Here is a 54,779-nt window from a genome sequence, read left to right as displayed (position 1 = left end):
GGAGAGAACTGGAGGGAAGTGGTATTGGGCCTTGGAGGACAGGTCAAAGGATGCTCACAGGTGACGGAGATTGGGACACACCGTGGACTTGAGGTGTTATTTTAGTGTTATTCGGACTCAGCAGCAGGCTGGTCCGGAGGGCAAGGACGGGGTTCGGAACGAGAACGACGAGTGGGTTTCTGGCCTGAGCAGCTACAGTAGCCAAGGCTCTAGGGTCGTCAAGGGAGCCTGGGAGAGGAGCAGTTTGGGGGACACGGTAAGAGTGAGGAAGAACCGGCTCATTTTCCTAATTTAGCAATTCCTTTGAGGTGACCAAGGGAAGGTGTCGTTGGGCCGTTAGATGGAGGGTCATGGAGCCCAGCACACGGGACGTGAAGCTGTGGGAGGCGGGGGATGTCTGTGAAGTCATGGGACTAGGTGGGGGTGCGCGGAGAGGCTGCAGCGGGGAGAATGCGAGGGACCGGGTCCTCCGATCCGAGTGTCGCTCATCGTGGGCCGCGCCGCGGGAACACCCGGCTCCCCAATCTCTCTGGGTAAGACTGAAAGCCCATCATGGGCCCTGGCGGGATTTCTACTCTAGGCCAGGGGTGGAATAGCTACCCCGGGAGGATACTGCGCAGACGGAAAGGGTTGTTGCTACGTTCCTCCCCGGCTCCTAAGACCCCACGAACTGGAACAAACATGCTTCCCGGCTCACATCATCAGCCGAAGGAGACGTGCTTTGCCTCATCTAATGCCAGGACACAGCAGCACTGTCCTGTCAGGAGCCCAAGCGGAGTCAGAAATCCTTATCACAACCACCAACATAACCAAGAGCATTTTCTTGTGCAAAAATAGGTACTATTTAAATTTCTCCTTCAAATATTTCATGTGAGATTCTTGAGATGGAGTCCACACAAACAGCCGAAGTCCAAAGAGGGGAAACATTACTCACTGAAAAGTGTTTCCCTCCCAACCCTCTGCCGTCTTTCCCAGAGGGGAGCATGGCTGCCAACCCCCACGAGTCTGCCCTTCTGTGCTGTGCCCTCATGAGCGCATCCCTGAGCCTTGTTTCACAACCAAATGTAACCAGTATTTTGATTTTGAAAACAACAATGTCACGCGCATCACCTTTCATCTGCTGTTTCAGAGCGAGCTCCAGTGGAAAAGCTGCAGCGCGGAACGGGGAGTGGAGAGGGGGCAGGGCTGGAAAAGCAGCTCCCTGATCAGGCCACCCCGACAGCGGCGGCATGGGTGGCCACGCGGCAGAAACCCGGTGGTGGGTGTCAGCAGGGCGCGGACTGCACAGAGCCCTGGGTGTTCCGCGCAGACGGTGAATCATGGAACACGACATCAAGCGCGGATGACGTACCGTACGGTGACTAACATGACACAACAAATCAGAAGGAAGGAAGGAAATCTGACCACAGCGTCCAGGGATGATCTGGGTGTGGATGGGTCGAGTGGCCTGCGGACTAACGCGAAACGTCCGAGGACCGTCCCCAAGGGCTTCCTCTCTGCGGTTCGGCTCCGCACTCAAAATGATCCTGTAGCCTTCAGGCTGGATGTCCGCCAGGGCCTGGAGGCTGCAGCCTTGACCTCTCTTCAGTACGTTGTCTCTGTCCACCAAATAGGGCGCCGCTCCCCTCTGGTCGAGCTGCCCTCGTTCCTGGGCCGCACAGAGTCAGGCGCCGTGGGAAGGAGCGAGGAATCCCACGACTGGCTGAGACCCGTGAAGGTGGGAGGTGGCTAACCCCAACCTCACACCCCGCCATGCGGGTGGGGTGGGGGGTAGATGGGATGGAGAGCCGGCAGCGTCGGTGTTTTCCACCTCGAACGATGGGAGGTGAGAAGGGCAAAGTGTGCACAGTCTTGGGGAGGTGTTGGCAAGGAAAACGCTTCCAAAAATAGTTCTCTTATGTGTCCGGGCTCCTGAATGCCTTCATTTGGCTGAGGGATAAGAAGGATGTGGACTCTCCATCTCTCAGCTCTGTACAAGGTGCGTCCCGTGTGCAGGACTGGCTGGTTCTCGCCGGAGCTGCAGTGGATAGTGCTGTCTACCAGCCGCAGAAACGGAGGCTCTGAAGGACAGCCTTTCCCCTGGTCAGTCAACCAGGACTCGGCTCCAGAACTCTCAGCTCCCAACATCTTGCTTCCTGATGCTAAATCAGTAGACCATTCGCAGGTCCACCAGGCTCGTTTCACTTTGTCCCCATCAGGCACTAATTAATGTCATTGCTTTCAGAGCCACACAAGTTCGCTGAGCTTGTGCTTCCCCGAGATAGCCGCATGACCTCGCAACCCTTCCTGATTCTGCAGACCTCAGCCTGCCCAAATGGTCAGGACCCTTGGCACCAAGACAAGATTGATTCTGCTCACCCTTGGGGCCCGCGGCCAAGCTGGGCACGTGACACTGTGCGCACTTCGAGACTCCGGCTCAGCAATGCTGACCGGCCTCCTCCAGGCCCCTGGAGATAGGAGGGACCTGACTCTAGCAATTCCATCATTCCTTAGTGTATGTGGCCTCGCTGGACTCTCTGCCCCTTCTTCCACCTCCCTGGTTCAGACAATAGCACCCCCTTCTTCCTACATCTTCGTCTTGAAATCTCCATCAACTTCGACTTGTTGTCTGGCTCACAGGCACATCCTCTCGTTGGCCGTGTCCTCTGAACTCTGCCCGTGCCGTGTGCGTAGAGACAGCGCAGTAAGGGCTTCGGCTGAAGAGTGGCAGAGGGGACAGTCCTCACCATTGTCTGACCACACGCCGGTGCTCACATTCCCCACCTCGCTGTCCTCCTACCTGCCTGACCTGCAGAAGACCTGTCACCCCGCCATGCCTGGGTCGTTGTCCACCTTGTCCATGAGAGCCTCCCGCACAGAAGCATCTCCCAATAGGGACCGGTAAGTCTTGTGATCCATTTAAGCACAATCAATTTCTTAGAGTAAGAAATGGTTCCAGATGCGGGTGCTGACGAGATGCAGCCTGGGGGCAAACACATCCAGAGGGGCACAAAGCCGAGGTCAGACATAGCGGAGTCGAGCCATTGAGGTTTGAGGATGGGTTCATGGAGAGCCCCGCAGCGGGGAAGAACTCAGCAACACTGGGCCATCCAGGCGGGGATATGGATTTGGACCCCACAGCAGGACAAGACCAGCCCTGGGGTCGGTGGATGAGGGCTCCCGGTGGGGGTGCAGCAGATGCTTTAGGGACCCCTGCCTCTGGTCAGCTGTGGTTCAGGGATCTGGAAGAACGCCTTCCCCTAGAGGAAGGATGGAGTGCCTCTGGCTTTGGGGAGACAGAGAATTGCTGAGGTTGCAAACAGGCCAGAGCTCATCAATAAGTTGCCGTAGGATGGTGGGAACGAGGCGGGAAGGAATCAAGTGAGTACAGGCCGAGTTTGGAAGTAGAGTCCCCACACCCCTGCCCCAGGTGGGCACGCCGCCAGCCAGGGCCTTGGGACTGTCCGTGTTAACCCTGCTGAGCTGCTTTCAGACTCATGCCCCAGAAACTAAAATAAGTAACATATTAACCTCTAAGTCTGTGGTAATTTTAAAATCAGCAACGATTATGTAACACAGAGCGATGTTAGGTGGGGGCGCGGCCGGTAACAAGGATCCAGATAATTCGGGTCAAAATCCAGCTAAAGGTTTGGAGGCAGAACCCCCCCCCCCGCCCCGCCCCGGGGAGCTCCGTTTATCAGTGACTCCTGGACAAGAACAGACACGCAACTGTGTCCAGCGTGAGTGTTAAGGCACATTTTTGAAGTAGGGAAAATTGGTCAGGGAAGCCCGTAGGTGGTTTGGGGTATTGTCCTTTCTCTCTGTGTTTCCCGGCCTCCTTACCTGGTACCACACGGCACTGTCACACAGCGCTCCAAGGAGCTGAGGAAATTATGAGTGACAACATGTTCTCACAGTCATTAGGTCCATGTGTCAAATACGCCTGTGCAGAGAAATCAGGAGACATAGGAGTCGAAGCCAGACGGGGAGAGAGGGAGGAGAGAGGGGAGAGACCGTGAGACAGAGGAGGGGGTCAGGGAGAGAGGGACAGAGGGAGGGACGAGGAGAGGGAAGAGGAGGCACGGACGGTAGGAGCAGGTGTGGCCGAGAAACTGTGAGCCGTGCTGGGGACGCACAGAGACGCCCTGGTCCGGAGCCGACCAGCAAGGAGAGGTCTGGCTCGGTGGGGGACCAGGGGGAGGGGACACCGTGCAGGGCCACAATGGAAAGTGACCTGAAGTCACTGGGGGACCGGAGAGAGGAGAGGAGCCTCGGAGCCGTTTCATCCCAACCCTGGCGTGAGACTCAACACCTGGCGGGAGGTGTTTATGTCTCAGACACGAGGGACAGGAGCGGAAAGCTGGTGCAGGAAGAAGCCGTGTCGCTCTCCTCGTGGGAGCCGAGTGCTTGGCCAAGCAGCCTCCCAAGGCTGGGTGGGGTTCCGCCTTCTCGCTCCTGCACCCCCCATGGACTCAGGCCCTATGAGGTCCGCTGCACCACGGGCACTGGGCTGGGGATGTTGCAGACACGGCTCTGCCCTCCAGACTTTACATGCCCCACAGGGGGACGGAGAAGTGAGTGGCCTGGTGATTGGGTACCCAGCACTGTGGCCATAATGGGGAAGCTCACGGAGCTGTGGGGTCACCTACAAGGGGCTCAGCCCCAACATCCAGTAGGGAAAAGCACATCATGCTCCCAAAACACTTGTCACACTGCACTATAACGCCTGTCCCGTTTACCCTGTGTCAGGCTGCAGCGTCCCCGAATCGTTTACCGCTCTCATCTCCTCAAGGGTGCCACGACGGGCATGAAGCAGGTGGCCAAGAAAGGATCGCTGAGTGAAGCAGAAGTGGGTCCGTGATCCTGGGGAGGAAAGGATGTCGGATCTGAGAGTGGAGAGTGGGGGTCGCCGGCCACAGGGCAGGGGAGGGAGGGCGTCCCCTGGGCAGGGGACAGTGTGCGCAGTGGCACAGAGGGGCTAGAGGAAATGTGATGCTTGGGATCTCCGAAGATGTCTGCTGAGACTCAAGAAAAGAAGAGGCCCCTTTGGTCCCGATTTTGGAGGCGACCATCTGCAGCTTCCCCTTGTGAACGCATCATAAAGAGCGGGAAACTTCGTTCAGGATATGAAACAGTTGAGTCCAAACTCTCCACAAAGCTCACGTCACACCTGACCTTGTCTTTGTCATGATTCATTTGCCACATTCTTTCATGCATTTGTTCGACAATCATTTGATCACAGCATCAAGCGCATTTTTTGACCCGCAGAATGTACGTCGGAAGAGAAGGCCGTCTGCTGGCAGGCACGCCAGCGTCTGCTGTGTGCCCATCGCACGTCTTCAGCAGCCCGGGGAACACACCTTACGTCTTTGCGTGTGCAGGGGAAGGAATGACGCAGCCTCCAAAAGATGTAATCAAGGGAGATTTTCTGTTCTCTATTGCTGTATAATAAGAAAACACTCTGCAGCCTAAGGGCTTAAAACCACAATCCCTCGCGGTCCGGTGGGCTGACAACTTATAGCTCCCCAGGTCTTGTCAGCCCCTGCCTGTGCTCAGATGATGCCTGAGGCTGGGGACAGAGACCTCGTCTCACCCAGGCTGGGGACAGGGAGGCAGGGCTGGAATGGGTTTGCTTATCTGCCACATTGATACCTAAGACTCCCGCAAACTTGGTCCCTGCAGAGTCAGCAGGAAACACTGCTTTTTGGGGGAGAGTCCTTGGACTTGATAAGTAATAGGTCAGTTACATCTGAAGCTGATTGGTAAATGTGTCAGTAAGCTTTCCTACCAAGATTACAGGGTCGGTATTGCACTGTCATTAGCGAAACCAGAAGTTTGATTATGCAAGATTCATGACTCGGGCACAGTTTATCGCCCTTAGAAACATGCCCGTGTAGCAATCATTCTTCGAATTGTATTCAGCTCACCGTGGTGATGGTCACAGTCAGGAACACCTGGCCACCGGGCTCCTTGGACAAGGCTCCGAAATCTATAGAAGACACAATTCAAAGTGTTGTTTGCAATGTGGATTCAGCTAAAAATACTGTTTTGTCTCATTGCCGAAACAACGTAAGTCACTTTTCCTTTAAGGAGTTGAAATCTACTGTGAGTGATCTCACCCATCCCTCAATCACTTCCCAGCTGTTTTCTCCAAGAGAACAACTGAGCCTTTCTGGATATGTTTCCCCTTCAGTCATGTGAGAGTGTTTCAGTAAGTTATTTCCCAGCAGAGCTCTCTCGAGTCTAGAAAGAATCGGCTCTCCCTGAGCAATGCGCTTCAGTGTGATAAGCATTGAGAAATACACATGATTCCTCTTAATTCTCCCAAAATACATTTCTTGGAGATATTACTATGCTTATTGTCCCTGTTCTCCAGCAAAGGAACCAGTCTCCATGGGGAGACCCTCCCATCTTACAGGGAGGTACGGAAGCCAGCATCCCTCTCTCTCTGCTGCACAGCTTATTCAATAGCCAAGATGAGCGCGCTATTCCCTGATTCGCACTCAGAGCTCGGGGGCCTGTCCGGGGCGCACTGTGTGGTGTCTGTGCAATCACGGGCATGCCCGCTGCTCCCGTGAGGAGCCGACTTCCTCGTCTACCCAGTCCTCTACTGGACTGCTGCACAGACGAGTTTAAGCTCATTTTGTAAAAGCCCTGCAGATGCTAAGTATCGTTCTTCTCATACAAAAGCTGACTCAGCCAAGAAAAATCAACCAGTCTCTTCTTAATGGACTTTCTTCTCTTTCTTCCCTGCCTCCTGCATGCCCTTTCATCCTAAGAGAAGCAGCGTTCTGGGCTCAGCCTTCCCCTTCACAAGCTACTGCTCTGTCTCTCTTCCCTTCATCACTTCTTTTTTTTTTTTTTTTTTTTTTTCCAAGGAGCGCATACAGTCCCTCCCGCTGTGGCCCGGCAGGCACTCAGGACAAGACCCAGGTCCAATCTGCAAAGATACTTCACTGTCTGATTAGATCCCGGTTTATTTTGCTCTCTTTGGGGTGACTACTTAAAATATCCTAGAGAGAGGGGCATGTGTGCAGCTCCGTGGTTAAGCCTCTGCCTTCGGCTCGGGTCATGATCCTGGGGTCCTGGGATCGAGCCCCACATCGGGCTCCCTGCTTAGCGGGGAGCCGGCTTCTCCCTCTCCCTTTTTCACTCCCTCTGCTCCTGCTCACTCTCTCTCTCTGACAAATAAATAAATAAAATCTTAAAAAAAAAAAACAAGCTAAAAAAAAATTTTTTTTAAATATCCCAGAGAGAGGAGGAGTGAGTGTTGAGGGGATGTTTCAAGTGCAACGCCAGTACTTAAGGGTGGGTACAGCCCACCAAGGTCTTTTCCTTTCGGCTTTGACATCACACCGCATCTGTAGGTGCACCAGGAACGTCTCGTACCCGGTGTGGTTTACGGGATAACCGGTGAGCCGTTCCGTAGCACAGCTCATCAGCCACAGAGAAGGCAGCTCTCGTGGGAACCAACCTGCTCTCCAGGGCAGCTCCTCTGGAAGGAGCTTGAACCTAAATGCTGTGCCTCAGCGAGAACCGGGCCCCCAGCCCCCACCCCTGCATGGGGTCGAGGTGCGTGCGGGTGCTCAGGGTGATCCCAGCCACACCGCAACCCAGAGGATGACTTGCTTGCTGTGTGTCTCTAAAGTGTGTTTATTTCCTGCCCTAGATCCTTTTTCTGTGAATTGGTTTCCGATTAGGAAACAGATTGTGTTCTGTTTTGCTGGATTTGTCTCTGCTTCGGACAGATGCCAGACCCACACGGTTCTTCTGCATTCTGTTCTTAGTTTTCTAGGTCACTCCTGCCTCAGTCCTGCTTTATCATAAGGCCAACTTGTTGGACCCGTTGCTTTTGTTCAGTGAATCCGTACTTGGTTGGCTCTCCAAGTCGTCTACCTGTGGAGCCGCGGGGGGTGCGCGGGAGCCCGCTCGGGGGTCCCACTGTCCGGGACCCCGCCTCACTCAGGAAAACCAGAGCTGGACGCCAGCTCAAGCGCTAGAATCCAAGTCTACTCCACAGCTATTGCGACGAGGAGAGAGACCGAGTCCAGTAGGAGGTCACTTCCGAATGTGTGGGAGAGTGACCATGTGTGGCCCAAGAGCAGGGGGCGGGGGGAGGGCGCGAGATGCTACAAAGCATCAAGGTTTAGGGGAGATTCTGGCTGGAACAAACTGGCAGGTTCTTGCCGAGCTCGGACCAGGCAATGAGACACTGAGAGATAACAGTGTTGGTGAAGGTCAGGGAGCTCGGGTGCCAGGCATCTCCCAGGAGATCAGTGTCTCCGTCTTTCTGCACCTGTAGCTCCTGGTCCCCGTCTCTTACAGCACAAACCTTCGCTGACCTGTTCCTCCTCTGCGCTCCTAGGAGCTGAGGCAAAGAAGGTGTTGCGCAAGCTCCATGGCAGGGAGAAAGGGCTCGGAGAGAATGAGTAACGGTCCGGTCCCACACACCCAGCAGCAGCCTCCGGCAGAAGATGACCCTCAGCCGCGGGTCTCTCAGACACGTCTCTACCTGGGACCCGTGCACAGCCACCCTCCTGTGTCCCAGGAGCCAGACAAAGCAGAACTGAAACTGAGCAACAAGTTAATAAAACACCTGCCGTGTGGACCTGGGAACTTTCTCCTCAACAACGGCTCTTCGTGCTGATTTGTGATTTAGGCAGTGTGTGGTCACTAAAAAAACAAATTATATCAGGAAGCTGGAAAGGGCAGGAGGAGGGGCTCCTGGGTGGCTCAGTCCATGAAGTCTCCGCCTGCTGGTCTCAGCTCAGGCCACAATCTTGGGGTCCTGGGATCAAGCCCCACGTCGGGCTCTGCACTCGGGGTGGAGTCTGCTTGTCCCTCTCCCTTGGCACCCCACTCCTCCTCTCTCTCTTTCAAATAAATAAATAAAATCTTAAAGAAAAATCAGGAGGAAATTCTTTGAAAATGGAGAAGCCAGTGATTCCTAGAGCCAGTCGTGGAGGGTAGAAGTGGAAGAAGAGGAAACACACTGACAGCTGTTTTTCCCGCACCCGGGAGCGGGGCAGGACCAGCGGAACCAGCAGTGACACCCAATTGTTTAGAAGCACATGGACTGCCCTCCAAGCTGTATGTTCTAGCGTAGATAGTAAGGCTTACTCTTTTTTTTTTGTTTTAAGATTTTTTATTTGTTTATTTGACAGACAGAGACTACAAGTAGAGAGGCAGGCAGAGAGAGGAGGAAGCAGGCTCCCCGCTGAGCAGAAAGCCCGATGCGGGACTCAATCCCAGGACCCTGGGACCACGACCCAAGCCGAAGGCAGTGGCCCAACCCACTGAGCCACCCTTGCCCTTAAGACGGCACAGAAGTAGTTTGAGAATACAACCGTGTGGGATGAGGTGTGTTCCTTTGGGGATGTCCTGCTTGATCATAATCATAAGATTGTAAAGACAAGAGAAGATGCAAGATTAATCTATTTATGTCCCAAGTTTTGAAAGTTGAGACCACACATTGCAAAAAAGAGGGTGTAGCCCCTCTCCTCAGAGGTGAGTCAGAGAGCCTTTGTTTTTCTGAGGATGCCAGGGCCCTACATAAGGCAGAGGCTGCGCCCAAAACCTGCCTCAGGAGGTCAGGAGCCACCAGACACTGTGGGTAGGGCAGGAGCATGAGGGCCACCAGCCTCCCCCTCCCTCTGCTGCTGCTGCTGCTGCTCTGGGGCGTGGGGTCCCATGGCTTCCCCGCCGCGAGCTTGAGAGCACAAGAGCAGGACGCAGAGTTGGTCCAGGTAAATGCTGAATGCCACATGCCACAAAGGCAGGAAACTTACATTCTCATTTTCCCATGGTCAAGAGTAGAAGCTCAAGCAAGGGTGGGGTTCCTTCTAGGGTGACTAGAACATGACCAAAGCAAAGATGGACTTCCCCACCCACAGACTGTCCTTTAGAAGACAGAGGTAGAGGGGGCCAGAGAGAGAGAGAGCCCTGCCTGCCTGCACACCGAGCTCCCGGGGAAGCCAGACTCGGCCACCATGCCAGCAGTCACCTGTGGGATCAGGGCACCGGCACACAGGTTTTTTTTCCCCTTTTTGCACTGAATCTTCAAGACGAAAGAATTTTCTGCCGCCACAGAGAAATCCTGAAGATTCGCCGGAAGAAATAAAGAAGATTTCACATCCTGTGTTTCATGTTTTTTTCTCTTGATCAGAACTACCTGCGGAAATACTACCACCTGAGGACTGGAACCAGCAAGCCCGGCAGGCAGAGGAGCAGCAGTCTGGTGACTGAGAAGCTGAAGCAGATGCAGGCGTTCTACGGGCTAAAGGTGACGGGGAAGGTGGACGCCGACACCCTGGCTTTGATGAGGCAGCCCCGATGTGGGGTGCCCGACGTGGCTCCGTACGCCCTCGGTGAGAGGACCCTCCACTGGGAGCACACCCACCTGACCTACAGGTAAGCAGACGGGCACCAGCGCGAGGGCGCCGTCTCCCAGCAGAGCCGTGAGCCACGAGTTCTTACATCTCTGTTTTATTCCGTTTTAAGGCTTGAAAATTACACACCAGATTTGCCGAGAGCAGACGTGGACAGAGTGATTGACAGAGCCTTTCAGCTCTGGAGTAATGCCTCTGCCCTGACCTTCACCAGGGTCTTTGAGGGCCAAGCGGACATAATGATATCCTTTGTCAGGGGAGGTAAGCGCTTCTGGTCTCCCAAAACCATCCTGAACTTCGCCTCCCCCTGCACTGTGCTGAGGAGGCAGCGTTCCTGTTCCTAAAGGGCTGTGGGTTTTACCGGCCGAAAGGGAAAGAATGCTGCTGGGCTCCTTGTCACTGTCCTCTCTCCTCCCGTCTGGGGAAGCGGGATAGAAACGGGAATTTGTCGCACAGATCACAACGACAACAACCCCTTCAGCGGACCTGAAAACATTATTGCTCACGCCTTCCCACCGGGAGAAGGCATTGGAGGAGATGTTCATTTTGATGAAGAGAAAAGATGGACCAAGGATTTCAGAGGTGAGTGCACCAACTTGTGCTATGTTTTGCTTTCATAGGTCAATATTTTATCTGAAAGAATCCCTTCAGTAAAGCAAGCCAGCTATGTGATCAGCCGTAAATACTTTACTAAACACAAGCTTTTATTAAAACTATAATTTCTTAGAAAGGTAATGGTAACTCCCTTGTGTCCGTATATTTAAAACTGTAGGGGAATATTGTTTCTGCAAGTAGTTTTTACCAACAAAATATGTTACTCGGAAAATGGGACGTTTTAAAATCACACTGTCCCATATACAATCCCATACCAAAGTTTTCAAATGGTTATGTTTGGTGAAGTGGTTTTGGGGAATTCTTCTGGGTACTTTCCTATATTACCTAAATTTTCAAATCAGGCATAATGTAATATTTGTGAGCAAGAAAGAAATGATAAATGTTAATAGAATACTATTATGCCTCTGGTGTGTAACACTTTCTACCTCATTTTGTGATATTTGTTGACCAATGGGATTTTTCTGTGTTGGCGGACTTCATCCAAGAATCAGACTAACCCTCATCTCAGAAATTCAAACTTTAACCAAGGTATCTGGAATCATTAAAACCCTCTCCATTCTCTGATTAAACTACGCATGCATCACTACCCCACACAGACCCAGACCACCAGAAACACAGCAATGTTGCACAAAGCCAACAGCAATGCTGTGGTCATCTGGGAACTTCTGTTTTCTGCTGGGGTTCCTCAGAAGTGCATTCTGGGACCCGCAAACACGTCTTACTGCTGTCTTTAGATTTCAACTTGTACCACGTCGCAGCACATGAAGTGGGCCATTCCCTCGGACTGTTGCACAACGGCGACATTGAGTCCCTGATGTTCTCCAGCTACAACTACTATGGGGATAATCTGCTGACTCAGAGGGACATCGATGCCATTCAGGCCCTCTACGGTGAGCACAAAGGGGGGCACCTTGGACCGGCGACTGGGGCTCTGTATGTGGGGTTGAAATAAAGAGTTTTTAGCTTTGTCCTTTAAGAAAGAGCCTTCACTCCAAGTGATTTTGTGTTACTATAATAAGCCAACACTCCAGAACCTTTGTTTATGTTTTAGGATCTTCCAAAAATCCCATCCAGCCAAGAGAATGTCAAGTACCACAAGCCTGTGAAAGCAAGTTAACATTTGATGCTATTACCGAAATTCGTGGAGAATTGTACTTCTTTAAAAACAGGTGAAAAGAGTGGGGGACACCTGAGTGGCTCAGTGGGTTAAGCATCTGCCTTCGGCTCAGGTCATGATTTCAGGGTTCTAGGATTGAGCCCCTCATCGGGCTCTCTGCTCATTGGGAAACCTGCTTCCCCCTCTCTCTCTGCCTGCTGCTCCCTGCGCGCTCTCTCTCTCTCTCTCTGTCAAATAAATAAATAAAATCTTAAAAAAAAAAAAAAAAAAAAGGCAGGACACCTGGTGGCTCTCGGTTAAGCCATTGCTTTCGGCTCAGGCCATGATCTCAGGGTCCTGGGATCGAGTCCCACATCAGGTTCCTTGCTTGGCAGGGAGCCTGCTTCCCCTCTCCACCTCTGCCTGCCTCTCCGTCTGCTTGTGCATGCTCCCTCTCTCTCTCTCTCCCTGATAAATAAATAAATAAAATCTTTAAAAATAGATAGATAGATAAAAAGATTTTTTAAATTACCACGAACACTGACTTATGTTTTTAAGGTGTTCTCATATTTTGTTGAACGTTCCATATATTTCTTTAGTAATATATTTGTAATTTCTAATTTGAGTAATCATGCATTTACATGAAATGATTGATCCTTCAAAACTTTTAATCACAGAGCAGGGGCCTAGTGGGCCCCATGGAAAGAGCTTGTGACTCTCAGTCTCAGGGTCATGAGCTCAAGCCCCACGCTGGGTGCAGAAATTACTATAAAACAAGAGTAAGAATATTTATATCACAGGTAAGGCATTCAGTTGCCAGAAACTTGGTGGAATAAAAGGTGTAGTGAGTCCCTCCTTTACGACTAACACACATGCAGATCTGTGTGGTCAGGCAGACAGACAGAATTCCCCTTGTTGAGGTCATAGACTTGTCAGTGATGCAGCAAGACATGGTCTTCTAGTCCCTTTTGCGTCTCGTGTCCAGGATGGGAAATGTCAGTGAGTTAGAACAAACCAGTTCCTCTGAACACCAGTGCTCAGCGGTCTACACCAGGCCTGGGCAGTGTAGCCTGGAGCCCAGGAGGGAAGGGCCGGCCCAGCATGCTCCCGGGGCTGGATCTCTGGGGCCTGGGGCTGACACTGCAGGCGACTTTGCCATGGGATGCAAGCATGGGCCGGGCTGCTGAGGGGCGGACGAGGAGGACCCTGCCCCCTGCGGTGGCCTCTGGTCCTTCCCAAGGCTGGGAGCTCGCCGGGTGCTTGCGTCTGGGCTCCGTGGTCCTGGTGACCGTCCGTCTGCCCGTGTGGACGTGTATGCCATCCGTTCCCCGGGCTGCTTGGAGCAGCGCTGGCCCCTCTGTTAACCTCAGTTCTTGTCTGCTCCCACGGGGACTTCTGTGAGATGAGCCACCATGTAGGCCCGGCCTGTCGCCATAGCCCTGGGGGCATGTGTGACTCATCTCCCCGAGAAAACAGGCTGGAGATGGGCCAGCAATATGCTGCCAGCTGGACCGGCCCTTCCTTTTAAACCAGGTTCTTCCTACGCACAAGACCCTTCTACAAAACAGGGGAGCTCGGTGCCATCACTGACTTCTGGGTCCCGCTGTCAAGAGGAATTGACGCTGCTTACGAGGTTGCTAGCAGAGACGAAGTCTTCTTTTTTAAAGGTAAAGCTTCTGGGGTTTGGGGGTCAGTGTTTCTGAGTTCCATTTTCATCAGGTGCTTTGGCTGAACATTAAGGGGGCCATTTAGATAAGTCAAGACTCTTGAAGCAGATCTAACACGTGTGCTGTGAGCTTCAGAAGGATTTATGCACCTGGAAAGTGTCCCATGGCCTTTCTGCAGGTGCTGGGGCATGGCATATGGCTGTGCAGACCAGCCCCAGCTTTGTGAGGGACAGACGAGCTCCCATGCTGGAGGAGGTCCACAAACACACACAAAGTCCTCCGTCAGGACCCAAGCCAGCCAAGAGCTGAGTGTGCCGTCCAGGGAGGCACGCTAACCCACAGGAGTGCATGTGGCCCGGCCACCTGACCACATGCGGCCCTGCGCTAGGGAAGGGGGCCCACCGCGCTGCAGAGAGGCCCGGCCCAGGGGCACCTCCCTGGGGAATCAAAATCTCCCTGCTCTGCTCATTCCCAGCATGGAAACCCTGCTGACTGTCCTCCAGAGTCCCAGACAAGTTTTCACGGTCGATTTTTTGGTTGACAGATAGTAAAGTCTGGGCCTTCAATGCAGTTAAGATGAGGCGAGGCTACCCCAAGGACATTTACCACTCCCTGGGCTTCCCGCACACAGTGAAGAGCATCGATGCTGCTGTTCACGAAGAGGAGACCGGGAAGACGTACTTCTTTGTCGCCAGCAAGTACTGGAGGTAACGACGGACCCTTGGAAGTCAGGGTCAGATCCGTCCATGGAAGGAGAGTTGCCTTTTGTTTTTTTTATTTTTTAAGATTTTATTTATTTATCAGAGAGAGAGAGGGAGAGCGAGCAAGCACAGGCAGACAGAATGGCAGGCAGAGGCAGAGGGAGAAGCAGGTTCCCCGCCGAGCAAGGAGCCCGATGCAGGACTCGATCCCAGGACGCTGGGATCATGACCTGAGCCAAAGGCAGCTGCTTAACCAACTGAGCCACCCAGGCGTCCCGGAGAGTTGCCTTTTAAAATCGTTTACAGGTTGGGACACCTGGATGGCTCAGTGGGTTAAAGCCTCTGTGTTCAGCTCAGGTCATGATCCCAGGGTCCTGAGATTGAGCCCCACATCGGGCTCTCCGCTCAGCAGGGAGCCTGTTTCCCTTCCTCTCTCTCTCTGCCTGCCTCTCTGCCTACTTGTGATCTCTGTCTGTCAAATAAATAAATAAAATATTTAGAAAAAAAATTAAAAAGAAATAAAATCGTTTTCAGGGCACCTGTGGGGCTTCGTCAGTGAAACGTCTGCCTTCGGCTCATGATCTCAAGGTCCTGGGTTCGAGTCCCATGTCGGGCTCCCTGCTCAGTGGGGAGCCTGCTTCTCCCTCTCTCTCTGCTGCTCCCTGACCTCACTCATTCTCTCTCTCTCTCAAATAAATAAAATCTATAAAATTGTTCTCAGACGGTGCCAAACCTCCATCCTCCCATGGTGGATGGACGTAGCCAGACTGAGCATCTGTGAGTCTCCTACCTGGTGTCACCTCACCGTATCTGTCCTTGGAAGGCAAGGGACTTGTAGGATGGAGTTTAAAAAGGAGAATAAAAGGAGAGCACCCAAAAGGAAGCTTCTTGCCTGCAGTATTTCCCCTTGATAGGACAGGGAGTGGAGTCCAAGATGAAATTTGAATCAGATTTTTAGTTGATGCTACTCTGAGCAAGGTCTTGTCACGTCCAGTCTCCCATAACCCTGTCGAATTGTTAAAAGCTCCCATTATTTTCATGCTGGTGATGGGCCCACTCAGAACTATTGAAAGCAGATATCAGTTTTCTCCAAACTAAAAATTAAGGCAGCCCCCACCTCTCAGTTTTGTAGGGAAGATTAAATGAATCCATGCACTCAAACCACACAGAACAATGACTTACCGCTTAATATTGTTTTTTTTCTTTTCAGCATAACAGAATTCATTGTTTTTGCACCACACCCAGTGTTTTCTTTTTTTATTTTTGTTACATTAATCACATGTTCTTATTTTTCTATTAATTTTTTTTTTTTTACCAGGTATGATGAAAACACACGGTCTATGGATACAGGTTTTCCCAAAGAAATAGCTCATGGGTTTCCTGGAATCGGCAAAAAAGTTGACGCTGTCTTCCAAGAAAGAGGTAAAGACCATCCAGTTTCTCCTTTTTCCCACCATAGAAATGACACACAAGCTGTTCCTTAGACATGAAAGCAAACTGCGTATGTGAAAATGGATATTGTTTTCACAAGTTCATGCAAAACCACTGTATCTTTGTCAAATATGATTTTCATTTTCATTTCATTTCCAGGATTTTTCTATTTCTTTCGTGGAAAAAGACAGTACAAATTTGATCCTCACACAAAGCGAATTTTGACTATCCTGAATATCAACAGCTGGTTCAACTGTAGAAATAAATGAAGCCTGACTCTCCCCAAGGAGAAAAGAAAAAGCAATACTCCTCATGAGCTCCAGGGAGGTGCTTTCCTTCAGCGCTTGACATTCACCTCTCGGCAATGCAGAGACGCGGACGCTCTGGCGCCATCTTGTTAAAGCTCGGCCTGGCCGCAGCCTGCGTTCCTGAGAAGGCCTGGCCTCCCGGACTCTCACTATTTAGCTAGCATTAAGGGAGTGCTGAGGTCATAGTCTATCCTCGGGCTTCCACAGTGGAAAGCTTTCTGTCCCTATTCTCTGCTGTTTGAAGGGATTAGACGTCTCATAATAACCACCTCCTCAAATGTTCTGTCTCTGAGTAGGGGAATTCACAGTGCAAGTGCGTGGGAAGGTAGCACGTACGGAATTTCTAGCACTTCCCATGGCATATGCGTTACGGGACAGGAAGCGGCTGGTTACTGACCTTCTCTTATTTCCATTTCAAACTAGGCCTTTAAGTCAAATAGTGGAAGGGACTGGGGTGCCTGGCCGGTTCCGTTGGTGGAGTGCAAGACTCTGGGTCTTTGGGTTGTGAGTTCAAGCTCCGTGTCGGGCACAGAGCTTACTTTAAAAAAGAAAAAGAAAAAATAAAAATGAGCCACTTAAAAAAAAAATGATGATGATAATGGAAGAGACTTATTGAGGTTTGGCTAGGTCCTGGTGGGAGCACTGGGTGAAAACTTCTCAGCTGTTCTCCGGGCTAGCTCCATCAAGTTTGGAGCTCATCCCTGAAGATCAGCCTGATGGTCTTGTCCCCCAGGGAGTTTCCCTCCAGAACACCCGGGGGTTCCAGGCTGTGTTGTGCAGGCGGACGTTTACAGGGCCTCGCTCATGCTGCTGAGGTAGAATGACTGTGAGGCAAATCGTCTCTTTGGCTCATACTTATCATGTCTCGTGGGTTTTCTGGTGGAGCTCTGGGGTTAAGAGTCCCTTGATTTTAGAGTGAATGATTTGTGTACTGTGTGTTGTTGACTATTATTTTTATTCTGTTTGCCATGAGAATAAATGCACGCTGAGAAGCTCTGGGCAAGATGCCAAGTCAGGTGTGTGAGCTCCTTCCTTTGAACCAAAGCCACAGAGGTAAGAGGAGGTTGGTAGGTGCATTCTAGAATCAGACACAAACGGGAAAAAACTTGAGTGGGCAGACAGAACCAGCTGGCATGGGGGAGGAAAGGCATCCTGTATGGGGGAGGCCCAGTGGCCCCCAAAGTGGGGGCCGGCTCTGGGAAGCACGTTCTGCTGGTGTCCCTTCTCTCCCCCCATTGCTGTATTGCTGGTGTCTATATGGCAGGCCTGGAAACATCAGGACCCCAAGAGACAAGGGACTCAGACCCTATGTCACACACAGCAAAAGCTTAGGTCCCTATAAGGTCCTACAAGCTCTGTCACCTTTGTCCTCCTTCTCTAGTATCCCCCCTTGGTGGCTTCATTCCAGGCATACCGGCTCCTTCGCCGTTTTCCAGCACGTGAGGGGTATTTGGGCCTCAGCCCTTACTCACTGAGGTTCCCTCAGAGGTTTGCCTGCTTCCGTCGGGCTCCTCCCCTCCAGCTTTGCTCAGACGTCCTCCCCAGTGAGACCTTTGCTGGCTTCCTCTTTGAGTATGACCCCATACGCCTCCCTGCCACATAGCCAGAAACATACTCGCAACTGTCCTGTACAACTCTGCCATGAACCTGGAGCCCTAACACCTTCTAACACGGTCAGTGACCCCCCCCCCATCGCCTCTAGTGTTCACCCCCCGGCGGCTCGCTTCAGCAGAGGGTCCATGAGAACAAGGGCCATCGTTTGGGTTCAGCTTTGTTGTTGTTTTGTGTTGTTTGTCCGACTTATTGATGTAATTCAAGAACCAAGTGAGGGTTCCCAAAATTAATACATTAAGACTGAATGGATGCAAGAGGGCAGCGGAGCTGGGAGGCCGGCAACAGGTGTGTCACCAGCCTGACCAGCAGCTAGAGGACTCCGGCCTTCTGTCCTCTCTTAACTACAGAAGGTCAGACATAGCAGCAGCCCCCAGAAATGCCCAGAGCTGGAGACAGAATGTCTGAGTGGTCCCAGTGGGGGAGGCTCTGACGGAGAGGATAGGAAATGACAGTGGTTTGTGCTGACTTCCTCACCAAACACGCTGCCCCAAGTGGCCTTGAGTCTATCTTGGTCCAGCTCACAGAGAACAAGCCAGAATCCAGGCCTTAACCCACCTGCAGAGCCCAGGGAACCTGATAGTTCTGTGGGAACATTTGTAATACACATATCTCACAAAGGACTTTGACCCAGCATATATAAAAAGTCCCTGCTAATCAATAATAACGTGACAAATAATCCAATTAAAAATGCACAGAAGCCATAATCAAATCAAACTAGTCATAAAGAAAGATAAAAAGGCCAATAAACACATGAAAAAAGTACTTCATATCATTAATTATCAAGAAAGTAAAATTCCTATAACGTATTACTACAAAACCACTAAACGTATTCCTATTAATGACTGACAACACCAAGTGAGGACCTGGAATATTTGTGCCTCTCGTATGATAGGGAAGTTGCCTACAGAGTTAAATATTTACCTACCCTATGACCTCCTCTGCCTGTTCTCCTGGAATAAGTGAAAAGCATACAAGAAACTCGTTTAAGAAGGTTCATAGCTTGATATACGAGCCCAAATCTGGAAATGACACATTCAGACAATTTAGTATTATAGACAAATGGAAGTGAGTGATTTACTAGGACACACAACAGCATAGATTAATCTAAAAACCATCTTCCACATAAGAGTTCATTCTCCTGATTCCATGCATATGAACTTCATGATTAGGAAAAGTAATTGATAGGGAAAGAAATCAGGGCAGTGATTGGATCTGAAGAAGGATTGGGATTGGGTGAGAAGGAGCCCAGAGAACTTGCTAAGGTGATGGAAACGTTCTGGTTCTTCATGGGCTGTGGGTCACGTGAACCTGTGCACCTGTGAAATTCACTAAATTATGTGCCCTTAACATGTATACACTGCACTGTATTCAGTATCTCAAAAATATAGAAACAAAAGAGAAACTAATAGAAAAATGATGTTTTAATCATTGTGTAACTACTAAGATAGTTACATTAAATTTAATTTAAATTAAATTTATTTATTGTAAACAAAAACAGTGGTTTGCAAATCTTCCCACAAACACTGGCCTAGATAGTTCTGTCTGTTTTGTCAGAAGTCCCTTTCAAGGAATTGATCGTTCCAATCTCATGTGAACTCTTCCAGAGAGAGCATGTTCCTTCGGTGTGTATGGAGAAGCCGAGTCACCGTCCCGTTGACACTGCAGAGACCACACGGCTGCCTATATCACTGGCACCTGGTCCACACAGTACTGAAGTCTGGCCAAGAAGCAGGATGAGAGGAATAACAATGGCAAAGAAGGTAAAAGTCACATCAGGTGGAAGGGTCAAGAGGGAAGGGCCCAGATTACCATTATCCGAAGACCATTTGGTCGCTTACGACGAAGAGCCCAAAAGAATCAAAACTCTTTGGACAGGACAGACATTTCAGGGTTTCCAAACATAACATCAACATATCAAAATCCTTTATATTCTTATACTCTCACAACAAACAAGTAGATAAAATATAGAAAATAAAGTACTAACAGCTACAGCAAAATCTACGATCTATGTAGGAAATAATCTAGTGAAAACAGAACGAGACTCCAATAAATAAAATTTTCAGACCCTATAAAGGAAAAAAATCCGAACACCATATAAGTGTATGGAGTGATCTAACACTCCAAAGATGAAAATTTCCCCTAAATTAATTTATAAATGTAATGAAACTTCTATTAAATCCCAATGGAATTATTTAGGAAACTTGATTTTGAAGTTTTTTTACGAAGGAACAAATACACACAAGTTGCTAAGAGTTTTGACAAAGAACAAAGACAGAGGGAGTCCCAGCAGACATGAAAACACATCACTGAGCCACTGTGACATCAGGGCATGGGCCGATACAGAAGGGGAGACAGATGCTAACGGAACCAAGTACGAGTCCAGAAACATGCCCTCGGGAGGACAGAGGTGGCATCACATGTTAGAAGGAAGATCGTGGATTATCAGATTAATGTCTTGGAGAACACCTGCATGTTATCTGGTCAAACAGAGATGCATTCTAGCTCTCACCACGTTTTCGTGATTTCTACTCTTCCCCACATGTTTCCATGTCTTGCTGGACACATGCAAGGGTCGCACTCTAGCCCAGCGCAATGGTTTGGGGTCGGATTGGTAGTTACGGACAGTGAATTGTGAGTGCAGGTGATGTGGGGCTCTTCTGGGCTAAAACATTCACCTGCCTCAAAAACCCTAAACATTCCAGGAACACAGCAGAAGTCGTGGGTCATACACCTCTGATATTTGAATGCTTGTTTTTCTCTATAAATATGAAAATATATTTGAATGCTTATTTTTCTCTCTAAATATGAAAATATAAAAACACATGTTTTTATCGCCCAGATTTTCCACGGAGCAGATGTCATATTAAGTAGTCTCTCTATTGTAATAAAAGAAAAAGTACTTTTTGACCACCACGTAGGTGACGCTCTGTTTTAGGCGCTTTGGATTCATCAGCAAAATATCAAGAGCTGTGTTTGTGGGGATTTCCGCTCAGGGAAGACAGACAAAGAGTAAATACAATCAACAGAGCATGCGGGAAGATGGCGACGTTCCGGGGACGCACCCAGGGTGAGAGGAGTGAAGCCTGTCCCCAGTGTCCCCAGCTGTCGGGTTGACACTCGTGGACAAAGGGGCCCTGGCAGGGATGCCTGGGGAAGGAGCAGGGGCAGGGCACCTGGACGGGTGGGGAAGAGTGCTGCAGCAGGGGTAGCCAGCCAGGGTGCAGGCCCCCGGATTGGGCATGCACCGCTGGGGCAAGGAAAAGCCGGGGGACAGTGTGGCTCCCACTGCGCGGGGGGCACCAAGCTCAGGAATGGATGGACAGAGGGGCCTGAGCAGAAACTTCCCCGAGGCCATTGTCCCAATATGCTCAGTGCTGAGGAGCGGGAAGATGGGCAGGAAGGCCACAGACACTGGGGGCTCAGCACCCCCGTCCTTTCCTTGCCTGCACCGACACCAGCTTCCTGCAGGGGTCACGAGGCCTCCTCCTGCAGACGGCAGGTGGTCAGCAAGGCTTCAACTGTCCTTGGATGAAGTTTTTCCTTCTATTTCCGCAGCAAACGGTGATGCGTCCGGACTTTGGGGTGCATCCCCACCCCCCATAGGCGGTACAGCTGCCCTCCTCTGTCCCCTGAACTCCCTGAGAAGCTGCTCAGCAGGGATAAAGTTCCGTGGGCTGGTGCGCGGTCCTGTGGCCTCCGGATGGGTCCGAGCCACGGTGGGACACGCCATGCAGGAAGCCCGTTCGACCACATGTGGCCTGTCCGTCACCTTCTAAAACTGTGACTCATGATGGGACATTAAGAAGGTGAATTTAAGGGCATGGAGGACGACCCTGATGTGGAGGGACTCCGGCCCTTCGGGGAGCTTTCTCCGTCTGTGTTCTCGCCTGGGCAAGCCGCACCCAAGGAGTGCTGGCTGGTGATGCCAAGGGGTCCCTCGAAGCTGCCTCGTTCCCTCCTGGCCAGTGGCCCGCGTGGTTTCTGCTCCGTCGGCCGCTGGCCACGCAGCTGCCCTGTGGACCCCGAGCGCCCCCTCCTGGCCTCGCATGGCCCAGCCCAGCACCCGCTCACCGCTGGGCAGGTCCCCATCTCCCAGGACGTGGGTCACACCACTCGCCTGCCAGCCCAGCCTCGGGGCGTCTGAGTTGACACAGGGACACCAGTCCCGGACACTTCACCTGTATCCAGGAACGAGCTTTCATCCCTACGAACACCTGCACGGAGACATAAAAACGCTGACGGTGTTCGCCTCCACGGGGCATCCCATTCCCTTGTCATCCTTCTGGGTGTTTGAAATTGCTCTTTTTTACAGAAACGTGTGCAGGGCTGTATTACTAGACTCTCACATGACGTCTAAAGTAAGTCCTCGGAGGAGCACGTCGGTTTATGAACCACTTGTCATCCGCTGTCTCGGCGGAGCCCACGCCCTCCCGCGAGAGGGTCTCACAGCCACCGTCCAGCCGCTGGCCTACACCGCACGGGCCGTGGGCTGGGCACTTCCCATGCCTGCCTCCCAGCGTCCCTGGGACGTGGGTACTGCTGTCCCCGCCGGGGCACTCGGGGAGACCGAGGTGTCAGGGGTGTGTGCCGGACCTCACAGCGGCGCGGTTCCTCGGGGATGTACGCCTGCAGCGCGGAGGCCGTGGAGCTTGTCCAGGGTCAAGGGAGGAGCACAGAGGGTGACAGGTCCAGCCCAGGTCTCCAGACGTCAACCCCACGTGCGAAAGAGAAAGTGGCCGCCTGTGACCGCAGCCTTCTCAGGCTTCTCCGTCCCCATGTCCTCGGCAATCGCACTTGGGAATCCGGGAGAAAGATGACCTAGAATAGTCCTCCGGTGACCTCAGCGTGATGTTTAAAGCAGCAGCTCCTTGGGTGAAAGGTCAACCCCAGGCTGTGACCTTGTTGAGCTTTAATGGAGACGGCTTCAGGTTAGAGTTACGATATAGGCCCCCCTATCTCCTTACCTGACATGCCTGTTGGCTGTGTGACCTTGGATCATTCACTTGACCTCTCTGATCCTGTTCCTGCTTCAGACTCAGGAGACTTCCTGAAAGGGACTTCACAAAGGCACTTAGGACCACACCCGACTTACACCGGGTGTTGAGTAAATAGTCCAGCGATACCTGCTGGTGCTGATAGTCAGAACGGGGACCACAGCATGTGCAGGTCGCCCCGGGATTCTGGGACAGGCAGACCGCAGACCCTCTGCACATGTCCGGACCACCCTCTCCCTTCCCACCGAGAATGACTGCCAGTCATAGGCAGAGTAAGGACCCGGGGACCTCGTCCTACTCCCTGCAGCCTGTGAATAGTTACTTCATGGGGCAAAGGAGCCTGGGCAGGTGCAATGGAGGTGGAGGACGCTGAGAGCAGAAGGGTGATGCAGGTGCAGCCAATGCAATCGCACGAGCCCCGGCACGCGCAGGACGCCCGCTGATGGGAGACGGGGAGACGCGACGGGAGACAACCCTCGCTGGCTTTGTCGCTAGAGGAGGGGCCGCAGCCCAGGCACGCCGGCCCCCCAGAAGCTGGAGACAGCAAGGAGCTGGTTCTCCCCCCAGAGCCTGGAGCGGGGCGCAGAGTCGTTGGGAACCTCAACTTCTGCTGGGGAGACCCATACCCGACGTCCGCCTGCAGAACTGTGAGCCACCTCGTCCCAGCAGCCGCAGGAGGCTCAGGCCTAGGGCTGGCCAGCCACAGGGTGTATGGCCTGTTTTTGTGGTATTTCAGGTTAAAAATAGAAGCCAGTTGGGAAGTGCTGGCGAGGCGAGAAAGAGCAGGGCCCGGTGGACTGTGCGGTGAGTGGCACGAACCCCTCGGAGGACGGCTTGGAGCCGGCGGGGCAGCACGATGAGCCCCGGCTGCGGTGCACGGGGGGGGGGGGGGGACTCTGGTATCGAAATACCGAGAGGTGCCTGGACCCACCACAGGGTACTCACGGGGGCTCCAGGAGGATGGACACCACAGCACACTGTCCCCTAAGGGAAGAGGGGACGTCCTTCCGTGCCGCGGGCCTGAGGCTTGACCAAGGAGACGGGGCCAACTGAGAAAACCCGCGGCTCAGGAAACATGAACAGTGAGACTCGTGGCGCAGGCCGGAGGGATGGACTGGGGATTGAGACAGAACTCTGCAAAGTCACGGGCAGCTTCCTGTCTCCCGAAACCCGAGCAGCCTGGTGTGGAGATGACCGTCATTCCCGGTCTGTCCTCGGGCGTCTCGGCCAGGCTGGCTGGTGGACAGTCGCGGACGGGCCATCGTCAGCCCCCTCCTGCTGGGAAGGGAGGACACGGGAACTCGGAAGCTAATGAACGAGGTCCGGAGAGGTGGGTCACCACTCAGGGCAGCGCCCCCTCCCATCCCCGCCAGCGTGGGGGCCACCACATCTGCTCATCAGCTTCATCTGCCTGTCGGACCCGCCCCCACTGGCCACCCACAAGACAGCAGCTCCACTGGGTCCTGTAGTTGGTGGGAGCCGTGAGGACTGCCCGTGAACACTTCTCTTTCTGGGAGAGAAGAGCTTTCAGCAGTGCTAACTCGGCCCGCAGAATGGACACACGGCCTCCCCGCCTCCATCCCACCAAGAGGACAGCACACCGGTGGGTTCACACGGGCTCGGCCCTGGCCCAGCCTCCCGATGCCTGCGAGGGAGGCGCCAACGTGTGGGGTCAGCGGGGTAGCACGGGAGACTCGAAGGGGCCAAGGTGAGTCGCTGGAAGTTGCACGAGTAGAAGTGGCAGAGCAAAGACTTGAGCCCAGGTAGTGTGATTTCAACTGTCGAGTTCTCGACCCGACCCCAGTAATGATTCTGTCGACTCGGTCACCAGGAACCCTGTCCTGATGGGCTGAGTTCAAGCATGCATGATGCATGGGGCGTTTTCCCTTCGCTTCTGGGAGTCATCCCTGGGGATGCTCCCAGGCTTGGCGCACCCCGCTTCCCCGGCTGGGTCGCAGACCTCATTGTGACCTCTGACTCCCCCTTCAGGATTCAGGCACACATCCACACGTCCAGACAGCTTGGTGAGCTGCCTATACCCATCTCACATGGCTGGGGACTTCCCTACACTTTATTTTAATTAAAGAGAAAACAGACTAAATCTTGCAACTAAATCTTGGGCCTTAAAAGCAAAGCCGAGCTATAGAAATCCAAGTTGGTCTTTCTGCTGTGGGACAGCACAGCAGATAACTGGGCCAGGTTGCTGTCAGAGGGGGTGGCGTTCCCCAACTAAAGATCCTGCCTTGGCTCATGCCGTCCAAAACTTTATTTCTTCCATCTTCTTACTTGATCCAAAACTCCTATTATATGGAACAAAGCCTTCATTTTTAATAAAGCATTTGCTTTTATTCTCTCTCTTAAGATGACTCAGAAGGCAAATAGCCCCTAAGTTCATACTAAAGTGTACATGACTGGTGGTGTATGGCGGCCCCACGCGGGTGGAGAAGGGGTGCGGCCCTGAGCGGGGACTGATCCTTTCCCCGTAGCAGGTTTTCAGAGGCGAGAGGGCCTGAGGGGCCCTGGGCTCCGGGCATCAGAAGGCGGGAGGAGCAGACGCCTGCGGGCACGCGGTGGCCTGGTGTGAAGAAAGCATTCGGAAAGCAGGAACGGGAGGCTCTGGAAACGCTCCCAAGGCCTTCTCCACCCCCTGCTCCGGAGCCCTCCAGTCACCACAGAGGACCTGGCGCCACCTGTCCCCACACGCAGGTACTACACTCTTCCTGTCTCCCTGTCCTTGTCCTGTTGGGGACTCAGCTGGTTTATACCTGTGAGCTCAGGCCTCTCGCTCCGTCTGTCCCCATTTCTTCTCTCTCCCTGGCCCCCCTCCCCTCCGGCAGCCTCGCGTCCCCCAGAGGCAGATGTTGCTGTTGTTTGTTCATTTTGTTGTTGTTTTCCTCTTTGGCTAAATGCCCAGAAGTTGGCTACTGGGAGGTCCGGTAGTTCCACTTTTATTTTGGGACAGTTCTGTCTAATACAACATTTAGAGAAACAGCACCAACCTTGGGTTCTTGTCTAAATCATTATGTTCGGAAGAAAGTGCCTTTATGACCTTGTGAGGAAGCCAGTGCATCAGCGTAACTAAGGATAGACCAAGGTGAAGACACTCTTCTTCAGTCGGACGAGGTGTTTTCACTGAAGACCTAATGTGGAGGAAGTCGCAGCGTGCTTGAGTTGGGGCCCAGGGACGGCTGCCGCGATCACAACTTTAGGGCAGCTTGGACAACCTGGCGGGGAAGGTTGGGGGGTGTCCGCACGCGTGCAGGGAATGGATTGCCCGATCTCAGCATGTCCACATCCCATTTCCCCTTAAAGGTCCAGCTCAAAGTCGACCTTCTCCAGGAAGTCTTCCTTGATTGCACCTTCCCCCACTATAGTTTTTTTCCTCCAGACTCCTACAGCATTTTGTCTCAACTGCTATTATTTTTTTAAAGACTTTATTTATTTATTTATTTTACAGAGAGAGAGGGATCACAAGCAGGGGGAGTGGGAGAGGGAGAAGCAGACTCCCCGCTGAGCAGGGAGCCCGATGCAGGGCTCGATCCCAGGACCCTGAGACCACGAGCTGAGCCGAAGGCAGACACTTAACTACAGAGCCCCCAGGCGCCCTGAACCACTAACTTACCCCCAGGAATCTGGTCCTTATGACAGCACCTAGAGTGTTTTACGTTTTTAGAAAGCACGTGAGACACACCAGGAGGGACCTGAACTACTGACCGTAGCATCTCAAAGGCATCATTTACGTGCTAACACATGTCTGTGTCACACACGTTGAGGCACACATTTATACCCGAAACACCCGCCCTTGCAGAACATGTAAAGGTACAGAAGTGAGCACACGCGAAGACCATTCAGTGACATCATCTTGTGCACATAGTCAGATAAGGGGGACCAAGGCACAGGACTTTAAGCCCACCCCCCGGTCCCTGACCAGGGCAGCCACCTGGTCTAAAAACCCTCTCCGTCGTGGGCCAGCTGGGTGCTCCGGTGGGAGAGCCTGATGGCTCCGGCTCGCCGAACACCACACTTGGGCTGAATCCTAACTGCCCCCTTCTTAACCTGTGACTCGCACAAGTTGTCTCCCTTCTCTGGAGGTGATTTCCCCTGCGGAATGCAGGAAGCCAGCCTCCCAAGGCCGCGTGAGGTTATAACAGACGCACGGCATGTTATGTCCCGGACGTAGTAAGTACGTGGCGGATTGTTTATTACTGTCACCGTCCACATTGCCCTCCTCGTCCTTCCCATGGAGCGCCCAGCGCGCGGACTTCTCTCATCCACAGAGGCCAGAACTCCACCCCCAGCAGCTGCCCCGGGACGCCCACACCAACCCTGCTTGCCGACCCCCAACCCAGACGCGCTCTCCTCCCAACAAGGGTGGCTGTGTGCAGAGCCGCTCGACGGGGGCCCCCAGGTCCCAGACTAATGACGGCTCACCCGGCCATGCCCCTCCATGAACCAACACAGCCCCGGCGACGTCCCTGACTAGAAAACGGAAGCCACAGATAGCGGCTGACCGTCTCCTTCAGGAGTAACCCCCCGCGCCTTCTCCTAGACCACACAACTGTGCAAAAGTGAGTCTCTAACCAAAACCCCAAGAGCAAAGAATAGCAATTTGCGCTTATTTTTTCTGTTGAAAGCGACTCCCGCCCCCCCGCCCCCTGCCAGCCGGTTCTGAAGGACTAAATCACTGGAACGTTGCAACAGCCTCAGAGCGTAATTAACCTGTGTTGCTTCACATTCCCGATGGGGCAACTGTTGCAGATGCGGCTTTTATAAGGGACCAGAAGAGAGAGCAGTGACTGACCCACTATCTGGGGAGCTGGAAACACCCACAGTGGAGGGGACCCCTCCCGGAGGAAGGCCAGGAGGGCAGCGTTTGCAGAAAAGGCCATGATCCGTCTGAAGACGTTGCTTCTCCTGATCCTCCTGTCCGTGTGGCTCTCCCAGGCCTTCCCAGTCCCTGGGGGGTCCCCAGAAGAGGCGGACACACAAGAGATGGACACACAAGTCGTTCAGGTAAACAGGCTCTCTGGTGGGTCGGTCGTTGACATGCTGGTTCTCAGGCAACTGTGGCTTGTTTCTACTTTTTTTTTTTTTTTTTTTTTTTTGAGAGAGAGATCACAAGTAGGCAGAGTAGCATGCAGAGAGAGAGGAGGAAGCAGGCTCCCTGCCGCGCAGAGAGCCTGATGAGGGGCTTGATCCCAGGATCCCAAGATCGTGACCCGAGCTGAAGGCAGAGGCTTAACTCACTGAGCCACCCAGGTGCCCCTTTTTTCTACTTTTTAATAAAATCAGCCTGAAAGAAGGTATGTGGATACTCTGTTTGAGCTCAAACATCTCATTTCTGGGACCTGGAGGGTTCCTAGCTGGAGAGCCATTGAGAAGGAATGGTTTTATTTTATTTTATTTCTTATTGTGTCATGTTAGTCACTGTACAGTACGTCATTCGTGTTTGATGTCGTGTTCCATGATTCACTGTCTGCGTGTAACCCCCAGTGCTCTGTGCCATCCATGCCCTCCTTAATACCCACCACCGGGCTCGCCCATCCCCCCTCCCCCGCCCCTCCAAAACCCTCAGTCTGTTTCCTGGAGTCCGTAGTCTCTCATGCTTCGTCTCCCACTGCCCCCCCTACCCGCCCTTCGTTTTTCCCTTCCTCATCCTAGTGTCCTCCATGATATTCAAGAAGGAATGGTTTTAACTATAAAACTAAGTGGTTTTCTTTCTCACTCACCTAAGATTCTCCCCATCCGTTATATGCAACCCGGTTCCTCCATGTCTGGTGGTTTCTGTACCGACTGTCTCTGCAGCCAGAAACCTCAGGGGAACCAGGGAACATGAGGACGGGCTTTTAGAAGGAACTTGAAGTCAGTTCCTGGCACGATGAGATTTCCTACACCAGATTCTGCTTCTAAATACAGGTTCATAAATGTTTATAAAGCAAAACCACTAGTTATTTTCCATCATTACACGAAAGTCAGGCCAAATTTTGAAGAAACACCAGGGAGTGCTGTCATGGATTTGCCATGTGTCCTTTCCTTGGCATTGCAGTTGTAGAAAAGCATTGTTCTTTTTGTTTTGTCCTTTCCTTCTTCCTTAAATACCTCTCACAGTGGGAATAGTAATAACCCCGGGGCCAACAGCGAGGGCTCCGCGAGTGCTGAACGTGTGTGGGGCGCCCCCCTGGGCACCTCGTCCCTCCTCCCTGCAACCCTGTGAGGAGCTAGTTCTATTCGCACTTGAGAGACCAAAGTGAATCTTCAGTCCTTTAAATGACGTGACCAAAAACCGTAGCCCAAGCCTCTGAGTCCCACAGGTGGGAAGAGCACAGAAGTCCTGTGTCACCTGCCTGGTGACAGGTGTTCCCAGGCTGCTTGGGGCGAGAGAGACCACTGACGTAGCCCCTTCCTCCCACCTCTGTGGCCTGAGCAGCGTGGCCCCTTGCAGAGGTGGCGGGTGGGGAAAAGGCTAGTGTCCACAAGGGCGCCACTCTTCCTGAGACACCATCAGTTCTCATTTGGGAAGCCTCGGGGATAGTGGGGACCCACATTGTCACCTTGGCAGTTTCCCTATCTGGGCACGCCCGGGTCTTAGGAGGATGAAATGTTCTCTACTGGAGCAGGAAGATGGTTAAAAGAGAACCCACTTAGTGCAGTTAACACCCCAGACTTCCGCACGCACCAGCGCCCCTTGTTCCTTGTCACGAGGAGCCAGGCTCCTGCCTGCGCACCAGTGCTCCGCATGAGGACGTGGGCCTCGTCCCTTATGAAATACCTGCTTTTGTGTATCAACACTAACCGGAACACTGAGCGGAAGGGCTGTCCTGTCTCGTTGTCCCTGCTCTCTAAGAGTGGCCCCCGAATCCGTGCTGCCGCCCTCCCGCGGGTCATTAGCCAGTTAGGAGTCCACGGCGATGCAGAGAACGTGTGGGATGCCCGGGGAGTGGGCGGCGGCACCCCAGCAGGGCCTCTTCCGTGTCTGTCTGTGCCCAGGATTACCTAGAAAAGTTCTACCAGTTACCGAGGAGAGGACTGCGGTCGCAGAGGCAGAACAGCCCTAGCGTGATCGTTGAGAAGCTCAAAGAGATGCAGCGCTTCTTCGGGCTGAGCGAGACGGGGAAGCCGGACCAGCAGACGCTGGCGGTGATGCGAAAACCTCGCTGCGGGGTTCCCGACAGTGGGGACTTCATGGTGACCCCTGGAAACCCCAAGTGGGAACAAACCAACCTGACCTACAGGTGAACATTCGAGCCCAGAGCCCGACAGGGGTGTTTGTCAAGGCTTTGTGACGGGCCGGGCGCTGTCCTAGGATGCGGGATACATGGGAGACAGGTGTCCCTGCCCGGGAGGCCAGAGCTGGTGTGAAGGAGCAAAGACCCCACCGGCTCTCCACCCCCCGCACAGCCTGACGCTCCGGTCCTCCTCCCCCAGCAGTCTCAAGACAACAGGGCAACATTAGGCGGTCTCTCTATGAACCCCACTGAGGACCCCACACAGCCTCATTCGTTGCTGAGCAGACCAACCCCAGTTCCGTGCCTCCTGATCACAGCAATGGTACCCAGGATTGGTTCAGTACTGTGGTTTGCCGAGATCTGGGCTGAATACTTAGCATGTCCATAATCCCCTCAACCCCTCTACGAGCTACTATTCATGATGCTCTTAGGAATAAAGACACTGAGTTTAAAGATCAGGAATGACCTGTCCAGAGGCAGGTCTATCTGCAGCCCCGACTCCCGTCCCCCTCCCGCCCCAGACCCTCCCCACGGCTGGTTCGTCACATACACTGCTCCCTCCCAGAGGGAGCACCATGGTCTGCTGGCAGCCTCTAAACCATGAGTCCTGCTCCCATCTTCTCATTTTTAAGGATTATTAAGTACACCACACAGTTGTCAGAGGCCGATGTGGAGGAGTCTATTAAGAAAGCCTTTCAAGTGTGGAGCAACGCGTCACCCCTGACCTTCACCAAGACCTCGCAGGGAGAAGCAGACATCAAGATCACTTTTGTCCAAGGAGGTAGGCTCGTTGTGCTCAGATTGGCCCTCCTGGCTAACCTGGGACCCTGCCGGGGTTAGCAAAACAAACTGTCTTGTTTCAGATCATGGCGACAATTCTCCATTTGATGGACCCAATGGGATCCTGGCTCACGCCTTCCAGCCGGGCCAAGGTGTTGGAGGAGACGCGCACTTCGATGAAGATGAAATATGGACCATGAATTCCAGCAGTAAGTTAACCAGGATGGGGTCAACATGCAGCTCCTGACCAAGCTTCCTCCCACCAGAAGCCCCTCTTGTGCGTGTGTGTGCACACACACACACACACACACACGCCTGAGTTACTGTAACCTTTCACACTCACGCGGGCTGATCGTTCTAAATTTTTGAGATCTCATGATGCTAAGTAAATTTAGGTTTTAAAAAAGCCCTAAGGCTAATTATTTACCTTGCTTTCCTAGGACAGGCATCGAAAAGCTATAGACCGTGGCTAAACCCCGCCCTGTCCTGTTCGCATAAAGTTTTATTGAAACAGGGACACGCTTTCTTGTTTTTGTACCATCTATGGCTGTTCTCATGGTTCAACAGCAGAGCTAAGTACTTGCTATGGAAGCACGCGGCTCACAGAACTAAAATGCTATCTAAACCCTCACAAGCTTGGGGGCCGCTGCTTCAGGACTTCTGTTTCTTTGTAATAATCTGAAATTTAATGATGTTTGGAGAAGGTCCTTATTTTGAAATCCAGAAACAACTGGGTTCATTGAGAAAACTACCCCACTCAGAAAACAGCCACCCTATTTTTTGTTGAGCTGTTTCATTTCACGGAGCTCATTTTTGGTGGTTATTCCTATGGGACAAACCGCCCCTCTCAGGTGAAGACTGACCATGAGAAGAGTCAGACCACGTGAAGGAAGAACACGTTAGAAAATAGGAAAGGAACCTTGAATCTTTGCTTGGAACGTGCTCCTCCCTCCTTTTTCTCAGTCTGTGTTGTGAACGTTTGCTGGCCTGAGTCCCTGCGCTAGGCGTGGGATTAGCCAAAGATAAAGAACATTCTTCAGGACTTTGAATTCCTCTTGCCCGTCCCGCTGGTGCATGTGGTCATCCCCTCTTACCTGAACTAAGTGACCCAGATTCCCTGGCTGTTTACCTCCAGTTCTGCTCTAAGCTTTCCCAGCACCACAGCAGAATTTACACTGGGAGAGCCCGTGGTGGACCACATTACCCTCTGGTGTAAACTTCCAGTATTATGTTTCTGGACCACGTAACATCTGGATGCCTTTCCTTGGCATCGAGGGCTCGTGGGAGTTGGTGGACTCGTCCTTCGTCCTGTCTTCCGCTCCCTCTGCAGCAGCCACGCTGCGCACGCGCTGCTCCCACGTCACACCATGTGCCTCCCGACCACCCTCTGTCTGCTCACATGGCACCCCCAGACCTCCCTTCCGAAATCCCTCTCTGCCCTGCCCCACGCCACCCCTGTCTCGTGTTTCAGCCGGAAGTAAGGACTTTCTGCTCAGAATCCCAACAACCTCTGTTTCTCTTTCTCGGCCGCTCTGCTCACTTTCCCGCGCCACTCGCGTCGTTGAGCTACAGCTCCCCTTCTAGACTGTGCATCAGGATCCACCCCACAAAGCCCATCACACCCTGCTCCAGCACTCAGAGAGGCTTTTGAGATCTACTCAGAAATGCAAAAATGCAAGGATGTGAGGGTCAAGAAAGAACGTCTTGGGGCAGGGGTAGAATTTCAGCAGGCTAGCTGTCAGTAGGAAGCTGGGCGCTGTTGTCAGGGCACAGGTCTTGCCATCAACCTGGATTTGGCTCCAGCTTGACTGCTTACTGGTTGCAAGACCTCTAAGAACACACCCAAAATCTGTGGGCTTCAGTCCTTTACTGCAGAAATATTTCTAAATACTTGACACAAATGTGGCAAGGACTGAATCGTATCACACAGCCCTGCATGTCGAAAGTGCTCTTTTTTAAGAGGTGAGCGTGGAAGACAGGGCATGTTGTGTCTGCGGGACGGCCGGAGTGAAGAGTTCCCCTCTCACAGCAGGTCCTCAGGTGTCCGCCGGGCCAGTGAGGGGTCCTTGCTCTCGGCCAAGGAGCTTGGGCTCTGTCTGACCAAAGTGTGAGCCTTGGAAGTCGGGTTCCCAGCTGGGGAAGGCACTGTGCTCCTGGAAGCTAAAGCTGGGGGAAGGAGCAAGGGGGAAGGTGGAGGGTCCAACAAGGGGGAAGGTGGAGGGTCCCTGAAGCTGCAAGGAGAACTAGGAGTCTGGGAGGAGCTGATGCTGGTTGACAGGGGGTCAGGGAGGACAGGCAGGGCCGTCTGTATCTGGGGCTGGTCGTGACCCAGCAGGGCTCTTCTCTAACTGAAGGGTGAGGGCCTGGGGGGCTGAAGTGGGCGGCGGAGCCCCACAGGACGACGGAGCCCCCCGCCCCACCCAGTCCCTTCTCTCGGGCTCTGGTCCACACCCGTGCAATACCAGAGTCAGATCAAAGGCCATATTTGTATTTCTTACTTCTGAGCTCTGATGAGGAGCTTCCTGCACCCGAATCCCCAGCTCCTACCTTGAAGCGTCCAGCCTCCATCTCTTCAGGTGCCTGAAGGGGAAATGCGGGAGAGAGAGAGAGGCAGGGCAGGCGGTTTCTCCGGCTCCGCTGGGCCGGAAGCTGTGTTCCCCAAGGTCCTACTGTCCCCGCCCTTGCCCCCACATGGAGCCCCCACCCGCCACGCACGCTTGCGTTTCAGGTTACAATCTGTTCCTCGTCGCCGCCCATGAATTTGGCCACTCCTTGGGGCTCTCGCACTCCACGGACCCCGGAGCCTTGATGTACCCTAACTACGCCTTCCGCGACCCCAGCACCTACACCCTCCCTCAGGACGACATCAACGGCATCCAGGCCATCTACGGTGAGGTCCCTGCCGGAGCCCCGGGCACCCAGGGAGGCGCCGGCTTGTCTGGGCATCCTTGAGAAGAGGGACCGGATGAGGAGTTTGAAGTAGCACGTGGGGAGGGGGAGGCACGGAATTCGAACTATTTTACTTCACAACTGAACCTGGAGCATCTCTGAAAACCACCATTCCGGTTTAAGGTAACTTGAAGAGGGCCACGTGTAGGGTGGCTTTGATCCCCTGTGGGAGGGTCTAGGCAGGCGTTCTCGTCCTGTGAAAACCCTCTGCTTCCTGAGGAGCATCCCACGTACTCCAGCAGTCACACTGGATGGAAGCTGATAAAAAGCTCTTTTTTTTTTTAAGGTCCTTCAAACAACCCCATCCAACCCACTGGACCGAGCACGCCCACAGCCTGCGACCCCAGACTGACGTTTGATGCTATCACCACCCTCCGTGGAGAAATACTATTCTTCAAAGACAAGTATAAGATTGGATTGTTTCTTCCTTGGACTTAATTTACCAGCGTGACTTAGAGCTGGCTCTAATTGGTCCCCGGGGGACACATCGCGCCTTTTCCTCCGGGTCCTGGGCTTCTGCAGCCCCTCCTGTGGGCTGTGCTTTCCGAGTAACTCGAAATGTCCTGGAAAATTAAAAAAAAAAAAAAAAAAAACGCAAACACATGTAAACATTCAGATGTGGGTGAGAGCTTGGGGATCCGGGCGCCGGCTGCCCGTGGGTTTACCAGACACCGAAACCTCATCCACTCCCGCCCACATTCAGTCCAGGGAATGGGACTGAGCCCAGGATACGCTGGGGCAGGTCGCCTCACGGGTTGGGGTTTTCAGTCTTCCACGGGCTGCTTAGTGATTGTGGGATCGGGGATGGATTTACTCTTTTGCCTTTGCTGGAAAACTCGAAAGAATCTCGGCATTCTGTAGGAACAAGAGCGAGCCTTGCCGGGGCGTGTCGGGGGGACAGGGCACATGTGATCCTAGAAGGTCACTCCTAGGAGCTCCCCTAAAGCCTGGGAAGCACCCCGGAGGTGAACAGCATCGCGCACGTTGGCCACGGTGCTAGAAACTGCCCCTGGGACGGGGTCCCACGGTCCCTGCAGTGTCGGCAGGGCAGGCGCACGCAGGGGTCTGGGGACGCTGCCCGCTCACAGCCTGTGCTCCGCTAGGTACTTCTGGAGGAGACACCCTCAGCTGAGAATAGTCGAACTCAACTTCATCTCCCTCTTCTGGCCGTCCCTGCCCGACGGCATACAGGCAGCCTATGAGAATGTGGATGAGGACCTTGTTTTCCTATTTAAAGGTAACTGCCTACAGTTTTCACCCTGTTTTCGTTGTCCCCGAAGCGAGGGGAGGATTTCTTTGGGGTCCCTTACGGGCTGAGAGTAGCTGAGCCGATGAGAGTATGTCACCCCGGCTGGACTTGCTCAAGAGACCTGGGCTGGGTCAGGACCCGGCCACTCACTGCTCGGGGAGCTGGAGCAACTCTTCCCACCTCAGCCCTGCTTTCCCACCCCGTCCTACCCTCCTTGTCCCAGGTCTAACAGTGTCCGAGCCCCCGCGGCTGTAACAGCATCTCTGCTTCAAAGGCTCATGACCTGACGGAGTCCCCAGCCGGGATGCCCTGTTCGTCAAGCTCAGAGTTGTTAGCGGGGGCTGGAGAACCACGAGGGCTGATACAGCCCGATGAACTCGACCACCTCGGTCTTTTCAAGACTCCTGTTCCATTGTTTCTGTGATGAATTTACACCAAGACTAAGAAGTGATACCACATGATGTTTCAGAAGCAGAAAACTTTATCTAACGTGTGACCCGATTCGTTGGCAGGTGGCCAGTACTGGGCTCTGAATGGTTATGACATTGAGCAAGGTTATCCTAGGAACATCTCAGACTACGGCTTCCCAAGCAGCATCCGAGCGATCGATGCAGCTGTTTACTACAGGAGAAAAACCTACTTCTTCATAAATGACCAGATCTGGAGGTAAGGCAAACTGTTGTTTCCGTTGGACATTTGCCTGTTTACTGTCTACAGACCACTAACAAGCAGCCGTCTGAAGATTCTAAAACCTGGGTGATCTCGAATAGGCATTCTTTCTCACAGAATGATCGATGTTGCCATGGCTTTGGAAAGTGTCATTTTTATAAAATTAAAAAGTCTTCACAATGGCATTGAAGATTCTATGTCAGGAAACAAATCAAACCTTGAAAAAGCCCCGGGAAGGGAGGCAAAGAAAGAAACTGATTCTTAGGAGATGAATTCTAACACACTCAAGAGAGCCCACAAAATGTGGGGGCCGCACTGGACTTGTTACCTCACTACTGGGGGTGGGCAGGGGGTGAGAGGAGGAGAGGCTGACTCTGTACCCGTCGAGGAAATCTCAGAAGAGCAAACCCTTCTTTCAGAAAATAACATTATGCTAGCCATCAGAAGCCTGCTTCAGTGTTGATGCTACCCGCGTATTTTATAAACGGGATTTTGTACCCTTAGGTAGAGAAGTCCGCCATTCTTAGGCCCAGGACATAAGACATTATGAAGACCGAATGAGAAAATATGTGTGAGGACACTTCATAAAGTATACGTAATTTAAAGAAAACTGTTGTCGTCAGATACTTTACTGATTTTAAAACATGGGATTTTTTTTTCATCAGATATGATAACCAAAGACAATCCATGGAACCAGGTTATCCCAAAGCCATAGCAAGTATCTTTCCAGGAATAGAAACCAGAGTTGATGCAGTTTTCCAGCAGGATCGTAAGTAAAATAATGATGATGATGATGATGATAATAATAATAAATTTGTTTAAATTTTTAAAATAGCACATTTGCATTTAAATGTTATATTAGAAACAACTGAAAACATCTGAGATCTAAAAGCTAATTCAATACTTTTTTTTTTTTTTTACAGATGTCTTCCTTTTCTTCAGTGGACCAAGATATTACGCATTCAACCTTGATGCTCACAGGGTCATCAGGGTCGACAGAAGCCAGCGATGGCTGAACTGCTGAGAAAGCCAAAGCCACGTCACACCTGCTTGCACCCCCTTGCTGCCTGCAGAGGGAAAGCCCAGTTGTACAGCCATTTTCCTGTGTCCTGTTTATACTTTTCCTAACATATGTAATGCTGTTTGCTGTCGCTGTCCTCACTGAACCTGCCTTCTGGGAACATACATCTGGAGCACCCGTTGTCTCCAGGTTCCTCTGATTCCATCTTGAGAGGAGATGAAGCTTCCTTGTCACCTCAATATCCACTCTACCGGTACCACTTACCTGACTTCTGCAATGCTTGTGTATAACCTAAATCTCCTTTCCCTGCTGTATACTGTTCAGCACTGGGCTTTGGTGAAGTGTAGAGACCAGGAACAGCATGAACAGTGCCTCTTGCCTTTACTGAAAACATAGTGTTATTCTCCACCCTCAGAAAAAATACTGTGGATCCGTGTTGTGCCTTGAATTGTGTCATCCCAGAAAGAGAGGCTGAAGTCAGTGGTAGGTACCTATGAGAAGACCTTATTCGGAACTAGGATCTTTGAAGGTAGCAATCAGGTAAAAGGAGGTCATGCAGGAGCAGGCTGGACATAAGGGCTGGGGTCCTCGCACGAGGAGGAGCCACGCAGACACGTAGCGGACAGAGATGCGCGAGCACAGAGACAGACCCACAAACGGCGCACCCACAAGCCGAGAATGGCCAGCAACCACCAGAAGCCAGGAGGAGGCAAGGAAGGATCCCTCCTTGGACCTTCAGAGCAAAGAATGTTATCCTCCACACAGCTTGGTCTTAGACGTGCAGCTTCCAGAACTGGGATCGAGCAAGCTGGGCGGGAGCCTACGGTGCTTCCTTCCGGCAGTCCTGGGATATCTGACAGCTTAGTCAACAGGAAAGGACAAAGTTGAACCCTTTTGGAGGGTTTCTGTCACCTTCCCCAACAAGGAGAAAAAGGGGAGTACCACATTCTCTTCTGTCTCCGCCCTACTCTGTCCTTTTAGAGTCTAAGCAAGTGAGCTAGTGAATGGACCTGTCGCTCCTTATTTCTTCTTCTCCAGGGATACATGGGAGGGCACACTCTCCCCCAAGGAAGATTTACTGCACAGACAGAACAGCAGCAGGCACAGAATTCAGTGAACCCCATTACATTAAACTAAGCTGCGATGTATACCTTTGATAGTGGTTCTTTTCTGTCAAGAGCTTTAGGGCTCTGGGACCATAATGACTAATCCAGATATCAAAAATCATTAAAATGTCATATTTGCAGTTGCTAAACTATAATGCAGCTTATTACTCATTAAGTAAGCGAATTGTAGAATATATGTATTACTAACACATTCTATTTCCTTTTTCTATTTTTAAGTCTCACAGATAATTTAGTAATTCAGTACCTTACTCTGGTTCAAAAATTACCCAGTAATTTTCCTCCTTCCTGGAAATAAATATATTAAATGAGTAACTGGTGATCTATAATTTCTGAAGATGTTGCTGCCTAGTTCATATAAAGTAGAGAGACGAACGGCAAATTTCACTGTATTTGAAGTTCTTTGTTTTCCTGTCAGAATTATAACATTGACATTAACTTTTTAAAAACTATTTCCATTCACAAAATACTTTGGAAATACTCGATTTCCTTCACAGGTTCCCTCAAATATGTCAGCACATTTTCTTCTCAATTTATTTTATGAGATGAGAAAACAAACTTGGATATACTATCATTTCATTCATTCACTCATTCGTTTATTCAGTAATAACTCGTCACCTGCATGTCCCAGGTACTGTGCTGGGGAAAGTGAGAGAGAGAGAGAAGGCATTCATTGCATCAATGTAACAAGTGCAAACATTGGAGCCAAGTTCAGACTATGCTATTTTCTGAGACATCTTGTGTCCACTTTTACAGGCATGAAGAGGGGAGATTCAGAACACTGGCTAGTTATGCTAGGTTCTTGGCCCAAACCTCATCTATATACACATTGTTGAGATGAGAACCGAATTCATAGTATTTCTTTAACCATATTTCAGAGAGTCCTTGAAAGCGAACCACAATAAGAAGTGAAACAACTCAAAAATTACTCCTTTTTAAAAGTCCTCTTTGTGTAGTATTTTCTGGCTATTACACTGACATTTTACGTGAATACAAGAGCTCCAAGAATCTGAGCTCAGAACTTAAGTAATGAGATGACTTTTTACCTTGGGTTAAATTTCTTCAAAAGCAAAGCCAAACTCCAGACCTTGGTGTGGTTATTTTACTGGGGACACGTTCCCAGGAAGCAGGAGTGGGGCAGCGGGCAGAGTGAGTAAGAGGAGAAAAGCCAACACAAGGGCGCTGTCGACATTCTATGACGGGCGACAGAGGCTCAATGCCAGCTGGACCTCCTGAGAAGCCTACCCAACACCTTTCTCTGTTGAAATCTGGAAGGGATCGGAGACTGGGTATTTGCCCATCCGTTCCCTCCTGCCTAGGGTGGGTCTAGGTAACGCTTGGGAAGAAAGCAGAAGGCATGCCAGAGAGATCTCCTGCATCTTGTTGATGGGAAGTTAAAATGTTGGGAAACTGGAGAAGTCTCTGGAGGATTTTAGCAGCCCAAGGAAGAAGACTTTAAGATACCAACACTGACCTCTGTTAACACTTTCTCCCCGCTCCTTTGTTGTGACAACACCCCAATTTCACTTGTGGTCGCCATACATCCAACGAATGGAATACATTCTGTGCCCCTGCTGGATGATGCGGCCAGTGTTTAATTTCTTGCCAAAATGCATACGCAGAGTATCCTGTGGGCTTCTGGAAAGACACTGGGAACTTGTTTACTCTGCCGTCCTCCTTCCTGGGGCCTGTAACACGGAGTCTCCAAACGTGTACAAAAAATCTTCTAATATGAGGGGCACCTGGGTGGCTCAGTGGGTTGAGCCACTACCTTTGGCTCGGGTCATGATCTCAGAGTCCTGGGATCGAGTCCCACATCGGGCTCTCTGCTCAGCGGGGAGCCTGCTTCCCTCTCTCTCTCTGCCAGCCTCTCTACCTACCTGGGATCTCTCTCTGTCAAATAAATAAATAAAAATCTTAAAAAAAAAAAATCTTCTAATATGAGAAACAGGCACCCAGAAAGAAACTTTGAAGAAATAGAGACATTTCTGGGACCAAAGCAAAATGTCAAGATACACTTAAAAATACTATACATTATCAAAAGATAGGGCATATTCTACATCCAAAAACCACTAACAAAATGCAAGAAAATAAATAAAACATTCAGAGAATTAGAAAGAACTCTTGGAAACTAAAAACACAACTGGGCTGGAAAATAATGTTGGCAGAAAGCAGTGAAAGAAATATTGGAGCACAGAGTTTCAATCAATGAGGTCCAAAAGATGTGCATTCCAGAAAAGGGAAGGGAAAATTGAGTGGGAAAAAATTATCAAAGAAATGACGGAGGAAATTTTTCTGGAAATTTTCATAGTGAAAGGGTCTGCTTACTGCCCAGCAACATTAATGGGAGAAGAAAAAGAAAAAAAGAAAACCACAAGAGACTTCAGTATGAAATTTCAGGATAGCTGCATAAAGAGAATATTTCCAACATTTTTCAGGGGAAAAAAATGAAGAATCAGAATAAAAGACTTCCCAGCAGCAGCACTAGATTCTAGAAAACCAGTAAGAGTGCCTCTAACATCCGAAAGAAAATTTACTTTGGTACACTCTCGATCAGGTGTCAGGATAGAATAAGGGGCATTCTTAAGCACAAGAAGATTGTGAAAACACTCATTTTTCTTGCACCCTTTCCAGCGCCTGCCCCCTCTCCCTTGGCTGTCTTCAAGTGTATTGGCTCTAATTGGCCAGACCTCCCAAAGTGCATCTCTGCCGAGCTACCTGCTTCCTATGGGCTCCCTCCGCACACCCCCTGTGCCATCCACATCCTATCCATTTCCTTCTTCAGGACCCACTGGAAGCCCCACCTAGCCGAGCCGCTGGGGCACGCCCATCAGCAGTGACCCCCTCTTTGGCTCTTCTCCGCTCTGGAATCTTCTGTGCACATTTTGCCATCCGTCTCGGTTTTGTCTGGTATTAATGTCTGTACGTGTCTGAATTTCCCAACAAGATGGGAACCACAACTCATTCACGCTTCGGTTTATGGTGACAGGCTGATAGCAGGTGCCCAGCAAACATGGGCTGTTTATCCTAGTTAATTATGGCAATCTGACTCCGGATTCAATTGTATTTTCATGGTACCTTTCTAGCCAAGATATCCTGGCATTTCGTTCAAAAGAAAATTACTTAATAAACTCTCAAGAATGTCAAAGATAAGAAGAGCTCCAACTTTGCAAGGACAACAGTAACTTGGAGGCCGGCTCCCTACTATATTCAATTCAGTAATCAAAAGGGATTGTGTTTCCTCAGAAACTGCAGATCATGATTGCAAAATCAAGTTAACCTAAGGGGAAAGGACTTATCCTGACACACTTCATGGCAAATGTCCTTTTCTGGTATTAATTAAAAGACAATACAAGCCAAGTCATGCCACGTCTCACTCTTGTTTTCTAAATTCCGTGGAAACAGAAACAGGCTTCAGCAGAAAGGAGAGAGGAATGAAGAACCTTCTGCTTCAATGTTTGCTCCTTGTAACGTTTTCTTCTGCATTTCCTATAGACCGAAACATGGACACTGGCGAGAACGCGCGGCTGGTGCAGGTATGTGTCTCAATATATGGTAATAAGGGCTATCGATAAAAAATTAATTTTCTTGGTTGCCTTGGAACCTAACAAGACAGCAAATTCCTGCAAAAGATTGTGGTACTTTCCCCTAACTCAAGGACACCAAGTAGCCGTGTGTGGGGCGGAACCTGGGGGTGTGAAAGGAAAGGAGATTTGCTGCCACTTCAAGCCATGGGTCCCGGCGGAGACCGAGCAGGGAGAAAGGGAACAGCCCTGGGAGAAATGGGGTCTCTCCACAGAAATATCATACCAGCTAGGGAGATCCAACTCCAGCTCTAGATCCTTACCCCTCCATGCATCGGAAATACTTGGCCTTGGAGATTCCCTCTAAAAATCAGTCCAGTCAATTTGCCATATTTGGCTAAATTAACCACATCTGCAAAAAGAACAACCACGTATCTCTTCTAGAATTTGTTTCAAGGGAACACCCAAATGCAGGGGCAAGCAGCAGTGTCTAAGCTGTGCGATCATTTAACACATGGAATCCGCCGATGCTCCTCCCTGCAGGCGTGGAGTTGTGTGGGCTGCGTGGGCTGCGTGGGCTGGGTAACCCCAGTCCCACGGGCTCAGCCACTCGTGGGGAGCTGGAAAGGCAGGCTGGCTCTTTTCCCGCTTTTCTCCTCCCCTCCCCCTCCTTCCTTCCCCTCACTCCTCACGTCTTTCTTCCCACCCACTGCCAAAAAGGATTTCAGGTGATTTTGTTTTATCCGGAGATACAGATGTGCCGTCCTGTAGTGTGTGTCCTACTTTATTTTTTCTCTCTCGTGGATCAGGCATATCTCAACCAGTTCTACTCTCTTGAAATAGAAGGGAGTCCTCTTGTCCAAAGCAAGAACGGGAGTCTCTTAGATGGCAAGATTCGGGAAATGCAAGCATTTTTTGGACTGACGGTGACTGGACAACTCGACTCACGCACCCTGGAGATGATGAGGACACCGAGGTGCGGAGTGCCAGATGTGGGTCAGTATGGTTACACTCTCCCAGGATGGGGAAGACACAACCTCACATACAGGTAACACCTGCGCGTACTGTCTCCCCCCCAGCGCCCTGGTCCAGAACTACAGGACTGTAACGTTTACTTTACCGAGCGCTTCCTAGGTCACTGATCTCATTCACTCCCTCCTCCCTGCGACGCTGGGATGTCGGCAGCCCTGCCGGGACTACCCGAAACAGACACTGACAGAGGTTATCGAAGCACCCCCCAGTCTTCCCAGCAGACTGGCTCTGGCAGTTCGCTTCACTTTCCCGCCTGGGCCACTCGCATACACGCTCAGCACCAGGAGCGCGACGGGCGGCCGACGCGACGGCTCGAGCGGAGAAGATGGGAAGAGCCTGGGACTCAGCCAGTTCATGTTAGAGATGCCTCGGGCTAGCGTCGTCAACCCTCAAGTGGAGCCCGGGTGGAGCGGGGAGTCCACCCCAGGCGGGGCGGGGAGAGGGGGCCGGCTCACTGGCAAAAAGAGGGTGGGGTGTGCTTCCCACCCGAGTCGGTGGCCGTGACTGTGGCTCTCAAGCCCTCCCGCGGGCCTCGAAGAACACGTCTCCTAGCTCTTCCTTCACTGTGTTGAGTCTTAGGATTTAAAATAATCATAGCTCTAGCAAGACAGGGAATGGAAGCCAGAGGGAAGTCTTTTCCCGAGTAACTGAGTCTTTCAAGCTCTCAAGGGAGACTCTTTGCATATGACGGGAGCATGAGATTGATGCCCTCGAGCTGCCGAGAACGCAGATCTCCGCTCGTGCACCGCAAGCCCACCCCGGAGAGGGGCGCTCCCCCGTCAGGATGTGATCTCAGGGAAGTCACAGAACCTCTCTGAGCCTCGTTTGTTGACGTCTTGACAGGATCGGGTCACAGAGCATATGGAAAACTTTGTTTAAATACTAACACAAGAGCGGCCCGACACTATCAGTGACTGCTGTGTATGATTTATAAGAAACGATCGTTTTGTCTTTGTATGTCTACATGCATGTGCCGTCACCGACGCATCTGTTTCTGTAATTTTTGAAGAATCGTCAACTACACTCCAGATATGGCCCAGGCAGATGTGGACGAGGCCATCCGGAGCGGCCTTGAGGTGTGGAGCCGAGTGACTCCGCTGACGTTCACCAAGACTTTCAAGGGGGTTGCAGACATCATGATTGCCTTTAGGACCCGAGGTAAGGTTTCCGGCAGAGGGAAAAGTCTGGCTATTTCCATCTCAGGAGATTTGGACAGGCTGACCTTTCTCCCCCTGTGACCTGTGTCTCAGTGCATGGCCGGTGCCCTCGTTATTTTGATGGCCCCCTGGGAGTCCTCGGACATGCCTTTCCTCCAGGTCTGGGTCTGGGTGGAGACACTCACTTCGATGAGGACGAAAACTGGACCAAGGATGGAGCAGGTGAGCCCAGTTCTCTTCGTGAGCAGAATCTTGTTCTAAAGAATCCCTGAAATGGCTTCACGATTAGTTGCTTTTTACTTTCCAGTTGCCCCACAGTTTCCATATTCACTGATGGACGTTTCAGTATCTATTAGATAACGGTGCTCTTCACGTCAGGGCCTTACCCGCACAGTGTCCTCGTGAAGACCCTGATCCTTTCCGGATCCGGGCCTTCTCCGCGTGGTCACACACGCACGCACACGCTCACAGCGCCTGAAGGTCTGCCCTGTGCCTGGAACCATGCAAGACCCTGGAGTTGTGCTAGACCAACCACAGAGTTGTACTAGACCACAGAGTTGTACTAGACCAGGCCTTCACAGGTTCATGACCTTGTGTGCTGCAAGGCCCGGACCGGCACCCTACAAGTCAGCGTGGACTGTGTGTTGTAGCAAGGGTAGAAGTCCTAGGGGCTGGGATTCTGAGATCGTGACTGAAGGATGGTGTGTGGGCTCGCGGTGCCTAGAAGGTCGATTCAGAGGCATGAACTTCCTCTTCTAACACTTGCCCACCTGCTGAGGAATTGGACCCCAAACCTTACTCAACCCATTAGACCAAATGAGTTGATTTTATTTCTTTCCTAGAAAATAGGACATTTTCTACTACTTCTCAAACAAGAAACAGAACTTTACTACAGTAAAAATATGTGTATCCAACAAGGGAGCCAGCTCCGGAGACTCTGGGTTCTCCCCATTTCGTTTTCTGTCATTGACAGTAGTTGCCTTGGGTCTGGGGTCTGGTTTCCAGGGTCCCAGGAAAGCAGAGGCTATGGCTCTCCTGATGTGTGGTCTCTCCAATCCCACAGTTCAGTCCTGAACAAGTAAGTCCAGACAGTCTGTGAGCTGTTCCATAGTTTCTGCAAACCAGTACATGATAGATGTTCCACAGCTTCGGTAAACAAAGTCAATCAGTGATCCTTTACCAGACAGCCGCTTGAGCCGGCTCTGCGCTAGAGCTGGAGTACACAACCGACCCTGACCTTCAGGGGTTTACAGCCTAGGGCACACGCAGTCTCAAGCAGCATTTAAATCAGCGTGACCCACCCCGGGATAAAGGAAACGATAGTAAAGTGGTAGGAGCAGGGGGAAGAAATGGGAACGGGAACACAGGTCAGGGGAGGACGTGATGGCAGACCTGAGCAGGAGGCTAAGCAGGCACCCAGCCGGAGAGCACTCCTGAAAGCGCAGCCTGACCGACTCAAGCAGCAGGATTGTGGCGGAAACGGTGAATAGGGCCCAGACCATGCAGCCTCTGAAAAGCCAGCATAAAGGATTGAAAGTCATGAGATGACTTGAGTTTGAATTATCTTTTCAAAGAGTCCCTTGTCCCATCTTGTCCAAACGCACACCCAGCGACACGGTGAGCCAGATGAGAGGTACCAGTCGAGGCCAGAGCACAGAACCGAAAGGACCGTTAAATAATCCCTGGTCATTCTGTGCTCATTTGTGCCTGCATCATCGGACAAGGCTCCATCAAAAAAGGCTCGGCCTTTTCTTTAGGGTCCATAGGCTGAATTGCAAGTCTAAGGACAGTCTTTTATGGTTCGAACCTTACAGGCTAGTGGGAGAGACAGGGAAAAGGGCAGCTTCGCCTGCATGCAGAGCCTTCCAGTGTGGGTGCGTAGGAGCATATCCAAGCATTCTTTCATCCAAATAAACCCCTGGACATCCAGCCACCCTTATGAAGTGCCCACTACTATCAGGTTAGCAGTCACCGGAGAGAAACGGTGGCTAAGACGCAGTCCCTGAAAAGACGCACAACTTCCTGAAAGTGGTCAGTGCAGTCCCTCACGTGCTATGGCAGAATTCCACACCGAGTCTGTGGAAACGCAGAAAGGTGCCTCTAACTCAGCCAGGAGAGGAGGGCTGCCTACGAGAAGCCTCGCACACAGGCTGATGCTAAAGGGATTTCCTGAGCGACAAGTGAGACAGCTCGGCACACGGGGCAGGAGAGACGATGTTCCGGGTAGAGGGGATGGAGGCAGGAGGACAGAGAGATTAGAAGGGATGTGGCACGAGTGAGAGATGAAAATGATGGCATATGGTTAGCTCATGAAATATGAAAACAAAGTATGAGCCTGATACAAAGGCAGGGACTAGATCGTGGAGGGCGATGGCGAGCACTTGATCCTACAGCAGGGAGGACTTCCACAGGATACAAGTAGGATAAACGTGATCAGACACACAGTCTAACCCAGCAACAACCCAAAACTGGTGGCTTCTTCTTTTTTATTTTCTCTAGTAATATCTGCTTCTCACACACCTGTTTCCTGCCATCTCGTTGTTCTTGATCATAGTTCTCCATGGTATGACTAGTGTTGAAATACTTCCAGATAAATGATGGCACATGGACCAATTATCCACTCTATGGCCAGCCTTTCCTTCTCTCCCCTTGGTTACTTCTTAACCTCAGATGCAACCATTCTCCTTTTGACGGACCCATATACCCATGTCTTTCCTATTTTTGTTAAGGATTCAGCTTGTTCCTTGTGGCTGCCCATGAATTTGGCCACGCACTGGGACTCTCTCACTCCAACGATCGAACAGCTTTGATGTTTCCAAATTATGTCTCCCTGGATCCTAACAAGTACCCGCTTTCTCAGGACGATATCAATGGGATCCAGTCCATCTACGGTGAGCAACCTCAGAAATCAGAATATAGGTGAACTCAGTAGGAAGATTTCCAGAAAGGAAGTGAAAAAATCACTTCTTGAAATATCACCATGAAGAAAACACCCACTTGGGTAAGATCCTTCTCTAGGTATTTCCGCATGCCTTCTGAATTCACGGTTCCCTTTCTTTTCTCATCAAAGGGAGTCTGCCTAAGACATCTGCTAAGCCAAAGGAGGCCACTATACCCCATGCCTGTGACCCTTATTTGACTTTTGACGCTATCACCACCTTCCGCAGAGAAGTAATGTTCTTTAAAGGCAGGTAAACTCATTCCCTTAAATACCTCAACTTCCTAGGAATATTTTATTTTCAAAAGATTTGGAGGTAAATAGGGAGGAAATCACAGAGATGGGGGAGAATGTGTTCCTTTTCCTTTTCATTTTATAACTGTCCATACTCTGTGGAATACTTTACTATGTGTATTCATCTCTTGCTCGTTTGATAAATTAATTTTTAAGAGTTGTTAAGCAAATTTTTAATTGCCCTTGTATAAAAAGGTGAAGTAGGATCATTTTCAGTGACCTCTTCACTAAAACCGTACACCCATCCCAGTGGTGCGGGAGCTGACCATTTCAGGAGCCAATTTCATTTCCGGAGCCAATGGTTAAAGTTGGGGGAGGATTGCAAACCACTTCGCATCACTTCTGTAGCCTGGAACTGGCCATGGTTGGGGCATTTGCACCCTGGAAAGCAGCAGATGATAAAAGGTCTTTTTTCCAGCGAGAGCGCCAGCTGGGAAACACCGATGAGCAGACCGTTCCTTTACGGGGCAGCAGGGACGCGGTCGCCGGGGTGGGAGCACTCCTCTCTCCCCGTGGACAGCTCACTGGGCTGCAGTGGCAACGCGGCCCGTCGGCTGTGTGTACCATGACTGCGTTTTCAGAACTCAGTATTGGGACACAGACCATCTCACAAGCACAGGGGCACAAGGAGAGAATATTTGAAATCAGTCTCCTTCTGCCCACAGCGAGACAGCCCTCGGATGCCATGCTCCGCGCCGTGGGGGCTGAGGCCGCTTGGCCGGGACGTCAAAGAGGGGTGGTCCAGGGCAGGAAGGGCTCTTTGGTCTTGCTCATAGACTCAGAACTTTACTGCCCGAGGGGAACATCTGAGGAAATCTCTTACCGTGCGATGCTCACAAGTCTTCATTCTAGCGAACGTCAGACTAAAAGCTTCTTCTGAGATGCTCGCTGTTGCCTTGGAACTTTGAGCATCACTGATTTGGCAAAAACGAGGCCCCTGAGCACTGAGCACTGAGATTTCTGAGCGGGTTTCTATTCTCGGTTCCCAGGAGAGCGAGCTCACAGGTGTGTTTTGACCTGGGTAGTGACAGAGGAGCCGTGAACTCACAACCACCCACATCGGCTGAGGAGAAGTGTGTGCATGCTCTAAATGATTTGAGGGGAATCTAATGAATTCAGTAAAAGAGAAGCCTAGATTACAGTGTTTCCACTGCAATATACGCTGTTTGTGTAAAGTGCTTTTTTGTTGTTGTTTTTTAACACAGGCATGTGTGGCGGATTTACTACGATATTGCGGACGTTGAATTTGAACGGATCTCTTCGTTTTGGCCCTCCCTGCCGGCAGATATCCACGCTGCATATGAGAGCCCCAACGATAAGATTCTAGTGTTTAAAGGTAACTTTGCCCATCACGCTTTCTCTTCTGTCTCTGGATACGTAAACCGGTCGGTGGGTGTTTGGGGCAAGGAACACAAAATCCATGCGTGAGGCAAATGGAGAGTTCTTCGGCCGTGGGTTCCTATCAGAAAGAAAAACTATCCAGGGTTCTCTGTGGCTGTGAAAACGAACATTGTCCCAACTACACCGCAGCTAAAAGAAGCCTGTATGGTAAAAACTAAAATAACGATCTTCTTTCTGCCAAATAAAGGGAACCCATCCCTCTTTTATATCCCTTTTATACTAGGATTATCAGATTCGGCAAATTAAAATACAAGACACCCTGAATTTCAGATAAAACACACAATTTTTTTTATTATGAGCAGGTCCCTTGTAGTATTTGAATATAATTATAGTAAAAGTCAGCCAGTGTTCATTTGAAATTCAAATGTGCCTGGAATCTTACATTTTTCAGTGCTGTTTTTATATGGATTTCATCAGATTACTTGCCTTTGCGAAGAGCCGAGGGCTGGAATCTAGGAGAATGTGTACAAACGAAGCTCACTGGGTTGTCCGAGTCAGAGACATTGCCAGGAGGCACACTAGTGAGCGTGTTGCCTGGCGGTCGGCATGTGTGGCGCGTGGACTCGGGATGATAAAGGCAGCTGAAGAAGGCAGGAAGAACAACCCCGAGAAACGAGGCATCTAGTTATTTTCGAGTTTCGTAGGACACCTGTTTTTCCCTCTAGGTAGCAGATGAGAAGATAATCACGTTCTCTCTTCCTAGATGACAGGTTCTGGGTGATCAGAGGATACGCTGTCTTGCCAGATTACCCCAAACCCATCCATACGCTCGGCTTTCCAAGACACGTGAAGAAAATTGACGCGGCTGTCTGCGACCACAGCACCAGAAAAACCTACTTCTTTGTGGGCATTTGGTGCTGGAGGTAAGTGTGCAGTCGACCTCTTCATTTTATTCTGCAGAAAACATCCACACACCATCACTTTAACATGGGCAGAAATAAAACTCACCTGTAGTCCTCTTAAAATCATTTATGTTCAAGCCCACCCCGGGTAGATGGCATTCACCAAACAAAAGAATGTTTCAGGGAGTCCAAAGCCTTTCTCAACATAAAAAATAATAATAATAAAATAAAATAAAGATAAAAAAAAAAACAGGTGATGCCAACCAAATTGCTGATAATACAAGCATACCCTGTCAAAATCTGCAAGCTGAGCCTTACTTTGTGTTTTTTTTTTTTTTTAAATTGCAACATACTTATGATACAGTGTCATGTTGGTTTCTGGTACAACACAGCAATTCGACACTTCCCCCTCATCGCCTGGTGCTCGTCACGACAGGTGCCTGCCTTCCTCTCCTTCCCGTTTCTGTGTCCCCCACCCACCTCCCCTCTGGTGACCAGCCGTGTGATCTCTGTAGTGCAGAGTCTGTTTTGTGAGCCCACGTTCTGATTTAATAGCATCAGTCTGATGAAGGACGTGGCTTGTTTCCACTCCTTGCTTTTTCTTTTCAAGACACAAGTGATTCAGCCACACACAATCTTTGACATGTTTTTCATCATTGATGGAATTAGAAGCTGCTGCTTCTCCACATCCCCCTTTGACTCCAACTGGGGCAGTGGAAGGATTAAGCTCCCCAGAGCAAAGATCCCCTGGGAACATTTCCAATCCCTGCTCGCAGGTATGACGAAGTGACCCAGAGCATGGACAGAGGGTACCCACGGAGGGTGGTGAAGCTCTTCCCAGGAATTGGGCTCCGAGTCGATGCTGCTTTCCAGCATAAAGGTGAGCATCACTGCCTAAACCTGTGGGTACTCAAGAGACCTCAGTGGCGGGGAGAGAACATAGACAGAAGTGAAAATGCTTCCATTTTCCTTGGTTGGGTTTTTTGGTTTTTTGAGGTTTGCCCTATTTTTTTTTTTTTAATATGTTCAGTTAGCTGACATACAGTGCGTCAATAGTTTTTGAGTAGCATTCACTGATTCATTAGTTGCATATAACTTTTAATGTGATTTTACTCTTCTCGGGTACCTATAATAATAAACTCCACCCAGGCTGGCATTCTCACAAACCTGATTAGTGAGCTCTAATTCTAAGTTCTGTTATACTATTTCAAATCTCTGCAAATGGTACCAAGATTAATTTTACTTATCATTGATCCAAGATAGCCCCTGAAACATACCCCCTGAAGAGTTGTTTTTGGTTTTGTTTTTGTTTTTCTAAGAATTTCTTTGTCAGAGACAGAGAGAAAGAGAACACAATCAGGGGAACTGTAGAGGTGGAGGAAGAAGCAGGCTCCCTGCTGAGCAAGGCACCCAGTGCAGGACTCGATCCCAGGGCCCTGGGATCATGACCTGAGCCGAAGGCAGACGCTTAACGACTGAGCCCCCCAGGCATCCCGCACACCTCCGGAGAGTTTTAAGTGTGAGAAATGACTAAGGACATGAACTGGACAGTGACTCTCGAACTAGCATGTGTGTAGTTAAAGTGTGCACTTGGGGGGTGCATGGGAAATGACTAATCCTTCAGAGTTTTTGAGGCGGATGTAGGACTGTGGGTAAGAAGCAGAAGTCTACAGCTTTGGAAGCACCCTGGTACTCAGAACGCTACGATGGCCTCGGACTTAGACCATGGATAACCACCTAGAACAAGGTGTAAACAGAGCCTAAAAAGTTTCCTGAATGACACCACCATTTATTGCAGTGAAATCACACAAACCTTAACACCTAAAACAGAGCAGAACAACTGGAGGAAAATGAGGATATAGGGCCAAGGCCAAACCCACAGGGGCCTTCTCCTCCCCCTTTGCTAAGACACTGTTCTGAAACCTAGTATGAGAACCTCTGGCGTGAACCACAGTCCGGCGAGACAAGGGGTAAACCCCTTGATATTCATGTTCAGACCTTGGCTTCTTCCTTGGGGAAATAAAACTAACAATATTTCTCATGTGACAATAGTAAAGTAAAATGGATCTCAGTAATACACGAGTTCCTTTTCTCTCCATAGTGTGCAATTATTTTTTTCTATCTATGCCTATAGTCAACAAGTGTGGAGCCGTCACAGAGTTGCACGAGATAACTAATGATACTCTCTCTCTCTAGGGTTCTTCTATTTCTTCCGTGGATCAAAGCAATTTGAATATGACCCCAAGGCAAAGAACATCACCAGAATAATGAAAATCAATTCCTGGTTTCGGTGTAAAGAACCATTAAACGCGTCATCCAATGTTAGTATCAGTGAGGAAGAAGTCCGTTCAGGAGGAATAGAGATGTTTTATCATAAGAATTCGTACTTGCTTATTCTCAGCTTTGTTCATGTGCTGAAAAAAAATCTGTAGTTATCAATAAATTCATAGACCTAAAATAAACCACCAGAGGTCTTTTAATCTGAACTCTACTTCAAAGTGGAGTAGAGCTGTTCTGTCACCCACGTTGCTGGTCCTGACTCTGGGTATCTGTTGGACAAAGATCCCGTGGGTATCCTGAGCTGCCTGATGCTTTTTACAGGAAGTTGTGATGTGTCAAACTCTCACTGTACTTTAATCCCATTTTATGCTTTGTGAACCTGAAGAAGTGAGCGTGTCTTATAACTGAATACTGCAGACGTTATTAAACCAATCTTCAGCACCTATTTTGTCTGGACCTGAGCAGTTAGAGGCCCTACAAACTGAACCCTCTTCCCCACCCCTATTCTGAACCCACCGAGAAATAGTGCTCAGTTCGGACAGAAAAACGCTACCTTTTTTACTGATAAAACTTACATAAGTGAATGTACCTATGGACAAGCTAGTTTCCTAATATCAGATTCTAGAATAAGAGGTACTTGCACACAAGTCGTGGGGAGAACTGGAAAGAAGCAGGTGTCCACAAGAAGGTGAGCCTTCTACAGGTTGCTTGGAGCCCAGAGAGAAAGAAAGAGGACAGAGCTGCGTGTGCCACATTTCTGTTCCTGAATTCACCATCAAATAAGTTATTCTACCTGCCAAAGGGAAGAGAGAGCCTAGAGAGATACCAAAGTTCTTACATGACAGGTGGTCTCCCAACACTTAGGAAACGAGTAGGAGAAGGAAAGTAGTGTTCCCTCCACCCTCCCAAGCATAAGCCAGTGCATTTAACCATTTCTTAGAGAGTTTAAAATCAGATTTTACACACAGTGATCCCGTATACAAGAAATGTATACTTTTCTTCCCCGTGTTTGAAATATTGGGTTTCACCTGAGCTGAAACCCATAGATGGGAAGTTCCTGTCCTCTTTGTTATACCAAGTCCTTGCTGAATTCCTAAATTCTTAATGGTTAGATTTTACCTTTCCACCCTTACAGCTAAAAGCTTGGTTAAGCTCTTCATGACTTTTCTGACCCAGAAGAGGGGAGTTGTCAGTTGAACTTGATTCTGATGCAGTGATAGATTGAGCAGGTGTCAGCTAATAGAAAATATGCATAGAAAAATCTTGGGAATTCCTACAGTCGCATTCCCTACCTTGAGTTCATTGTTCCCAGATTCCTTTAGAAAGGGATTTAGGAAAGAGTTATTGCATATTTGAAATAGAAAGTAAACTTTAAAGAGTACAGCTTAATACTTACAATACAGTAGATACTAGGTCAGTCGTGTAAAAAATAGTGTTGGAATAATCAAATGTTTATACATACACAAAAACAGAACCTTGATCCCTACCTCACATGGTTTACAAAAATTAATTCAAAAGGAGCCATAGACCTGTAGTAGAAGAATAAAAAATACAAAACTTTGAGAAGAAAATATTAAAAAATTTTTGTGGCCTTAAGCAGAGATTTTGAGATAGGACGTAAAAAGCTTGAACCATAGAAGAAAACCCTGATGAATTAAATATCCCGAATATAGAAAGGATTCTTATAACCCAAAAAGAAGACAAACAACTCCCTTTTTTTAAATGGCCAGAATATTTGCTCTCTGAGTGGCATAAACACATAAGGAGATGTTCAACATCTTAATCCTTTAGGAAATGCTAATTCAAATCACAATGACTGCTGCATCCTCAGTAGAATGGTTCAAAAAGACTGAAAGACTGAAAGTAACTGGAACTCCCTTGGAGTGAGAACAAAAAATTAGGCCCTTCAGAAAAGAGTTGGGTTACTTCTTGTAACACTAAACATTTGCTTTCCATGTGACCTATGACCCCATTCCTAAATGCTTACCAGAGAAAAATGAAAACATGTGAACGGTTGTTCATAAATGTCAATGATCGCTTTCTTTCTTTATGGCAGCTGAAACTGGAAATGACCCAAGTGTCCGTCACTCGGTAAATGGATAAACTGTGGTCCATCCATCCAGACGAAGGGAAACCACACGTGCAACCATAAGGAGGAAACCCAAAAGCGTTGATAAGTGAAAGAAGCCAGACACAGAGGACTCATTATCACATGATTCCCTTTATATCACAAATTAGAAAAGATAGAAGAGAAATTATAGAAAACATATCACTGCTCGCCACTGGTGGGGCACAGGGGCAGAGACTGAACGTGAAGGGACATAAGGCTGTAGATGTTCTGTGTCATGACTGTGGACATGAGGCTGGAGATGTTGTGTCATGACTGTGGACATGAGGATGGAGATGTTGTGTCGCGACTGTGGACATGAGGCGGAGGTGTTCTATGTCATGATTGGGGCAGTGGCAACACTGCTGAGTATATTTGTTCAGACTGCACTAAATCAGTGAATTGTGTTATATGCTAGTTCTGCATCAGTGTCACTGATTAACAAGAGCAGTGGGGCGTAGTGCTTAGTCGACCCTCAAATGCTGTTTGACAGTCTTTTGTTTTCTTGCATCTATTCTCAGGTCTGTGGCATAAATGGCTGTGATATTATAATTTGGGGGGGCATCTGAAATTGCACTCAGATTTGCTATGGGCAGGTACTTTCTCTGCGATTTTCAGGGAAAATATTGATCCATAGGAGAGGACACGATTCAATTATAAAAACAATCCTATTTTACACTCAATGGAACATGTAAAAGCACGGTTTTCTGAGGAATACATGTTGACTATGAGAGCTATGTTAAACATTTATAAGAATAACCCAGAGGTCAGGTGATAACACTCAGCCTTTGAAACGTAAGTAAACTTGACTTCCAAAATCCTAGGCGATTGTAAGACCCTCCACCAGCCAACTGTCCCTTAGCCAAGCCCCCTCCCAGCCACGTCCAGGCCTTCAGCCCCTGCTCCTCGGTCTAACTCCCTCCCTGCTTTGCCTTCTGTGACGAACCCACGTTTCTATTATTTTTTCCTTTGGAATGTGTAGCAGTGAAACTAACTTTGATTTGTTCTCTTCATGGTGCCATCAAGGCCTCTGCTTTCTTGGAAAAGCAGTTTAGGTGATATGTTTTGCTCCTAGACAAGAGCACCAGAGTACATGCTCACCGTCCCTCATGCAGAAAGCATCTGAATTTCCCTCGGCATGCTTGGAGGCTGGGCAGGTCATGGGCTCTGGAGCCAGACGGCTCAGGTACATGGCCCACCTTGTCCACCTAGCAGCTGTGGGACTTTGGGCAAGTTCCTGAGCTCTCCATGCCTCAGTTTCTCCACCTGTGGAAGAGATCCAGGCTCAGGACAAGGGGTGACATTAGGATTTCAAGCAGAGCACGTGCTGGACAAGCGTGCGCCATCATTACTAGGGGAGATGAATGATTTATCCTGAGGTACAAGCAATGGG

At 50.4% G+C, this 54,779-nt stretch overlaps 3 protein-coding genes across 9 annotated transcripts; all 3 read left to right on the top strand.

The window, feature by feature from the left end:
- The first annotated feature begins 1,430 nt into the window (after positions 1-1,430).
- LOC101689258 (interstitial collagenase) lies at positions 1,431-22,114 on the top strand. Of its 5 annotated transcripts, XM_013062430.2 has the most exons (14): positions 1,431-1,717; positions 2,620-2,880; positions 10,145-10,389; positions 10,480-10,628; positions 10,824-10,949; positions 11,717-11,872; positions 12,034-12,151; positions 13,612-13,745; positions 14,290-14,452; positions 15,765-15,868; positions 16,037-17,238; positions 19,404-19,559; positions 20,735-20,866; positions 21,355-22,114. In XM_013062430.2, the coding sequence occupies exons 3-11, from the start codon at positions 10,238-10,240 to the stop codon at positions 16,144-16,146; spliced, it is 1,212 nt and encodes a 403-aa protein (XP_012917884.1). In that variant the 5' UTR covers positions 1,431-1,717; positions 2,620-2,880; positions 10,145-10,237; the 3' UTR covers positions 16,147-17,238; positions 19,404-19,559; positions 20,735-20,866; positions 21,355-22,114. The 5 variants fall into 5 exon arrangements, with proteins under 5 accessions (XP_012917884.1, XP_044933432.1, XP_012917883.2 ...); XM_045077497.1 differs by having other exon boundaries at positions 1,641-2,880; XM_013062429.2 differs by lacking the exons at positions 1,431-1,717; positions 2,620-2,880 and adding an exon at positions 9,532-9,725.
- A 99-nt stretch (positions 22,115-22,213) lies between these two features.
- MMP8 (matrix metallopeptidase 8) lies at positions 22,214-38,140 on the top strand. Of its 3 annotated transcripts, XM_045077498.1 has the most exons (13): positions 22,214-24,501; positions 25,280-25,499; positions 27,071-27,361; positions 27,552-27,806; positions 29,781-30,025; positions 30,652-30,800; positions 30,883-31,008; positions 33,528-33,689; positions 34,035-34,152; positions 34,852-34,985; positions 35,510-35,663; positions 36,332-36,435; positions 36,590-38,140. In XM_045077498.1, the coding sequence occupies exons 4-13, from the start codon at positions 27,681-27,683 to the stop codon at positions 36,688-36,690; spliced, it is 1,419 nt and encodes a 472-aa protein (XP_044933433.1). In that variant the 5' UTR covers positions 22,214-24,501; positions 25,280-25,499; positions 27,071-27,361; positions 27,552-27,680; the 3' UTR covers positions 36,691-38,140. The 3 variants fall into 3 exon arrangements, with proteins under 3 accessions (XP_044933433.1, XP_012917886.1, XP_012917887.1); XM_013062432.2 differs by lacking the exons at positions 22,214-24,501; positions 25,280-25,499; positions 27,071-27,361 and having other exon boundaries at positions 27,541-27,806; XM_013062433.2 differs by lacking the exons at positions 22,214-24,501; positions 25,280-25,499; positions 27,071-27,361 and having other exon boundaries at positions 27,713-27,806; positions 29,753-30,025.
- Positions 38,141-39,758: 1,618 nt separating this feature from the next.
- On the top strand, positions 39,759-51,464 carry MMP27 (matrix metallopeptidase 27). The gene is given in 11 exon segments (XM_004764458.3): positions 39,759-41,347; positions 42,145-42,383; positions 43,377-43,525; positions 43,618-43,746; positions 46,254-46,415; positions 46,595-46,715; positions 47,962-48,092; positions 48,861-49,020; positions 49,776-49,879; positions 51,196-51,416; positions 51,418-51,464. Coding segments are annotated over 11 exon segments (1,542 nt in total). The 5' UTR covers positions 39,759-41,245; the 3' UTR covers positions 51,442-51,464.
- The last annotated feature ends 3,315 nt before the right edge of the window (positions 51,465-54,779 follow it).

Source organism: Mustela putorius, unplaced genomic scaffold (assembly GCF_011764305.1).
Source record: "Mustela putorius furo isolate JIRA1106 unplaced genomic scaffold, ASM1176430v1.1 tig00000198_pilon_pilon_pilon, whole genome shotgun sequence".
NCBI lineage: Eukaryota > Metazoa > Chordata > Mammalia > Carnivora > Mustelidae > Mustela > Mustela putorius.
This window is presented reverse-complemented; position numbering and strand designations above follow the sequence as displayed.

Coding starts and splice junctions, on each gene's coding strand:
- LOC101689258 (XM_013062429.2), top strand. CDS start 9,606: ATGAGGGCCACCAGCCTCCCCCTCCCTCTGCTGCTGCTGCTGCTGCTC. Junction 10,390..10,479: donor CACACCCACCTGACCTACAG/GTAAGCAGACGG, acceptor TTCCGTTTTAAG/GCTTGAAAATTACACACCAG. Junction 10,950..11,716: donor ATGGACCAAGGATTTCAGAG/GTGAGTGCACCA, acceptor TGCTGTCTTTAG/ATTTCAACTTGTACCACGTC.
- MMP8 (XM_045077498.1), top strand. CDS start 27,681: ATGATCCGTCTGAAGACGTTGCTTCTCCTGATCCTCCTGTCCGTGTGG. Junction 33,690..34,034: donor CGGCATCCAGGCCATCTACG/GTGAGGTCCCTG, acceptor TTTTTTTTTAAG/GTCCTTCAAACAACCCCATC. Junction 34,986..35,509: donor CCTTGTTTTCCTATTTAAAG/GTAACTGCCTAC, acceptor ATTCGTTGGCAG/GTGGCCAGTACTGGGCTCTG.